Source organism: Aethalodelphis obliquidens, unplaced genomic scaffold (genome assembly GCF_003676395.1).
Source record: "Aethalodelphis obliquidens isolate GAN/ISIS:26980383/991018 unplaced genomic scaffold, ASM367639v1 scaffold43, whole genome shotgun sequence".
NCBI classification, from domain to species: Eukaryota; Metazoa; Chordata; class Mammalia; order Artiodactyla; family Delphinidae; genus Aethalodelphis; species Aethalodelphis obliquidens.
The window spans coordinates 15729623-15801711 of record NW_020837987.1 but is presented as its reverse complement, the minus strand read 5'-3'; the positions used below and the strand labels follow the sequence as shown (position 1 = coordinate 15801711).

At 42.2% G+C, this 72089-nt stretch overlaps 2 protein-coding genes and 2 pseudogenes across 6 annotated transcripts; 1 reads left to right on the top strand and 3 right to left on the bottom strand.

Annotated features, from left to right (window-relative positions):
• Positions 1 to 16487: 16487 nt before the first annotated feature.
• LOC113606269 (ferritin heavy chain pseudogene) lies at positions 16488 to 18708 on the bottom strand (annotated as a pseudogene).
• Positions 18508 to 42506, bottom strand: LOC113605697 (zinc finger protein 350-like). Of its 5 annotated transcripts, XM_027079233.1 has the most exons (7): positions 39281 to 42506; positions 37366 to 37431; positions 33964 to 34150; positions 33495 to 33560; positions 25711 to 25837; positions 24868 to 24963; positions 18508 to 20921 (listed from the first exon to the last, which is right to left on the bottom strand). In XM_027079233.1, exons 3-7 carry the CDS (start codon positions 33976 to 33978, stop codon positions 19579 to 19581), a joined length of 1647 nt encoding a protein of 548 aa, XP_026935034.1. In that variant the 5' UTR covers positions 33979 to 34150; positions 37366 to 37431; positions 39281 to 42506; the 3' UTR covers positions 18508 to 19578. The 5 variants fall into 5 exon arrangements, with proteins under 5 accessions (XP_026935034.1, XP_026935033.1, XP_026935032.1 ...); XM_027079232.1 differs by lacking the exon at positions 37366 to 37431; XM_027079231.1 differs by lacking the exon at positions 37366 to 37431 and having other exon boundaries at positions 33964 to 34143.
• Positions 26654 to 28177, top strand: LOC113605716 (translation machinery-associated protein 16-like; annotated as a pseudogene).
• Positions 42507 to 44892: 2386 nt separating the features above from the next.
• On the bottom strand, positions 44893 to 70208 carry LOC113606267 (zinc finger protein 236-like). The gene is made up of 8 exons (XM_027080388.1): positions 69965 to 70208; positions 68422 to 68548; positions 66505 to 66597; positions 59950 to 61306; positions 50249 to 50276; positions 49563 to 49689; positions 49194 to 49286; positions 44893 to 46987 (listed from the first exon to the last, which is right to left on the bottom strand). Exons 1-8 carry the CDS (start codon positions 69977 to 69979, stop codon positions 45651 to 45653), a joined length of 3177 nt encoding a protein of 1058 aa, XP_026936189.1. The 5' UTR covers positions 69980 to 70208; the 3' UTR covers positions 44893 to 45650.
• Positions 70209 to 72089: the final 1881 nt, after the last annotated feature.

Here is a 72089-nt window from a genome sequence, read left to right as displayed (position 1 = left end):
CATTAAGACTTATCCTATTGCCAAATACAAACTTTGAATAAAGCTGTAGAAATCTTACTTAAAGGTAAATGCGCTGGGGGCTTCCCTGGTGGAGCAGTGGTTAAGAATCCACCTGCCAATGCAGGCGACACGGGTTCAAGCCCTGGTCCGGGAAGATCCCACACGCCACAGTGCAACTAAGCCCACGTGCCACAACTACTGAGCCTGTACTCTAGAGCCTGCAAGCCACAACTACTGAGCCCGTGTGCCACAACTACTGAAGCCCACACGCCTAGAGCCCGTGCTCCGCAACGAAGAGTAGCCCCCGCTCACCACAACTAGAGAAGGCCCGCGCATAGCAACATAGACCCAACGCAGCCAAAAAATAAAGAAAATAAAAATCTTAAAAAAAATGTAAATGCACCGACTGCAGTATAAAACTGCAGGTACCCACCCATGACAATTTGGATTTAATAAATGCAAGAATGGCTCAATATTAGGATGGAAACAAAAAGGTTCATTTACGTCCATTCCAGGACAAAAGTACAATGTCATAAGTCACTGGAACTGTGGGACAGGAAACACTGATGCCTGATTAATAGTGCACAGTAGAAACAAATTATTACTGATTTCAGGTCACATGCATAACTATTTATTACTACCCAAGTCAAATAAAAGTATTAGCAGTAAGGCAAGATTTGTGAAAGATATGAAAATACAAGACACATGCAAAATCGAAAGTTAAGGCGAGTAACTTGTGTACTGTATAAATGCCATACGTTTTTTGGATCAGTATCATAATATTTAAAAGCAGCAGAAGTATCATAGGATACATTTGAGCCTAAAAATGGTATCTGAAACTTACAAAGTTCTATTTTTCTTAAATGCTACTTCCCTAACTTTTAGTGAGAAGACTCTCTCCATAATCAATAAAGACACAATTATTAAATCCTCTGGGAGGGAGGCTCAAGAGGGAGGGGATATGGGGACATATGCATGCATATGGCTGATTCACTGTGTTAGTACAACAGACACTAACAGTATTGTGAAGCAATTATACTCCAATAAAGATTTTAAAATAAATAAATAAATAAATCTGCTAAGCAATTCATACAGCCAGAGTTAGAGAACGCATTCACATTCCAACAATGGCTGCTAGACACACTGTTTCTGCACAGCATCAGCTGAGTCCTGTAGATTCATCCCAGTGTTTGTTACAAGTATGGAGGTATTACGGGCTCACCTCTGAAACCTGAAATTTACGTCTGCAATTTTTGTAAAGTAGACTGAACAGCAGACTGAATTGGGAAATACAGTCCTTAAGCACATGAAAAATCAGATTTCATCATCACTTGCATTAAACCACAACAATCACTGTCAGCGAGAAACACATACATTACGTTAGGAGCCATCGGGGATTGGTGAAAGGTCTAGGACCCCATCTCTCTTGACTATCTCAGTTCATGCCTTAGGATTTATCCCACCGTCCTGTATGGTTTTGGTGCTGGACCAGGTTCATACACAGGAGATTCCCTTTATCCAATATGCTCACTTCCCAGTTTCCTGCACAAATCCTTCCTTTATAGATTCCACCTCCCTAATGAATATAGAGAAAACCCACCGCCTTTTTCCTGCTGCCTGGATGGTGGGCTCAACGCGAAGGTCAAAGCAATCAGTGCAAGAGGGGTAGCTCCACCCTGAGATATGAGTTTGTGATCCTGTGACCTCCCCTCCCCTCAGAACTGCAATTATCACTTCACCTGGAGCAGTACTGGCAGGAACAGGCTCGGGAGCTGCGATTATTTTTTAAAACATTTTCCTAGTTGCTAATTACCAAGACCAATTATCACTTTCTAGCTAATATGTCTTAAGAGACTATTGGTGCGTTTGTGACAGATGCTTACTTTTCCATGATCCCTGGAGGCAGACAGGGCTCATATGTAGGGAGCAGGAAGTACTTAGGTTTGACACGTAAGGGACTGGCTGCAAGTACATGTCTCAATGTAGGTTCTGCTTCACTGAGAAATTCTACCCAGGACAGTTCTTTCCTAATTTCATACACTGAGCTGGACCATCAATTAAGGTATGAGCAATGAAATGGAATTTGTCCAAGTATATGAGAAGGATCTAAAAAGAGATACAAATAACAAGAACGCGATGCCAATGTCTATATTAGATATCATTGCACTCATTTGTACAACTCAATATCAATGAATCTGTAAATTGTTAGGAAAATAAATTTTACTGACATTGACCCTCACTAACGATAGGAAGCAGAAGCAGACTAATATCCATAGAAGAAAGAGAGAAGGTTCTAGAAGAGACCCTTGGGGGTGGGGTGGGTTGGGGAAAAAAAATAATAAAAGAGACCCTTGCAAATAACAGCACCAGGATCAGATGGTTTAAGAGGGAGATTTTACTATTCCTGTTACTGCCAGATAAGTCAATGCTACTCACTTAATTCAAGACCATCAAATGGTCAACAAAGTCCTCCACACTTGCTTTTGTGCAAAACTTTGAGTAAGGAATTATGGTTACCCCTTAAATTAAGTAATATATATCTGATGAGTCAAGAAGGGAAAAAAATATATATATATTATGGTTGAAATTAATTCTTCAGGTTTTCCTACACACAAATCAACTCTTTGATCAAGGTTCACTATGCGGTGATTCCCCAATGTCAAGTCAGTTGCTAGAGCCAAAACAGTGGACAACCCATCCCCCTCAACTCATTTACACAGATGCAAACACACATGCACGCATACTCACACACTCTAACATACAGTCACACACATTCGCACACATATGCACACACACAATACACAATCACCCACGTGCTCACGAAATTTCAGCTGCACACTCACAGGCATTAATGCACACACTGAACACATAAAAATTCCCACTCACATATAAAACACCCTCCCAGAACCATAATAAGGAAGATCAAACCTGACTCCATATTAGATCTGTTCTTTTTTCACTTTAACCTTTGTGCTCTGTTGCCTGTCCTTAGTCATGCTGGCTCTGCACTTTTTATAAAAGAATGTTACATATAGCCTGAAATATACAAGATAGCCTATTCTCAAGACTCTGACCTTCAAGAGTCCATTCATATAGAGATAAAAACTGTCTTGTTGGAGGTTTCAAAAACATCTTGACCTGACCTACGTGGACAGTGGACAGCTACAGAACCTACGTGGATTCTGACACCACGAAGTTTGCAACAACTAACCATGCCCCTACCTCACCTTGCCTTTAAAAGGGCTTTGCTGAAACTTTGAGGAATTGGGGGTTTTGGGGGCATGAGCCACATGTCTCCTTGCATGGCCCTGCAATAAACCTTTCTCTGCTCTGAACTCCGACGTTTCAGTTTGTTTGGCCTCACTGTGTGTTGGGCACATGAACTTGTGTTCAATAAGAGAACCAGACCTTGCTATGGGCCCTGATGGAACTCCCATGAACCATGGTGTTGAGCCCATGCATGAAGAAGGATGGGCAAGTAAAGAGTTATCAAATGCCCCAAAGGGGAGAAACAGGGTCTTGGACATTATTACCTAGACACAATTGCTGGCCCTGCCTGTTTCAACCCCCAGAAAGGGACATTTAAATAATTCAGAGTTGGTGTTTCCAATGACCAAGACCTAGGCAGAACCTGGTCTGCATTCAGAGCAGCCTCTCCCCACAGCATTGCTGATTTCAGGAAGCTTCTCCAAGATATAGGAGAGGGTAGCAGGAGTGAAAAGTCTGAGGTCCAGGGAAAGTCAGCTTGCTGAAGCGTAAGGCTGGTACTGTACATACACAAAACATACAACGCACAACATAAAAGAACAAATTTCTGTCATGGAAGCTGTGATACATTTGGTCTTTGTCCCTGAGTTTCTGACACAGAGCTGCTAAAACCATTGTTATGTTTTGAGTGATAGAGGTGAAAGGAGCCTCTTTTGTTATTTCTAACAAACCCCTTTCAACCACGTCTGAGGTTCTGTTAATGAGGTGACTCTTGGTGGCCCCCTAGAGAGCTTCAGGGTGGGAGCTGGTTGCCAGAGGAACCGACCAGGAGACTAGAGGGTTGCAACTTTCAGGCTTAGCCCTGTGGCCCAGAAAGGGAAGAGGGGCTGGGGATTGAGCTTATTCACCAACTGCCAAAGATTTCATCAATGATGCCCACAGGATGAAGCCTCCATAAAAACCTCTGAACACTGGGGCACAGAGAGCTTCAGGCAACACGTCCACCTGCAGGGAGGGTGGTGTTACCCAACTCCATGGACACAGAAGCTCCTGTACTTGGGCTCCTTCCAGAACGCACCCAATGTACTCCTTCATCTGGCCATTCCTTTGTATCCTTTATAATAAACTGGTGGTTTAAGGAAAATGTTTTCGGGCATTTGTGAGCATTCTAGCAAATTATTGAACTTCAGGTGTGTGGGGGGAGGAGTGAGTGGAGGAATCCCTGATGTAACAGCAAAGTCAGACAGAAGAGTTGTTAGCCCGGGCACCCAATGCTTGAGACTCACATTTGAACTGAGGGCAGTCTTGTGGAGTCTGAACTTGACAAAACGAAAGACAACCTACAGAATGGGAGAAAATATTTGCTAATGATATCACTGACAAGGGGTTAATATCCAAAATATATAAACAGCTCATATAAATCAATATCAAAAAACAAACAATCTAATCAAAACGTGGGCAGAGGACCTGAAGAGACATTTTTCCAAAGAAGACATACAAGTGGTTAACCGGCACATGAAAAGATGCTCAACATCGCTAATTATTAAAGAAATGCAAATCAAAACAACAATGAGATATCACCTCACACCTGTTAGAATGGCCACCATCAAAAAACCTACAAACAACAAATGTTGGAGAGGGTGTAGAAAAAAGTGAACACTTGTACACTGTTGGTGGGAATGTAAATTGGTGCAGCCACTATGGAAAACAGTATAAAGTTTCTCAAAAAACTAAAAATAGAACTACCATATGATCCAGCAATTCCACTCCTGGGCATATATCCAGAAAAAAATGAAAACACTAATTCAGAAAGACACGTGGACCCCAATGTTCATAGCAGCACTATTTATAATAGCCAAGATATGGAAGCAACCCAAGTGTCTGTCAACAGACATATTACATATATATATTATGTACATAATGGAATATTAGTCAGCCATAAAATAAGAATGAAATTCTGCCATTTGCAGCAACGTGGATGGACCTAGAGAATATTATGCTTAGTGAAATAAGTCAGAGAAAGACAAATACTGTATGATGTCACTTATATGTAAATCTAAAAAATATAAACAAACGAATGTATAATAACAAAACAGAAACAGACTCACAGATATAGAAAACAAACTAGTGGTTACCAGTGAGGAGGGGCACATTAGGGATATGGGATTAAGAGATACAAACTGTTATGTATAAAATAAATAAGCAACAAGAATATATTGTAGAGCATAGGGAATTATAGCCATTATCTTATAATAACTTTTAATGGAGTATAACCTGTAAAAATACTGAATCACAATGTTGTACCCCTGAAACAAAAATAATATTGTTAATCAACTATACTTCAATTTTTTAAATAAATTGTCCAGAAAGTTTAAAATATTTTTAAAAATATTTTTTAAATAAATTGTCCAGAAAAAGAAAACCACCAAGGTGATGATGAATGCCATGGAAGAAACAAGGAGATGGAATTGAGAGAAGCTGAGGGAAGTCAACTTTAGATAAACTGATCACCTCTGAAAGTGAAACATTTGAGCTAAGACCCATAAAAAGGTAGAGGGTGGGGCAGCAGTGTAAAAACTGGGGGGAAGGAAACTCCAGGCACAGGGAACAGCAAATGCAAAGGCCCTGAGTCAGGAATGGATTTGGCATATGGAGAAATGGAAAAAATACTTGTAAGAATGGAGGGGAAGACAAGTGATTGGGGTTTGGCTTAAGCACCCAGGCAGACTGCAGCACTGTTTCAAACCTGGGGGATACTCAGAGAGGAACAGGTCTAGGGGAAGACGAGTGGAATCCAGAGCTTAACTTTGTAACTATCAAGATTGAGATGTCTATAGACATTCAAGTGAAGATGTAAAGAGACCAGTCTTTCAAATAAGACTAGAGATGAGCACAAAGTTCTGGGTTGGAAATGAACATTTGGGAGTCATTAGCCTACAATATTACTTCAAGCCTAGAACAGAAAAAGGACGTTAGGTAAGAACTACAGTATGGCCTTTAGTTAAAGATAATGTATCAGGGCTACCCCTGGTGGCGCAGTGGTTGAGAGTCCACCTGCCGATGCAGGGGACACGGGTTTGTGCCCCGGTCCGGGAAGATCCCACATGCCGCAGAGAAGCTGGGCCCGTGAGCCATGGCCGCTGAGCCTGCGCGTCCGGAGCATGTGCTCCGCAACGGGAGAGGCCACAACGGTGAGAGGCCCAAGTACTGCCAAAAAAAAAAAGAGGAAGAAAAAAATGAGCTATTTGGGAGAAAAGATAATTTCTATTTCTGACATTTATACTGAAAGCAGAACATCACAGAGGAGGTATTCTGGAGGGAAGCAAATGCAGGGCTAGAGGTCAAATGTGAGAATATTTGCCAATCTGAGAAACACCAGCATAGAACCAATAGCTTAAGCTTTCAAATTACTGAAGGAGTTACAATAAAAGTCAAGAACAGAAAGTGGAGAACAGAAACGTTGGAAGATTCTTGGAGCATGAAGATCCAGAAACCGGGCAGGTAAAAAGTGAATCAGCGCAGAAGGATGTAGGTTAGTTAGGGTGGTGTTACCTGGACCCAGACAGGATTGGCTGTCAGGAAAGAAAAGGGACACTGTTAACAGGCAGGAAGGTGCTCTAGTCCACACAGAGAATGAAGTTATCCGCCTGGGCAGAGGCATGGAAGGAATGGAATTTTATACCAAGCAGGCCCTCAGCTGTGGAGAGGAAAAGGAGTAGGAGGTAGGCCTGCTGCCTGTTTTTGTAAATAAAGCTTTATTGGAACACACACACACACACACACACACACACACACACACACACACACACACGAAATAATTTCTAGTAATAGGCTAATGATGTGTAAGTTAATAAGCTAAACAAACACTATACATTATTTCATCCTCCCCAATTATTCCTATTTTAAAACTGAGGTAGCTAGAATATAAAGTAGAAAGATCACATATAAAACAATAAACCAAAAAATATAAATATAAAATAAAATAAAACAATAGACCTATTATCTTTGTTAGCCAATTTGCTAATTAGGATAACATAAATTCAGCAATATTTCTGGAAAACTTAAAGGGCACTTCCAGTAGATAAATATAAACAAGATGTGCCTTCTAAACCACGGCATAAAAGCTAAAAAATACATCATCTTTGTAAGAGGAACTAGAAAGCAAATTAAACTACAGGGAAACAAAGAGAATTAAAAAAGAGTAAAACAGGAGTGAGAGACACACGGGGCAGGGTTGAGGCAGCAAAGGCAAAAGTAAAACTCTCCAAGACAAGACAAAGCTGACTGGAATGAATAAAACGAAAACAAAATCCAGCGATTGGCTGGTTCTCAGAGACACCCACATCCTCAAACACCAGCCAGGGAAGACAAAATGTCAGAAACAAAGTATATCAGGACCCCGCAAATGTAGATAAGGGAACCAGGAAGAGCAATAGTAACAGTAGCAGGTAAAAGAATTTAAGATGAGAGCCATTAAATGGGGTAAAGTAGAAATGTATAGAGTAACATGAGTTAGAAGTTATAATGTGGTTGCTTTACAAATAGGGAACTAAATCACATAAAACAAACGCTGTTTAAAAAAAAAGACAAAAACAAGGATGTGTGACAGAAACGCCACTGAGAAGATATTAAAATACCACTAATTTTGTGACAAATAATATAGGAAAATATTATATATATGGCCTAAATATTAAAACTAATATTGACATCAGCAATATATCAAAGTAGATAAAAGATGTACATATTGAAAATATACATGGTTTTCAATTATTCATATTTGCCTTAAAAGAAAAGACCACATATGGTACCACAATGAAAAGCAGGATAAATTCCTCAAAATACAATTAGGAATAACAAGATAGATAGCAACCAAAAAATTCCAAACAAATCATAAAATTAAAAATTATCCTAAATGTCTCTTACGTGAAGTAAGAATAGAATTGGCAATCACTGCATATTTGTAAAATGACAGTAAATATTTAAATGTGAAAAATTATGGTGAAGAAGCATGAATATAATCAGAATAATTGTGATTATTTCTATGATGACCAGGTGGAAACGAGAAGGATCATACCAAAGATATCACTTGCCTACATGAAAACTAAAAACATGTTCTGAGAAAGGATAATTGAATGTTTGATATATGTCTTATCTTCAGCAAGTAACATACAGTTTTAATGTAACATCAGACAAACTCTCTAGGCATACCAGTTAAAAGTATTTTGTAAAACAATAGTTTGCATGATTCAACATTCACAAGGTACAGCTGAGGTCCTTCCACCACCCAGTTCCTCTGTTCCTAATTTTGTGAATCCTCACAGTGATATTCTACGAATATACAAGCAAATATCAGTTTAGATTTCCTTAGGCTCTGATCATTTACAAACACTTTAAATTTTTGTAGGGATGAGGTCAAAGCAAAGGAGGACATGAGGGACTTCCCTGGTGGTGCAGTGGTTAAGAATCCACCTGCCAATGCAGGGGACATGGGTTCGAGCCCTGGTCCAGGAAGATCCCACATGCTGTGCAGCAACTAAGCCCGTGCGCCACAACTACTGAGCCTGCGCTCTAGAGCTCGCAAGCCACGATTACTGAAGCCCACGCGCCACAACTACTGAAGCCTGTGTGCCTAGAGCCCGTGCTCTGCAACAAGAGAAGCTACTGCAGTGAGAAGGCCACGCACTGAAACGAAGAGTAGCCTCCACTCGCTGCAACTAGAGAAAGCCCGCATGCAGCAACGAAGACCCAAAGCAGCCAAAACTAAATAAATTTATTTTTTAAAAAAGGGATGTGAAGAGAAGAATGGGTTTGAGCAGTGGGTTGATGGGAACAGCTGGTAAGCTGTTGAGGAACTGGGAGGAATGTCACAATATGAAGCTCCATCTGGTTATAAAGGTTGGAAATAAAGGTTGGAAACTCAAATCAGGGATCTCCAGGGAGTCCCTCCCCAATTACTAACTCCACAGGTTTCCCAAATCAACAACTTCCATGAGCTCACCAGTCACAGACACCAACTCCATTCCATGACCTGCCCCAATAATAGTCATAAACATTGACTCCTGTACCCATCAGTGACCCCTCCAAGCTCCTAATGTCCCCCAACGACTCCATCACTGCCCCCAATACCTCATCCTTGATTCCCCAAACCTCCACATTATTAATGCCCACAGACTCTCCCATAATTGACCTCAAGACGCTCCATTACTAACCCTACAGTCCTATCAATGACCACACAGGCTCCGCCAATTACCAGTTCTCACAGGCTTCCCAATCAGCGACCTCACAAACCTTCATCCCTTATTCTCCAGGCCATGAATTCTGAACCCACAGATTCATCATGCCATAGCGGACCCCCCATTCCCTCCGTCACTGAACCATAGATTCGCCCAATTAAAAACTGCCCAGATCACCGATTTCAACAGACTCTCCGATTATGGACTAAACAAACGGCCTATCAACCCAATACACCTGCTTCCTTGACCCTCACAGACTCCTGCCACTGACCCCACCGACCCTAATCACTGATCCAACACTGCACCCCACAGAAGTCTCTCCTCTTACCAGGTCTTCTCACGACGTGGCTGGAACAACCACAGGTTTCCAAAGGCTACCTTCCAATGCAGGTCGCCTGGCAACGCCACAGCGCCTCTGCTGCGCATACTCAGTACTACCTGTGAGCCGACAATGGCCACCGGTCACGTGAAGCACCTCCAGGGACCTGGATTCTGCACGTGGGGTGGGCGGGAGTGGAATGGCTCTGAGGGGCAATATGGCGGCAGCTGTGGAGCAGCCGTTTTCCAAGTTGTGCTCTACAGAGAAGTAGCCTCTTCCACCGGACATCTCAGCTCTGGAGGGTCCGTCTCCCCAAATGCCATCAAAAGTGTGGCACACGTGCCGACTCTTGACAATGCAGCTTGGTCTTCTTCCCCGTCAGTTATGTGGGCCCAAGACTTCAAACGGCCGTGGCCACTGAGTCTCTCGTCACAGGAGGTGGTGGCCGTCTTGAAGGAGGTGTACGTGTCCAACAGACTTTTATCCTTAGCAGAGAGAAGCCTGGTCGAGGGGCAGACCGTGGGAATATTTTTGGCTGGAGAAAGCTCTAGAGAAAAGTACAGGGTTATGGAGGAGCTAAGGTGGTGCAACTGGGTCCCCCTAAAACTGAGGTCCTCTACTGAAGCCGAATCCAGCCTCTGTACCCAGACACCGAATTAATCTCGGAGACAGAGTTCTTGGTGAAGTAGAAGATAGCTCTACTGCTTTGCCAGGCAAAGGGCGCTAGAACAAGCTAACACCCTCAAAACTCTGAGTCCCTACGTGGAAGGGGTAGTGAGGACTTTTATAGGAACGGTTCTGAGAGGGCGTGGACCTTCTTCTGATTGGTCGGTGGTGAGGTAAGTGGGAGTCAATTTCCGCAACCTGAATTCAACAGGTGGGGGGCCTCCGTGCCTGTGAGCAGCTTGCCTTAACTTCTCCCACCTGGAGGGGGTTTCAGTCTCTGCAAAACAGCTCAAAGACACTGCTAGGTGTAGCCCTTGAAGGGGAACGGGACTCCGCCCCAAGGCAGCACTATTGTTTCTAGACTATTCCTCCCTTGTCTCTGCATCCCCTCCCTTCCCTAATTAGCATCTGTTTAAACCTGGCCCTTGGAACTAAGGGAAGGTCCTGAAGTCTAAATGAAGCCTATTTTCTGTAAGCGAGAAGTGGGGGACACGGTTGGTTGTGCAGTGGTTAAGAATCCACCTGCCAGTGCAGGGAACACGGGTTCGAGCCCTGGTCCGGGAAGATCCCACGTGCCGCGGAGCAACTAAGCCCATGCCCCATAACTACTGAGCCTGTGCTCCAGAGCCCACAAGCCAGAACTACTGAAGCCCCCAAGCCCGTGCTCCACAACAAGAGAAGCCACCGCAACGAGAAGCTTGTGCGCAGCAACGAAGACCCAACACGGCCAGAAATAAATATTTTTTAATTAAAAAAAAAGTGGGGGACACGGAAAGGCTTTTGTGCCCAGGAGCCCCACTCCTGCTTGGTATCACTACTGAGTTTATGATTAAGCTCTCTGTCCAGAACTTTATTCCCTTTCTTATACCCTCTGACCTCAGTCCTGAGCTACGTGAACACTAATCCACCAGAGTCAAATGACTGAGATTGCTGTTGTCAATAACATCCTTAATGTAATAAAATTGCTGTTGTAGATATCATAATTAACATTAACGGAGGTTGTTGCTTCAGGGCAAAATGAGCTCAAAGACCCTCGGGCCATGGACCACCTGGCCGGAGAATCATAAACACATTCTGACTCCCAAAACCATGATTAAGAAATGTCACAGATACGTTACAAAACGGTGATTAATCCTCGTTTCTTTGTTCTTCACCTTTACAACATCCCTAACACAAAGACCACGATAGAGTGGATCTGAGACTCCTCTCGCCTCCCTTGCTTGGCGCCCTGCAAATAAACCATTACTTTGCTACAAACACCTGCTGTCCGAGTTTGGCTTTCAGCACCTCAGGCACACAAGCCCTTGCTCAATTACAATGTGGCAACCCAAAGGTTCCTCTGAGGCTAGTGCCTGTGGTCGGCTGACCCTCTGCCAGCGCAGGACTTTCCTTTTGAGGATCCAGCAGCGGCCCAGCGACTTTGGCCCAGGGATCTGGCTGGGCAATTCCCTTCTCGACCGCGCATCAGCAACCCTAGGCAATATTTCAGGCTTGCAATAAAGGAATGGTTTCTCGATTGGAAGACGTAAGCAACCACACGATAGTGCCAGCCTAAAACTTTTATCCTTGTATACTGGTGCTCTCCTAGGCCCATTGCCCATATTGCAGGGATTGGGTTTAATAAAAGAGCCTAAGGTTGCTTTTGGAATTGGTTTGGCTTTAAACCTTTTGAAACTGGTTTGACTTAAAATCTTTTGGAATTGATTTGGCTTCTGTCTTGTGTGTGCATGTGAGTGTATATTTGTGTTAAACAAGGTGCACTGTTTTAATTGGTGGATATGGGGGGTTCAGTTTCTAAAAATAGCCCTTTAGGATGCATCCTACAAAATTGGACCACCTTTAATTCTGGTTCCATGACTAAAGCCAAAGTTTTGTTTGTTGTTTTGGTAACACTGGTAGCCACATTCTTTAGACTCTGAAGAAAAATGCCCATGACAAGCCTCATTTGACAATCCAAAACTGGTTTTGCCCGTCTAAAACATTTTTTTTTGGAATTCTGACCCTAAGGGAACAAGTCCTTCTAGAACTTGCTTTTCTTTCCCTGTGAGATGTAAATGTCTTCCCAGGGCTCTCAGGAGGTCATATCTTATCTAGACCATCTCCAGTTCTTGAGATTGAGGGGAAAAAAGGGAAAAGAGGCCTTTTAAATTTAAATTATTCCAACTGTTAGTTATAAAGTAGTGAATTTTATATTATAATGCCTGATTCATTACTAAGTTTTAAAATGAAGCTATGAGATCTCTGTCTGGATGTATGTATGTATGTAACGTGCATTATAAATATATGTCTTTACCCTTACCAAAATTAATTTATAAATGAGCTCTATTTAATTGGCTTAAAGGAGGTTAAGTTCTTATATAAATTCTCAGAAATGTAAAAGAAACTCACCCAAATGAATTTCAGGTTCGTGTGATCTGGGAAATAGTCAATATTAAATTAACATCTGGTATTAAAGTTAGCTTAAGCTTGTTGGGTTAATATAGACATGTCTTTATTTTTATTTTTTAATTAAAAAATATTGCTTAAAAATGTAACCATGAAAAAAAAAATGTAACCATGATCGGAGCTTTCAGTAAGTTGTACTCTTTCTGCTGATGGAGGGTTTGAAATATTGTGAGAATTACTAAAGTGCGATAGCCACAAAAGGAGCAAATGCTGTTGAAAAAATGGTGCCAACAGACTTGCTCAACAGTGTTGCCACAAACCTTCAATGCGTAAAAACCGCAATTTCTGCCAAGTGCAATACAGTGCACAATGATATGAGGTATGCCTGTATTTGATTTCACAGCAATAGTGTGCTGTATATATTATCTGCACTTTGCAGATGGAGAAACTGATTCTCAGTGCAGTTAGGCAACTCAATCGAAGATAATTTTTTTAAACAGAAAGCAGTAAGTTGAAACAAATATATAGAAAAACATTTAAACTTGTCCTGATAATTAAAGAAATGTAAGCTAAAACCTCAAACTACCATTTTTCACTTAAAATTTTTTTAAATTGAATTATAGTTGATTTACAATATTGTATTAGTTTCAGGTGTACGGCATCGTGATTCAGTATTTTTAGATTATACTCCACTTACAGTTATTACAAAATCATGGCTATAATTCCCTGTGTTATACAATATATCCTTTGAGCTTATCTATTTTATACATAGTAGTTTGTATCTATTAATACCCCTAATTTGCCCCTCCCCTCTTCCCTCTCCCCTTTGGTAACCACTAGTTTGTTTTCTATATCTGTGAGTCTGTTTCTGTTTTGCATGTACATTCATTTGTATTATTTTTTAGATTCCACATATAAGTGATATCATATTGTCTTTCTCTGACTTAATTCACTAAGAATAAATATTCTCTAGCTCCATCCACATTGCTGCAAATGGCAGAATTTCATTCTTTTTATGGCTGAGTAATATTCCATTATATACACGCACCACACCTCCTTCATCCATTTGTCTGTGGATGGCACTTGGGTTGCATCCATGTCTTAGCTATTGTAAATAGTGTTGCTATGAACATTGGGGTGCATGTATCATTTCAAATTAGTGTTTTCGTTTTTTTCTGGATATATACCCAGGATCATATGGTAGTTCTGTTTTCAGATTTTGAGGAACCTCCATACTATTTCCCATAATGGCTACACCAATTTACATTCCCACCAACAGTGTACAAGGGTTCCCATTTCTCCACATCCTCTCCGACATTTGTTATTTGTAGACTTTTTCATAATAACCATTCTGACAGGTGTGAAGCACTAGATTCTTTAGCTAGAATCGTACGAGACAATACAGTTGCTTTAGATCATATTGTATATGTAGTGGCCAATAGCTCCTATTATATGTTAATACCACATCAGAAGTTAAAACCTGCTTCGATAAAATTAAGCAACTGGCTACCTGGCTACGCATCTCCCCAGAAATGCCAGGTCCAGACTGGTTTTCAGGCTTAGTCTCCTGAATTCCTCAGGGAATAAGATATATTTTCCAAGGTTTATTAAAGTTTGGGTTTCACTCCATCTCCTACATCTAATTGGGTCTGCTGCACCAGAACGATGGACCAAGGGACTAAGCTTTTAGTCATGCAAGATTCGGGTCCAAGACCTGGAACTTGGGAATGTTCCCAGCTCAGTATGCAACATTTCCACTCCCCAAATTGAGGTGGGAAATAGCCAGAGCAGTCACTGCCCTGTTCCCTCAGAGATTTGGGGAAAGTTAAAACAGGAGTGAGGATTGAAACCAAGTCCCCCTAAAACTGAGTTCCCTTAGTGAGTTTATGATTCATCTCTCTGTCCAAAACTTTATTCCCTTTCTTGCCCACTCTGACCTCAATCCTGAGCCAGCTGAACACTCATCAGCCAGAGTCAGATTGTTGTCAGTAACATCCTTAATGTAATAAAATTGCTGTTGTAGACATCATCATTAACGGACAAACTCAGGTTGTTTCTCCAGGACAAGACGAACTTCAAGACCCCGAGCCATGGACCACCTGGCCAGAAAAATCATAAACCAGAGATATTCTGACTCCTGAAACCATGCTTAAGAAATGTCAGAAGACGAAGATTAATCCCAGCCTCTTTTTTATTCCCCTTTAAAACTTGTCTCCCACTCCCCCGCGTGGCACCCTGCAAATAAACCATTACTTTGCTGCCAACACCCGCTTTCTGTGCCGTGAGCACAGAAGACCCTGCTCGGTTACAGTGGTACAGAGGATGGGGAACAGGGGAAAAGAGGTGGCATGGAGGTAGGAGTGTCAAAGGGAGCTGGGCCAAGAAACATGAGGTAGGAGGAACGCCCCGTGGGAGGGTCCGTGTTGAGAGCAGGCCTTCTCATCTATATGGGCGGGGCCTCTGGCGGAGGCAGGGCTTTTCTGCCTCCAAGACTGGGAAATACCAGCAGCATCAGAAGCCAAAAGGTGGAGTGGAAGTAGGGGGATAAACTTTTTTCTACGTTCCATCCTGTAACTCTCTTGTATTATGACAAGCCTGCTCCCTTTGTTTACACGGCTTATGAAGCAAAGCTTCAGAGGGGTAAGGGACCCATGTAAGTCACACAATGAGTCAAAAAAAGAAAAATGACTCATCAGCTGGGAGCCTCCTGCCCAGTGAGCAGTTGCCCATGAAGCAGCTGATTTAATTTCCTCAGCCAATGACAGAGGGGAGCCCTAGGCGAGGAAGCACTTTCACCAACGGCTCCCACCCTTTCTTCAACATCCGGCCAGATGCTCTCTAGTGCTGACCCCTCCCCTCCACACCTTCACATGACTACTACTCGGCCTCAGTCCCACCTGCTGAAATTAGTGTGTCCTTTATCCACACTCACCTCCAGCTCTCCAATGAAGACTGTGGAACCAAGAGGAAACCAGCTGCCGACCTGAAGACTGAAATTCCTTTCGTTCACCACCTGGTGGAGCTGGCTGTCAGTCAGTGGATGGGAAGGTTTGAGGAATCAATGAAATGAAGGTCAGTACACGAAGGTCCCCGGGTAGCCTAGGATTGGTAGGCCTTTGTGTGTGTGTGTGTGGGGGGGGGTCAGTCAAGAATAGTCTGTAGAGGCCAGTGATGGGAAGGTCCTCGTGGACCACGACGGGTGCAATTCCAAGAGTCAATTATTGGGAGTATGAGGATGTCATGGTTGAAAGCCAGTGGAAAGAGGGCTTTTGAAATGATCAGAATCCAACTATCTCCCCCAGATTATGTTCTTTAAATATTACCCTTCGAATTTAGGTCTTTAACCTATTGAGAATGGATATTGATAAATAATGTGAGGCAGGGATCTAATTTCATCTTTTTCCATATCAATAATCAGTAATTCCAGCACCTTAAAGGGTCTTCCCTCTCCCCTCTTTACATGATTTCAGACCGTGTATTTGTACCTAAAATAAGAATATAAAAAAACCGTACAAAACATACAAAACAGGTTATAGATTCTAGGGGCATAAACCATACTGGTGTTTTGGGTCATAAATCCCACCAAAGTTACTAACGAACCCCCCCCCCACACACACACACACATAATGACTAGTAACTTTACTAACAGGTTGTCTTATACAGAGCAAATATTCAAGGACTGTTTAAATAAGTATCATTTTATTCAAAAATATATTTTCAATCCGCACTTGTCTATAAGTGGACTGTAAGATTTGTAAATTGCAGGGGCCAGGGGCACGCACCACAGCTAATCTCAATTGAAGTAGGTTGCTCACCTGATTATTTAGTCTCTCACCTCTCAACCTACTCTTCCACTGTCTGCTTTGTGATAGTGCAAACCAGATTCTCTTTTGCCAGCTTCACGTTAAGTTCTGCCAACATGGGCCACTAGAGAGAACGGGTAGGCAGAAGGAAAATGGAGATGGGACTTGCCTTTGCCTGTTTGCTTTCTCTTCTTGCTGCAGAGGAAACAGTTGGTTGCTGTTTTAAGTTTTAGTCCACAGTCTTAGAATCATCTTCATTCCACGCCCTCAGGCATTCTAGCATCAGCCAGCCATGTTCTCTCCTCAGAGACTGGAGGAAGAGTTCCATGGCGGGGGAGCAGGGGACCGGGGGTGGGGGGGGTCCATCCTCCAGGCTCCTAATTCCTTGCACCAGTCAGTCATTTGTCCTGTTCAAGCCAGCACAAAGCTTCAAGTGAATGACTGAGGAGCAGTGACTTCTAGCTAAATCACTTCTACATAAAAAACAGGGTGACATTTGTGAGATTTTCTTATCAACCAAGGGCCCTCTTACCATGAGACTGGGTATTCTCAATGGCACTGGAATGCTAGTATAACCTGGGGTCTTTACGAGTCTGTCATTTTTTTTTTAATCTGGGTACAAATTGGAAGGAATAGTACAAATAAAAAAAACTTAAGTGGATGCTTCAGTACAACTTACAGAAAAGGTAAAGGAAAACCCAAAATGGATGCATTGTCATGGTAACCAGGGAAGTCACCCCCAGGGCCGCTGGGAAGCCAGCCTGACGCTTAGCTCTCATCATCAGGGTGAGCCTGTCAGAGACACTCTGCCGTGCCAGATTCGGGGGCCCTCATCACGCACAAGTGGGTTATGTGGTCACCCAATTCTCTGATGTATTTCACCTGCTCATTCAGGTTGTCACACGAGCAGGGGTCATTTTTCACAGTAGGAAATTTGTGCAGTTCCAGTAGTGACTGATTCGTGCCCTTTTCTGAGTGGAACACACATGCCTTGCCTTGAGCCCACTCTCCGAGTCACCCTGTTCTGGCTTCAGGATACACCAAAGATTCGGCCACCTAGCAGGTTCTGCATCTTCATCAGCTTCTCAGCATGTCCCCTCCCCTCACGAGACTGGGGAAGAGAACAACTGGCAAAGTTCTCCAAAGCCACATCATGGCCATCAAAGTAGTGAGACACGGGCAGGTAAATGTCAGAGGCTCCCGGTGGATCTGGAAGTTATTTGTGGCCTCCAAGTCCTGGTGGTAGTGCTGGGGCACCTGTGAGGGGGACGTGGTAGTCACAGCAGTCACACTACTCCCACTCGCCTTGGGAGTGGTCCAAGGGTGCTGTGAGGAGGAGGCAGAAGGCTGGCTCTGCACGGCCAGGTTGAGGGGGTGGGGTGGCGAGCGCCAGCTTCTGTTCAAGCGCTGTTTAAGCAGGAAACCATGGCAACTCTCGGCAAAGAATGTCTTTTTCCCTGAAAATCATTATTCTGGTAGGCTGGCTCTAAGAAGGCCCTCAAAGATTCTCAACTCTCCCCTTGAGTGTGGGCTGGCCTAGGAACTTGCTTCTAAGAGAATACGGCAAAGATGATAGAAGATTTAGATATAATAGGTACAATGTGACATGGACTATAAACCATCTTCAAATGAGTTATGGCGTCATTCCCGAGCAATGAGAAAGAGTTCAAGACATTCTCTATCAAAATACACATTAAGGGGGCTTCCCTGGTGGCACAGTGGTTGAGAGTCCGCCTGCCGATGCAGGGGACGCGGGTTTGTGCCCCGGTCCGGGAAGATCCCACATGCCGCGGAGCGGCTAGGCCCGTGAGTCATGGCCGCTGAGCCTGCGCGTCTGGAGCCTGTGCTCCACAATGGGAGAGGCCACAACAGTGAGAGGCCCGCGTACAGCCAAAAAAAAAAAAAAAAAAAAAATACACATTAAGGGTGTTAATCTGATGCAAAACGACGGTAGACTTACGTCAACAAGTTTCCAAATTTCCATTGCAATCACCAGCTTATCTCCTTTGTGAGATCTCTGCCATTCTGCTAAAGGTTCAACACATTTGGTGTATCCATAGCCGTTCCTTATTTCCGACACATGATGAGGAACCATGTTACTGAAAACCTTGTCCTATTCACTGCTGTGCAAATTAGGGGCTGACTCGGCAAGTTTGGGGTGTTCAGACCCTGCACGTTCCAATGGAAGGAATGACCCTTGACTGGCACCTGAGAAGGAACCTCTAAGCCCTTGGAATATCCTGCCTGCCAGGAGCATCTTTGTACACCTGGGGTTTCGGCCATGCCATATAGTTTACATTAGCAATATGATTTTTGGTGAACGCCTGCTTTTGTTTGCCTGGGGCTCTGGGCCATTGTGTATCAGTTTGATCCTTAGGAGGCTGGAGTTTGAGAAGTTAAGGTCAGTCATGTGGTTTCTCCATGCCTCCATAACTAACCCCTTTACTGCCCCTCCCACCCCCTGGCACTAAGGCTCAGGTGAGTTTCTCTGGTTGGCACTATGCCATATGTGTTGTCAGGTCATTGCTGGAAGAATTAAACACTGTCCATACAACTCCACTGCGAGTACAAGTGGATGCACCTGGTTTCTCCTAAAGTCTGCCTCATGCACCTTTTACATTTGTTAATTTTAATTTGTAACTCTTCACTGTCATAAACTGTAACAGTAAGTACAGCAGCTTTTATGAGTTTAGTGACTGCTTTTAGAGAATAATCAAATGTGAGGGTGGTCTTAGGGACTTGATACAACTGCCTTCCTAAAATTTTTTTCTGATGTGAATTTATTGATGATTTTGAAGTCAAGCTCGTTACAATTCAACCTACTTAGAGCCATTGATACTTAATGAGGTGTATCTTCCCATTATCACTACATTCATTAGCATTCTCTCAGTGAAAGTTTTCAACTATATAAAAAGCTAAAACTTTGATCTACAAGCTTTTCCACACTGAACGTACCAAATCTTCCCTACACATTTCCTGTGACATAAAATAAGACATAATTGGTAACTGAAGGCACTACCACATTTACTGCATTCATGAGGTTTCTCTCCTGTACAAATTCTCTGTTATTACCTGAGGGTACACATCTGGCAACAGGCTGTCCCACAAGGACTACATTCCCTTGGGCTAGGAACCCACTGATATTTAATGATGTCTGCATGGCCACAGAAGGCCCTTGCACTGTCATTGTTTCAACAGAGTTTTTTTCCTGTACGGGTTCTGTGGTGCATAATGAGCTGTGGTTCCCAAGAAAATCATTCTCCATCTTGACTGAATCCACATATTTCTCTTTCATATGAGTTTTCTTATGTTTAGTGAGGGAGGACTTGTGGCAGAAGGCTTTCCCACAATTGCTGCATCCATGGGGTTTCTCTCCTGTATGAACTCTCTGATGTCTACTGAGTATTGACTTAGTGGAGTAGCCTTTCCCACATACGTTGCATTTATAGCGTTTCTCTTCTGTATGACCTCTTTGATGTCTAATGAGACTCGACTTTTGAAAGTAAGCTCTTCCACATTCACTGCATACATAGGGAGGATTTCCAGTGTGAAATACCTGATGTGCAACGAGACATGGCTTATGACTGAAGGCTTTACCACATTCCTTGCATCCATAGGGCTTCTCTCCAGTATGAATTCGCTGATGTATAAGAAAATTACCCTTCTGGATGAAGCCTCTTCCACATTCACTGCATGTATAGGGTTTCTCTCCCGTATGAGTTTTCTGATGTACAAGGAGCTGAGATTTCCTGGAGAAGGTTTTCCCACACTCACTACATGCATGGGGTTTTATTCCTCTTTCCACTTGCATATGTATATTGAGCTCTGCTTTCCTACAGAAGGCTTTACCACATTTAAGGCATTTATATGGTTTCTCTCCTGTATGAGTTCTCTGATGTACAGTGAGTTGAGACTTTTTGATGAAGGTTTTACCACATTCAATACACTCATGTTTCTTTCGTTTTTCAGTTTGATGTATACTGAGTTTCGAATTGGTGCAGATGGTGTTTCCATATTTATTGCATTTAACTCCAGTGTAACGTTTTTCATGCTTAGTACGAAGAAACGATTTCTCATATTTATTAAACTTGTCAGGATTCTTCGCTACACAGCTTTTATTCTGGTTAACTAAATCTAAATTAGAGTTCAGTACATCAAACTTATCATGGCTTTGCCTTAAAGTAACAAGATTTCTGCGCAGATGAAACACATTTCCCGATGAACTGTGTTCACGGCCTCTTTCCATATTTTTACGCTTGTTTTGGATTTCCAAAGACCACTGCATATGATCACCAATTTCTCCAACTTCTAGAAAGAAAATTAATTCTTTCATAATTAGGTTATGGTAGTAAAACTGCTTCTAAATCAGGTAATAAAACTGCTTCTAAAATGCCACGGTTTGGGCTGGCTTTTTGTGACAATTCTGTCATATGAAGGAAACCATCAAGTGTAAATTTACTTCTTGAATATGAGAGGAAACACAATGAAATAAAGCCATAACATCTTAAAAAAAAAACCCAGCTGATTCAGAATCAATGGTAGACAATTCTCAATTAGTAAAGTTTTTGCTGCTCTCCAAATAGATCCTCACAAAATGGGCAAAGAGGATGAAGTAGAAATGTGTCTCATTAACATAAGATAAAGTATGCTGGAGAGACATCTGATCTAGCATGATGGAGGACATAGCCATTCATTCCCCCAATGCTTATCGAATGTCTCCTATGTATCATTCACTGTCCTAGCACTTGAATACAAATGCATCCCACTAGGCAAAAGAGAACAAAATGGAAGCAAAGAAATAAGACAACTTCAGACTGAAAACTGGTTCCTGGCATATGAAAAAGAACAGTGGGAGTTGGTCAACTTTAAATAGGTAAACACCTGTGAGAAAATAAAAGTTGAGCCAAGAAACCAGGAATAAAGAATAAGCAACCTCATGTAAAGAACTGCAAGTTTTCATTCAAGTACAATAGCAATGCAAAAGCCCTGAGACAGGAAAGGTTTTGGCCAAGTCAAGAAATAGAAAGGTAGCCAGTAGGCCCTGAGTGGAATAGCTATATAGGGAGAAGGAAGTGTTGAAGTTCAAAAGGTAGACAGAAGGCATATCACGTAGATCTGGTAGGAAGAAGCTGAATTTGACGCTAAGACTAGTGGCAAGCCACTGGAAGTTTTGAGAAGGTGGGGGGTTCTGATTTATATTTCCAAGAGGTTGCCAACTGCTACATGGATAGTGATGGGAGAGGAAGGAGTGTAGGAGAGAGGAAGTTAATGAAGTAATCCAGGGAAGAGATAATGGTGGCTTGGTGTGGAGCAACAATAGTGTATATGTGGAGAAGCGGATGAACTCAAGGTACATCTAGGAGAAGGAAAAAACAACATTCAGTGTTGAATTCAATGTAAGTAAAAGGGAGGAATCAAGGGTTTTCCCTAGGTGTTTGGCTTAAATGACTAGACGTACCAGCTAAGTTGTTGAGGAACATCAGGGAGACAGGTTTTGAATGTGGGAAAATCAGGTGTGTATTTTGACATAAACATTTTGAGATGGATATCTTGGTGCAGACATGAAGAACTCAACTGGAGAGAGGAATTTGGAGAAGACTTAGGCTAGAGGACAAATTTGGGATTATCTGTACAGGCATACCTTGGAGATATTCCAGGTTCAGTTCCAGACCACCACGATAAAGCAAATAGTGCAATAAAGCTAGTTACGTGAATTTTTTTGTTTCCCAGTGCATATAAAAGTTATATTTAGGGCTTCCCTGGTGGCGCAGTGGTTGAGAGTCCGCCTACCAATGCAGGGGACATGGGTTCGTGTCCCGGTCTGGGAAGATCCCACATGCTGCGGAGCGGCTGGGCCCGTGAGCCATGGCCGCTGAGCCTGCGCGTCCGGAGCCTGTGCTCCGCAACGGGAGAGGCCACAACAGTGAGGGGCCCGCGTACCGCAAAAAAAAAAAAAAAAAAAGTTATGTTTACACAATACTGTAGTCTATTAAGTGTGCAATAGCACTGTGTCTAAAACACTGTACATAGTGTACACAGTGTACACTTAATTTAAAAATACTTTCTCACTAAAAAATGCTAACCATCATCTGAGCCTTCAGCAAGTCATAAAAGTAACATCCAAGATCACTGATTACAAATCACCATAACAAATATAATAAAAGTTTGAAATATAGAGAGAATTACGAAAATGTGATGCAGACACAAAGTGAGCAAACGCTGTTGGGAAAAATGGTGCTGATAGACTTGCTTGACACGGGGCTGCCAAAAACCTTCAATTTGTTTGGTTTGGTTTGGTTTGGTTTGGTTTCACCATGAGGCTTGCGGGACCTTACTTCCCCGACCAGGGATCGAACCCGTGCCCCCTGTGGTGGAAGTGCAAAGTCCTAACCTCTGGACCACCAAGGAATTCCCCACAAACCTTCAGTTGCAAAAAGCACGCTATCTGCGAAGTACGATAAAGCAAAGCGCAATAAAATGAGCTGTGCCTGTACAGACATTCCCAGACGGGGAACTACCAGGCCGTCCAGCGGTTAGGACTCGGCACTTCCACTGCCAGGGCTGGGTTCAGTCCCTGGTCGGGGGACTGAACCTGCAAGCTGTGCGGCGTGGCCAAAACAAACAAACAAACACAAACATAAGCCAGATCCTGTCACTCTTCTGTCCCAAACCATTCAATAACTGTCATTCTGAAAAAAAATCCTAAGTCCTTAAAATGGCCTGCAGTGCCCTGCATCGTGTGGGCCCCTTTCTCACCTCATGAGTATCACTTCCACTCTTGATCGCTCTGCTCTCCCCACACAGGCTTCCTGGACAGTCCTCAAACACGCCAGGTACACCTCTGCCTCAGGACCACCACTGCTGGTACACTTTTCCCAGGCCTACCCATGGATCATCCCTCACTCCACTCAGCCACCCTAGCAGAGCAGAGAGGCATTCCCTGTCCCTTGTGTATAAAACATCATGCCCTCCTATTGCTTGACATTCACTACCCCTTACATTGTTCTCCATGGTTCTAATTACCACCAGAAAAATCTGTATATTTCTTGTGTACCTCCCCCACTTAGAATGCAAGTTCTGTGAGAGTAATAACTTAGTCCCTTTTATTCTCTGCTGTAGCCACATAATATAAAGCACACTACATAGCCGCATGTATTAGGCATTAAAAATACTTGTTGAGGGAATGAATCAATGAAACAATCATACGTGTAGCGGGCATTGTAGAGACTGGTTTAAATGAAGCTGACTTTGAATTTAGGGAATGGAAAGAAAATTCTATGTAAGCATCACATTGTATCTTGCAGTCCCTTGATCACAGAGGGATTTAAATATCCCATAGTTGGTAGTAGGGTTATAACTAGAATTGTTTAGACTCGGGAAATTAAACTGAGAGTAACTAAGATGAATCAAGATAAATACGTCATCCAGCAAATATACAGAGAAATCAGCAAAGTATGCATGAGGTTTATGGCTTGATTTCAGGTGGGGTCTAAGGTTGTGAATTTTCTGTTTTTGTTTTTTTATTTGAGTGAATTCCTTTATTTCAGTGTATGTGGGAGGCATAATTCACTTTGAAAATCACAATACTTATAGCTCTTCCCTTACCATTTTACTATAAAAATTTTCAAACAGACAAACAAATTGAAAGAATTACACAGTGAACAGCCATATATCCACCTCTTTTGATTCTATAGTTAATGTTTTGCTACATTTGCTTTAGCTCATATTTGCCCAGTCAGAATAAGGAAACAGACAGATGCACATTAAAAGACCGGGTTACCATGGGAACACAGCACCCTGGGTGGGGCTGAATATTAGGAAGGAAATCAATATTACCCAAGGTTCAGTAGTCAGAAGACGATGGTGAATTTGAAGTTCTCTCTTTGCACAGAGGCGTGGAAGACTGAATTTTCAAAGCAAGGGAAGAGGAAGGAACAAGCAGTGATACTATGGCAGTCAATGAAGAAGGGAAAAATTTGAGAATCCTAAGAAAAATATCTAAGCAAAACAAATCAAGATCCTAGATGAATAAATCAGTATCAAATCCAGGGGTGAGAACACAGGAGTATTTTCCTCTAAATGCTTAAGCAATGAATATTAACATAGGAGAGTAATACTCAGAGGCTCTGTTTAGATACTGTCAAAAGGTTAGAAACCAGAAGATGAGTCACCTCAACACTATTTCAAAGGTGTGAGGCCTCCACAAATCTAGGAATTTACTTCTTTTCTACCTGGATGTTTCTCATTCACTTACCTGGAAAGTTCTGACCGTGGATATTTTCCTTTTCTAACCATGGTTTGTCTCTTTGCTTCAACCTGAAGATTTGAATTGGTTTGGGACTTTGATACCCTATTCACGAAAAATAACAGAATATTTAGGAAAATATCTTTGGGCGTGAGATCTAAACATTGTTAAATGATACCTTTTATAGATTGTGTGACTATACCTTGGAAAAGAGTTTTCCCCTTGGAGTAGGGAAAACATACTCCTCCCTCTATCTGAGGCCTGAGAGGAGACTGAGAATCTGTCACTTATAAAATTCAAGTCTTATGTAGGGGCCAGCAAACTATGGTCCGTGGCTGTAACTAAGGCATTTTTTTTACACTTTAAAAGCATTATTAATTCAGAATAAGGTGCTCTTACAAAACAGAGTATTCGAAAAGTGAGGGCAAACTTCTAACACATGATAGCAAAAGTGTTTTGTACCATTAAATTTGAAAAATTAAAACCATTTAAAAATATTTATCTCACTGATGTTTCATCCTTTTGATGTTTCTATTTTTAAGTATATTTTATAGTGCATATAATAAATTTAGTAGAATACTTATATAATTGATAAATAAAAATATGTGTGTGCTGAAAAAACAAATAAAATAAAATAAAAGTGTTATTTAAGAAAAACCAGAATATAATTACAGAGACAGTAAGTAGCCCGAACAGCCTGCAGTGTTTACTATCTGGCCCTTTGCAGAAAAAGTTTGACAATCTCTCTTACATTATTCACACTTCAGATACCTGCCCCCAAATCACTGCACAACTGAGAAAGGAAAGACTGCTGATTGGGCACCCTGAGTGGCACAGGGAAGCAGTTCTTACCCACGGACAGCAGGTTGCTATAGTTTTCTAGCATCACATTCTGGTACAGGTCCTTCTGAGCAGGGTCTAGTAGCCTCCACTCCTCCCGGGTGAACTCCACAGCTACATCTTCAAATAATAATGATTCCTGTAGTAATGAATTCTTCTTTAATCTGGGGTGATCATTTGATGGTTTGGAAGAGAAGTATAGAAGTCTACTCTAATCATTTCTACTGCGTAGGTTGTATCTATATAGGTGATTTACATTATATAGTGTGGAAGAATGGAAAGTCTTATACAGATATCCTGCTGCTGTGATTCAGCCACCCACCCCCTCAATAATTCAGAAGGTTTTCTGAAACGCGGTCATTAAAACCTCTTGTTAACCTTGATAGATTTGCTACCTGTGGGCATATGTGCATGCACTGAACTACATGCAGGTGATATCAAAACAAACACATGTATTCTTGCTCTCAAGAAGCCTTCACTGTGCACAAGTTAAACAGAAACAATAAGCACTAGAATTAAACATGAAAAACCTGATGATGCTATTGTAAGACACAGAATATAAACAAAGTTTAATATATGCAAAGGCATAACACAGTCTCAAAGATGAGTGAGCTAACTTGAAGAAACAAAGATGAATTCTCAAAACAAGAAATACAGTAATTGAAATTAGGAATTTCAATTTATAGATTGACTACCAATTTGATACGACATAGAGAGAATGGTGAACTAGACAACAGATCTGAAGTGCAAAAGACAATGATGGAAAATACAAAAGCGAGGTTGAGAGATATGAAGGGTAGCGTGAGAATGTTGAATTTACACCTATTCTGAGTCTGAGGGAAGAATAGAAAATATGAGGGAAGGTAATAACCAAAGATGTAAGGGCAGAGACTATTTTAGAGCTGGTAAAAGACACACAACCTCAGGATGAGAGAACCCCACAATTTCAAGCAGGATCAGGAAAAAGAGATCCACTCCTAGACACATGGAAGTAAAACTGCAGAACACCAAAACTCAAAGGGAAAATTCAAAAATATCCAAAGGGAAATGACATATACCTAACAAAAGAACAAATATGATTTATAGCCTCTAAGTTCTCAACAGTAGTGATGGAAGCCTGAAAAGGAATGAAATAGTATTTTCAAAGTGCCAAGTGAAATAACTTTCAATCAAGAATGTTATACTGGGAGTTGCCTTGTGAGCTGCTGCTGCCGCAGACCCTGAGGTCCCACAGCGTGGAGTTGGAGGTCTGGAGGTCCCAGGTCGCAAGGACGTCGCCATGCCTAAAGCACCAAAGGGAAAAAGTGTAGGACAAGAAAAAAAAAGTCATCCATCCATATAGTAGAAAATCAGCTCAAATTACGAGAGAGGCCCACAAACTAGAAAAAAAGGAAAAACTGAAGAATGAAAAGGCATTGCATCTCAGCCTTATTTGTGAAAAACTGCAGCGGTTTCAAAATTATCTTGATCCCCAAAACATAGAATATTCAAAGAGAGACGCTTGTGAATTAACTGAAAGGTATTTAAATCAGTTCAGCAGTGAGCTGGAGCAGATTGAGTTACACAGCAGCATCAAGGCCAGGCAGGGCAGGCAGCACTGCTCCCGAGGGGGTCATCAAGCAGACCATGGAGCGAAAGCGGCAGCAGTACGGGGGCTGCAGCCTTGAGATTCCAGACATCTTATTTTATTAGTTATTTATTTATTTGCGGTACGCGGGCCTCTCACTATTGTGGCCTCTCCCATTGCGGAGCACAGGCTCCGGACGCGCAGGCTCAGCGGCCATGGCTCACGGGCCCAGACGCTCCGTGGCATGTGGGATCTTCCTGGACTGGGGCAGGAACCCGCGTCCCCTGCATCGGCAGGCGGACTCTCAACCACTGTGCCACCAGGGAAGCCCGAGATTCCAGACATTTTAAATGCAGGGAATGGGATTTTGATCTGAAGAAACTGCCAAACATTAAAATGAGAAAAATCTGTGCTAATGATGCGGCGCCTAAGAAGTGTAAGAAGAAAACTGTGACAGCTGTAGACAGAGATTTAGGAGAATTGGACCTGAAAGTTGAATCAACGGACACATACGAGGAACTGACTGCAGTGGCCTAATTGTCTTTACCTGAGTTGAAAATAAATAATTTGAGAACTTCAAGTTACACTTGAATTGATTATGGTAAATAACTGTCTCTACACAAGAATTTGCTGTTTAGCTTATTCTCTTATATGATGAGAATCCCATTTTCAGTTTCAAAAACAGTGTTATGATTTTTACTTAAAAATGAATGTTGCTTTTTGTTTACATTAAGTTGTTAGACTAGGTAGAAATGCTCTGCAAAATCCATTTAATCTGAATTTCTGGGGCTGGGAGAGCAGTATGAATGGGGACAAAAAATGTTGTAATTTTTTTCCTCATGCTTACTTAGAATCACCTAATCTCACGTTTTGGGGAATGGGCAGCAGCTGTTTGCTAGAAGGTTACTGTGGTACTTCTTGAGCAGTGACAATGGCAAAATTGCCTTTTAGTAATATGTTTTACTATTCTTACACATTAAAACTATTTTCTTTCCTTACAAAATAGGGAAAATATGATATGGAATTTATATACATTTATGGGTTGTACATTGCTGTTATTTATTAACTTTGAGCCAGAGTTAGTTAAATGGTTAAAAAAAACAGTAACTATTCTTGTTTTGTTGATCTCCTACACTTAACCTATTATCTTGATAAAGGGGATAAATGATTTCAGGTTAGCTCTTTTGGTTTGTATATTATTTTTTGCTTTCTCATTGTGAAAAGTGATAGGTTTTATTTGTGGAAACAGAACTAAAGATTAGAAAACTAGTTACTTCAATTGTCTTAGTTTTTCTTCTAAGAGATAGGTTAAATTGACATATCATATAACAGTATTTCCAGTATCATGAAAAACATGGATGTGGTTGAATGTTCTTCACAGAACTTGTTAAATGCAAGTATCTTCTGGTCTGTTTTCTAAAGAATGCAATGCAAGAGCATTTGAGTATTTTAAAGGAAAAAAAAAAAGCTGTATGAGGTAACTAGGTTATCAACTAAATCTTGTTAACAGTTTTTTTACTTCAGAAAATTAAAAGTAAAACTTATTTCTATGAAAAAAAAGAATGTTATACTTATTAGTATATCTTAATATTATATATGGATTTCTCCTATTGTTTCTAATAAGCTTGTAGTGATTCTCAGATTTTTCCAAGTATGCAGCCAAATTATCTGTATGGAAAATTTTAAATCCGCTTCTCCAAATTTATATCTCTTTTATCTCTTTCCTTGACTAATATTTCCAAAGAGTGTGGTGTCACTGGACATCCTTGTCTTGTTCCAACTTTAGATATCATATCAAAGACAGATACGGGACTTCCCTGGTTAAGAATCTGCCTGCCAATGCAGGGGACACAGGTATGAGCCCTGGTTGGGGAAGGTCTCACATGCTGCAGAGCAACTAAGCCCACAAGCCACAACTACTGAACCCCGCACACCTAGAGCCCATGCTCCACAACAAGAGAAGCCACCACAATGAGAAGCCCGTGCACCACAACAAAGAGTAGTTCCCGCTTGCCGCAACTAGAGAAAGCCCTCACGCAGCAACATAGACCCAATGCAGCCAAAATTAATTAATTAATTAATTTTTTAAAAACCAAAGAGGCATATGAAAATTTGTGAGAATATTTCAGATTGTCACACTGACCAGATGCCTACTGTATTTAATGGTCAGGGACCAAGGGTGCTATATATCCTGTAAAGCATATGACAGTCCTACACAGGAAGAACTGTCAAGCTCAAAATGTTAATAGTACCCAAAGCCTCCCTCTCATTGAAAAACATAGGTATAGTAAATTATACTGTATCCCAGAATAAAACTGAAAAATATTTAAAGGAATAAAAGTCTATCACTCAACAATGAAAAATTTATAATGCCTGGTACTCAATCAAAATTACCAGATATGCAAAGACAGAAAATATGACTCATACAAAGAGAAAAGATCATCAACAGAAACAAAACCAGAAATGACATACATAATAAAATTAGTAGATAAGAATAGTAAAATACATATTATACATACATATGTTTAAAAAGGTAGAGGAAAGCATGAACGTGATATGGAGTAATATGGAAGATATCAAATAGACCCAATTCCAACTCTAGAAATGTCTGAGATGAACAATATACTCGTTGGATGTGATCAATAGCAGACTAGACACTGCAGAAGAAAAAGATTAGTGAACTTGAAGACACAGGAATAGAAACTATTCATCATGAAACAGAAAAAAGACCTAAAGAGAAACATTTTAAAACAGCCAGAGAGGGGCTCCCGTCGTGGCACAGTGGTTGAGAGTCTGCCTGCCGATGCAGGGGACGTGGGTTCGTGCCCTGGTCTGGGAGGATCCCACATGCCGCGGAGCGGCTGGGCCCGTGAGCCATGGCCGCTGGGCCTGCGCGTCCGGAGCCTGTGCTCCGCAACGGGAGAGGCCACAGCAGTGAGAGGCCCGCGTACCGCAAAAAAAAAAAAAAAAGAAGAAGGCAAAATGAAACCTTCTTCAGGTATGCAAAAGCTAAAGCAAGTCAGCAGCGGCACACATGTACTAGCAAAAATGTTAAAGGATGTCCTTCAGATAGAAATCTAGATCTACCCAAATGAATGAAGGGCTGCAGAAATGAAAAACCTATGAGTAATATAAAATCTTATATTTTTATATACTTTTAGAAGATAACTGATGGTTTAAAGCAATGATAATAATGTATTGTGGGATTTCTAAAATACAAAGTAAAATATAGGACAACAATAGCACAAAGGCTGGTAGAGAAGAAATGGAAGCACACTCTTTTAAGGTTCTTATACCATGAATGAAGTGGTATAATATTACTTGAAGATAGACTGTGATAGATCAATATGTAGAAAGGAGTAGCTTACTACTCACACGAACTAGCACACTAACAATACCAACTAGAAAATGTCTTGCAAAAAACAGATAAAGATTAATATCCCTGAAACCTATTTTTTTTTTAGAGATCAGAAAAAACAAAATCAGCACAAAGGATTTGATTAGGCAATTCACAGAATACAAACAGTTAATAAATACATTAAAATATGTTCAAAGTCACTGATAATAATGCAAGTAAAAATAATAGTAAAACTAGTTCTGATAGCACCTTTTTTTTTTTTTTGCGGTCCGCGGGCCTCTCACTGTTGTGGCCTCTCCCGTTGAGGAGCACAGGCTCCGGACGCGCAGGCTCAGCGGCCATGGCTCACGGGCCCAGCCGCTCTGTGGCATGTGGGATCTTCCCGGACCGGGGCACGAACCCGTGTCCCCTGTATGGGCAGGCGGACTCTCAACCACTGCGCCACCAGGGAAGCCCTGATAGCACTTATTAAATAACAGGCAATGTTCTAAGATATGTCCTACATATCTATATACATATATACATAGATTAGTGGTTCTCAACTGGCCAACAATTATTTTACAACAGCAGACATATGACATTTTAGGTTATCACAACTTGGGGGTGGGAGGGTGCTACTGACACCCAATGGGTACTGACCAGGGAAACTGCTAAATATTCTATCATCTTTGGTTTCCCCTCAACAAAGAATTTGTTGTTCCACCAAAAAAGTCAATAGTGCTGAGGCTGAAACACTCTGATATATATTAACCTATTTAACCTTCAGAATAATCCTTTTATGTAAATTCTATTACAATTCCCATTTTTCAGATGAAGAAAGGACTGCAGATAGGTTAAATAAACAGAATAAGATCGAGCAGGTAATTATAGACCAAGGCAAGATATGAATGAGTGAATCTGACCACAGAATTTGTGCTCTTAAACTAAACACTAGGGGCTTCACGTGGTGGCGCAGTCATTAAGAATCTGCCCGCCAGTGCAGGGGACACGGGTTCAAGCCCTGGTCCGGGAAGATCCCACATTGCCATGAAGCAGTTAAGCCCATGCACCACAACTACTGAGCCTGTGCTCTAGAGCCCACAAGTCACAACTACTGAGCCCACGTGCCACAACTAGTGAAGCCCACGCGCCTAGAGCCCGTACTCCACAATGAGAAGCCACCGCAATGAGAAGCACACGAACCACAACGAAGAGTAGCCCCCGCTCGCCGCAACCAGAGAAAAGCCCACGTGCAGCAATGAAGACCCAACACAGCCAGAAACAATAAATAAATAAAATAAAATAACAAAATAAAATTAATTAATTAAAAAAAACTAAACACTAGGCTCTACAACCTTCAAAAAATGATATAGCTTTTATATTTCAGATTTGTAAGATTTAAAAACGGATACAATATTAAATAATAGCAAGAATGTGGGAAAAATAGAGACTTTCATAAACTCTGAGAGGAAGTGCTGAAGACTTTAAAAAAGGGCAATTTTGTAGCAACCATGAAAAATTTAAGTCCAGGTACCATTTGACTCATAGATTTCCCTTTTAGGAATCTAACCTAAAAAAAATTTCACACATATTCAGAGTGTGTATTGTGAAGAAATTTTATGGCTAAAATGTACTTTTAGGGACTTCCCTGGCAATCCAGTGGTTAAGACTCCATGCTTCCACTGCAGGGAATGAAGATCCCACATGCTGCACGGCGGGCCAAAAAAAAAAAAAGTACCTTTATATAAACAGAGTACATAAATTAAGGCATATACATGCTAGGAAATATCATGCAAACCTAAATGCAATGAAATAGATACATAAATACTTGAATGGAACGTTCTCCAGGACAGGTTGCTATAGGAATAAAGCAAGTAATGTGTTTATTATGATCTCAGTAATGCAAAAATATTTTCACAAAAAATATGTGTATATGCACCTAAGTGTACATAATGTATGTATATCTACGTGCATATAAGTGTTAATAAAAACAGAATTATTTCTCTCCTAAGTGATGAGTAGAGAAGGGTTTGACAGGGCCACTTTCTTCTTTTGCTCTATTTATTTCCATATTGTTTCTGTATATTTCACAAACAAATGATTTGTATATGACTCATTTGATAACAACAAAAGATGATAAAAGTGGAAGGTAGCAGGTTGGATGGTGGCCTCCTAAAAGATATGTCCACTTCCTAATCCCCAACCTGTAAATTTAACCTTGTCTGGATAAAGGGTCTTTGCAGATATAGTAATTAAGGATCTTAAAATGAGAAGATAGTCCCAGAAGAGGGGGAGGTAACGTGAAGACAGAGACAGAGATTGGAACGATAAGGCCACAAGCCACAGAATGCAGACAGCCACCAAAAGCTGGACGAGGCAAGGGACAGGAGCTCTGGAGGGAGCACAGCCTCACTGACAACCTGATTTCAGACTTCTGGGCTCCAGAACTGTGAGGACATACACTTCTGTCGTTCTAGCCTCCTACTTTGTGGTAATGTATTATGGCACCCACAGGAAACTAATACAAGGAGGTAGATTAAAAACTGACAACGAATAATTCGGGAAGAATACTACATTTCTAAGGCTGGGATGCAGTGACAAAGACAACATCATGGATCCCTACATCCCAAGTCTTTAGCAGAGAATGTGATTTTAAACTCTGCTGGTAGGTCTGTACCCGGAATCCAATTCAGCAAAAATGGCTTGAGAGGCCATTTAAACCATGCATTTGTCTAGATAAATCTAGGTTTTTATAGCTGAAGAAAGCCAGAATACCAGAAGGGTATTGAAGGAACCCTATAAGAAACAACCACAGGTATACAACTGTGTAAAAATTCACTTTACTATATGTATGTTATGCCCCCATAACAAAGTGTAAAAACACACACACACGTGAAACAGAGAAATGGGAACCTCTTCTTGCATATACCAGAAGGCTGCCGTTGAGGCCACTGCACCCTGCAGGAAAAGTCATCAAGAAATTTATTAAAACTTCAGTACCAGGAAATACTTACTTTTCTGAGGAAATGATCTACTTTCTCTGTACAAAAGCACGAATTGTGTAATGTTTTGTGTTTCTCTTGCTGGCACTGGCTACCAAAATTATTGGAGATAATCTGGTAGCTCAACATAAATAACCCCTCAGGTCTTACAGTTTTTCATTAATATTCTGAGCAGAATCTCTGACCTGCATCCCCACCATTCCTAGTTTACCGTGACATCAACATTATGGTTGATATTTATTTGTCTTCAGATTCAGGCTCTTATCAATGTGTCGCTTCTCCAATTAATCAAGTCAATTTTTATAAGCCTCTACAAATACAACAGAAAAGGAGGGAATAAATAAAGATGTAAAACTCACCTGGGCCTTGGGCATTTTCTTCTGTTCTTAGAAAATGACTGGAACTGGGATTCTTCTTTTTTTACTTTTCTAGATTGTCACGCAAATTCTGGTCACAGCTCTCACATCTCAAATTAATGGCATCCCCAGAAGTGACGCTTTCCTGGTTCTGGAACTTCCTTCTCCTTACTTCACTTGATTCTAAGGACTCAAAAGCAAATTCACTTTAATTTGTGCATTCCCCTCAGCCATACACCTTGTTGGTTGGGATTTGATGTTAGAGGATGCCTATATTAGTTTTTTTTTATATAAATTTATTTATTTATTGCGGTGGTGTCCTGCAGTAAAGGTGCTGCAGTAGGCGGAATCATGGCCCTCACAAAGATATCCACGTTCTAATCCCTGGAAGCTGTGAATATGTTACATCACAAGGCAAAGGGGAATTAAGGCTGCTAATGAAATTACAGTTGCTAATCAGATGACCTAAAAATAGATTTCCTGGATTATTCAGGTAGGCCCAACATAATCACAAGGATCCTTATACATGGAAGAAAGCAGAAGAGACCAGAGAGAGATGTGATGTGACAAGAACTCTACACACCATTGTTGGCTTTGGAGATCGGGGGACAGGGAAACAGGAGCCAAGGAGTGTGGGCAGCCTCTAGAAGCTGGAAAAGACGAATAGATTCTCCCCCTAGAGCCTCTAGAAAATAACACACTCCTGCTGAGAGCTTGATTTTAGCCCTGTAAGATCCATGTTGAACTTCTAACCTATAGAACTGTAAGATAATAGACTTGTGTTGTTTAAGCCACTAATTTATGTTACTTTATCACAGAACTAACAGAAAAGTAATATGGGGGCTTCCCTGGTGGCGCAGTGGTTAAGAATCCGCCTGCCAACACAGGGGACATGGGTTCAAGCCCTGGTCTGGAAAGATCCCACATGCCATGGAGCAACTAAGCCCATGCGCCACAACTACTGAGCCTGTGCTCTACAGCCCATGAGCTACAACTATTGAGCCCACATGACTAGAGCCCGTGCTCCACAACAAGAAGAGCCAATGCAATGAGAAGCTCGCGCACCGCAACAAAGAGTAGCCCTCACTCACCGCAACTAGAGAAAGCCCTCACGCAGCAACAAAGACCCATCGCAGCCAAAAATAAATAAATAAATTTATATATATTAAAAAAAAAACTAATATAGGCGTCCTCTAACATCAAATCCCAATACTTAAGAGTTTTCTTTTGTTTAAAAAACCACAACATAGAGCTTCCCTGGTGGCGCAGTGATTGAGAGTCCGCCTGCCGATGCAGGGGACACGGGTTCGTGCCCCGGTCTGGGAAGATCCCACATGCCGCGGAGTGGCTAGGCCCGTAAGCCATGGCCGCTGAGCCTGTGTGTCCGGAGCCTGTGCTCCGCAACGGGAGATGCCACAACAGTGAGAGGCCCGCGTACCACAAAAAAATAAATAAATAAAATAAAATAAAATAAATAAAAATAAAAAATAAAAAACCACAACATCTAGACCTCAAGGCAGAGCAAACATTATAAAGAGTAATGTGTTAAGCAAATCCTAAGCACTTTCTTATTTAATCCTCACCACCAATCTAGAAGTATCAAATCACTAGAACGAAGGACGTCAAGGCTTAAAACCTAGAGATAAAGTATCTTGTCCAGAGTCACATACTTTCTAAGAGGCAGGGCTAGAATTCAAGCCCAGGCCTTTTCTCTCCAAAGCTCATCACCTTAACCATTGTACCTTCTTAACCAGACAACCTCCAAAAGTTTAGTTCTCTGTAGAACTGCCTGCAAAGTTTACTACTTTTCAGACAGTTTCATATCACACCAGAAGGTAGCACATAAGCACAATGCATAAACTGGACTTCTGAAACAGCTCTTAGAACACTCAATGCATACACACAGACAGCAACCTTCTTCCACAAACAGAGAAATGGAAAAGGAGCAAGTTCCAATACTCACTCCAAAGCAGCAAATCAGAGACAAGGAGTCAGAAAGACTCACATTATAAGGTCATTGATTCAGTGGGATTACTGTGAGTTTTTGTTGTCACTCCTTCTGGCCACAAATTTTTCTAAGATAATTTCCCGGTAGCTTTTCTAAACCCCCAAACCCACCGACACCGCCCTGCCCCTACTGCAACTGTTCTTTGACCCCTGAGTACATGCAGTCCCCATCGGTCTCCAGCCTAGAATCACTTTAGGCACCAGGACTAGAGATCTGCACAAGAAAAACGGTATAAAACTATTTATAGGACTATCTAGGACTATAAAACTATAGCTATAAAACTTCATGGGGGAGGAGAACATGAATGCAACATCTTGGCCACATCCCAATTTCATGACTCCTTGTCCATGAGCCCTCATGTCCCTGCTGATGATTTCTTGGCATTGCACCCATTCACTTTATGGAATCACTCGTGTTGCCCTAGAAGGGCCACCTGCCTTTCCAGAAATACACCTATGTGTAAATATAAAAAAAATAAAGCTTTACAGAGCAAAGTAGGCCATAGAAAGAAATTTTCATAAGTTTCACAAGTCAATATCAAAGAGGCTTATTCCTTGACCACAATGCAACACAACTAGAAATCAACAGTAACTAGAAATTCAACACATTAATCAAAATAGAAACAAAATGTAAGGCCAACTGGCCCGAGGCAGGGGAACACAATCAGATTCACAGGTTGCATCAGACCGAAATTCTCCGGACCACCCAGTTCCAGAAAGTGCCCTGGAGACATTCCGGACCACCTAGTTCCAGGAACTGACCTGGGGACTTTGAACCCAGCCCAGCCTTCTCACTTTCGTGGGGCGGGACTAACCGTCCCCCAGGATACCCGAAAAGACCACCAAATAAGGAATACCCTGCACCCTCCCAGATTCACCACACCCCTTTCCCTTCTTCCCCTATAAAATCTTGCCCAACCCTCGCTCGGGAGCGCTCCCTAATAAAGCTCACTTGAAGCTTTCCTCTGTTTCGCGGTGCCGTTTGTTAAGATCCGACCTTACACAAAACCCTGCACATCCAGGAAAAAAACCCAAGAAAAACCTTCAAACTAAAAAGGCAATATAAATGAACACCCTGAATTATTCAGTAGTAAATGGCAACAAATCCTGTGGGTGGGTGAGAGAACCTGGATAAGCATAGAATCATAACATGTTGCAGAAAAGTATAGATATATGTCAAGCCTATCCAAATTAATGTATACGTACATTTAATGGGACTCTAGTAACCTCGTCACTGGTTCACCCACCTGATGTGACACTACTGCAGCCATTAAGAAAATCTGTAATCCTTTTATACTATGGAAGTGTTTATAATTAGAAATGAAGTGATAAAACCAAATTATATCTGTTATACAGGTCATTCCAAATGCAAAGGTAACAAAAAAATATTAAACATACACAATGGTTTGCACTGGAGATCAGCGTTTCGGGTAACAGAGATGTTTTCACTTGTGTAGCATGAACCTGAAAGGAAATATCCAAGAAAACTGTGGAGTAAAGTTGGAGGCAAGAATAATAAAACGTATCTTTTATAACACATCACTAGATCATATCTAACTACATTTTTGTTTGGGAAGACAATGACAAGAGTGTTTATGTGGCAAGACAAAAGAGTTTTTTTTTTTTTTTTGCGGTACGCAGGCCTCTCACTGTTGTGGCCTCTCCCGTTGCGGAGCACAGGCTCCGGACGCGCAGGTTCAGCGGCCATGGCTCACGGGCCCAGCCGCTCCGCGGCATGTGGGATCTTCCCGGACCAGGGCACAAACCTGCGTCCCCTGCATCGGCAGGCGGACTCTCAACCACCGCGCCACCAGGGAAGCCCGACAAGAGAGTTTTTAATTAGCGTCTTGATGAAGGTATGGACTTGAAGGAGCGAACTGGATTTGGATCAGCTGAATGAATCTATCATCAAGTCTGTGCCCCGGAATCGCCATCTGAACCTCAACCTACCTACTCTCCAGGGACCCTGGGTCTCCAAAGCGCCAGCCTCATGCCCCTCCACATACACTAGCCTCCCCCACAAAACAACAACAAAAAAAATGACTCCAAGTTAAACCCGAAATCTGAACCAGAAATCCCCATTCATTAGCACCCGTCCCCCATCCCAGGCTTCTCCACGTATGAGCCCCACAATGAATCACAGACCTGCATGAGACATCGAATTCACTGATCTACACCTACCACTCCAGGTCTTAATCACTGAGCTTCACGAGCAGAAGTTGCTACCAAACCAAACTTGGGTCGGCAAAGCCAATTTACTGGCACCGCATTGGTGTGAAGGAAAGTCCAGCGTTTACTACAGGGCCCAGCAAGGAGACTCAACTCCCTGATAGCTTTCAGGGAAGGGTTTTTTTTTTTTGCGGTACGCGGGCCTCTCACTGTTGCGGCCTCTCCCGCTGCGGAGCGCAGGCTCAGCAGCCATGGCTCACGGGCCCAACCACACCGCGGCATGTGGGATCTTCCCAGACCGGGGCATGAACTCGTGTCCCCTCCGTCGGCAGGCGGACTCTCAACCACTGTGCCACCAGGGAAGCCCTCAGGGGAGGGTTTTTAAAGGCAACATCTGTGGTGAAGGATGCAGGTGAGGGATGACTTTCTTCCGATTGGTTGTTGGTGAGGTAACAGAGTGTTTCAGGAACCTTAATCAACTTTCTGGTTCCAACCAGTCTGAGGTCTACATGCTTATGCTCAGCAAGTAGTCACCATCCTCCACCCTGGAAGGTGTCTTAGTTTCTGCAGAACAACTTAAAGGTATGCATCAGATCGTTATGCACATCCTTTGAGGAGGAACTAGGACTCTGTGAACTATTGTTTCTTGTCTGCTTTTTCCTGTTTCTATATTCCCTCACTTCCCTAATTAGTCTGATCTTTGGAACTCAGGGATACCCCAAGAGACCAAAGCCTTTTTCTACAAACTAGAAATGGGGTGACACAGAAGGGCTTTTGTACCCAAGAGGTACTTCAGGGTCCTGCTCAGTTGCAATCTCCCCCTTTCTTTGATACTCCTCAATCCTGAGGGGAACAAGGGTGAGACAAGAAAAAGAATAAAGTTTGGGATAGAGAGGTTAAATATAAAGTCTGCGGGGGAACTCAAATTTTAGGAGGGCTGGGTTTCAAAATACCCACATCGACAAAAATTCTCAGTCAGAGCCTCGGTCGTTTCTCTCTTCATACATTTAATAACACTGACCGCCAAAAGGCCTATTACTGAAGCGAAGCCTCCCCAGTGACTGAACCTAAAGACACCCCCAGAAGGCCTTTCACTGGCCTCACAGGCCCCTCACTCCGGACCCACGTGCAGACCCCGACCCACCTGCTGCTGAGATTCTCAAGGTTCCCGCCAGCTGCTGAAGACTGAATTCACTTCCAAAATGATTCCCACTCCTCCGCTGTGGCGCCCAAATCCCCTCGCTGGCTGTCGCTAGGGACGCCTCCGGCCCTGCCCGACCTCAGAGCCTTTCGGCGTGTTGGATGGAGTTCGGGCCCCACGACCAGCTCTATGACGTAACGTGGCCACGCCCATCTCAGCGATCGGGGAGGAAACTGTCATGATGGAGGCTACGGCTCAGAGAGGGAAGAATTGAAATCACTTTTGGACACCTCCTTCCCTTTCCCTCCTCGTTGTCGGTCAGAAGCACTAGGCTGAATAATTTTTGAGAGGCTGGGCCCTATCCAAGGCCGTGGCGGCGCGAGCTGGATTCTATTTTGTCTTTTGGGCAAAACGAGAGAGATGGCGGCGCCCGTGAGCCACGACGGAGGAGCACCAAGGGGGCGGCCATCTTACAGGAAGTGCAGTTCCGTTCGGCAGAGACCCGAGGAGCTAGTGTTAGGAGGAAACTTGGGACTGTCAACGAAGTTTGTAGGAGTTGAGACACGTTGTAAAGGCGGCGGTCAGGTCATGGACAAAACACGGAAACTTCGAGTGCTGGTGAAAGTTGGGAAACAGTTAAAGCGGGGATGGGAATGAGTACGGCTGGTCTGAGACCTGTTGAAGGGGCGGGGCCGATGCTGAGAGCGGGGCTCTGTGAACACCGATGCCCATAGGGGCCTGGGAATGTGGCTGCCTCTGGTAGGGAAGGGTGAGGGATGAGGCTTCAAATGTATGCAAATGTTTCCTTAAAAAACGAAGGGCATTTCAGAGTAATTAAATGGTGAGCTGTGCTGTTATATTGTTTGGCATCATTCCCAAATAAAATAAACACACTTAAGAAATATTAGCCACTATTTTATGCAGGCAAAGGAGTAGTAGAGGATATTATCTATATATTCTTTCTAGAGAGCAATTTATTAGAATTATCTATATAATTTAAATTTTTCATTCTCGATGTAGAAATTCCAATGCTAAGAATCTTTGTTAAAAACTTTATATTAACCACGGAAATTTTGGTAAATTTTTTAAAAACTAGGAATAACTTGAATGTACAATCAGCAGGTGAATAGTTTGGTAAATTAAACACATTCCTTCAACAGAACGGTTTATAGCCATTAAAAAGCCAATTATAGAATTACCAGTATTTTTTAAGTGACTTCAAAAGGATGAACAGTATTTATAATATGATCCTCACATGGCAAACATTAATAAATATATGCATTTCAAATTTTTGAATGGATTAAGTAAAACTTACAATTTCGATTATATTTGGGGTTTGGGCTTGGAGATGGACTCTTCACTAAGTACCCACTAAACTCAAAAGATTTTATTAACACAGCATCAAAACATACTGCCTGCTCCAGTCTCACAGCTCCTCAAACTACACAACTCTAAAATGGAAGTCCTTCTCCCTTCCAGACTGAATTTTCCCTTATTCTGTTTCTCATCTAGCAGTCACTATTACACAATAAATTAAGAATAGAGATGTTACCTGGATTGTAGGTTACTGGAGGTTGCTGTGAAAAGGTCAGAGGACGAAGCCAAAACAAAACTTATATGTCGTTGTCACACTGGCCACCAATTCCTGTTATGCTGTCTCAGAAATAACTTCTGAATCACTCCCTGTACTTGCCCTCATTGCTTTAGTCCATTTATCTGAATTACTACTGAATTTGCCACCGCACTGGTCCCTTCTAAGAAGGTGTCTCTCCAGCCACCTCCTTTTTTTCCGTACCACACCATGTTTATTACCATACCCTCCATGAAGCTCTGAATTAGTATACTGATTACAGACTAAAGCAAGATCTCAAGAGAATTCTTTTAAGACTCTATACAAGCAAACATCAAACGGATTCTCCATTATCATCTTCCATTACACCCTGCCTTCCACTTCCCAATGCCCTGTGGTCTCATATGCTACCAGGAATTTGCAAATACTTTCCCTCCATTGAAGTCTTTGGCACACAAGAAACAATGAGAGAATATTAGTTACTATGGCTGTTCTTTCATGAGTCATCTTAGATGTCACTTCTTCGGATAGCATTCTTGGACACCTTCCAGGTCAGTCTCAAAAACAATAATACAGTTATTATTAAATATAAAATTGCAGCTGTATCGTGGTGCTAACGATAGGAAGTATAAAAAGGTATCCAATAGAGAAAACATGTCTATACAAGGGATGACTGAGGATCATTTATCTTTCTAGACCATCATAATATGCTAATTTGACTGCCCTCCAAAATGTACTATGAGTTCCTCAGACAGAAACTCTGTAATATTTTTGTATCCACTGTGCTCAGAACAAAAAGTTGAACAGAAGTTTTCAATAACGGACTATTAAATGAATAACTGAATTTGGCTTGCAAGATACAGTATTCTCTTCGTCAAGGTTCTATGCTGCTCAGTGAAAATTAAATACAGCAAAGGTGCAAGAGAATGTATATATGTGCTGCTTTTTGAAAAAAGGGACAAAAAGTAGTATCTACTTGCTTGTACTGCCAAAAACACACACACACACACTGGAGGGAGACACAATAAAACTTACCTGTGGGAGCCAGAAGGTCAAGGGAAAACAAACTGAGAACAGGGGAAAAGTGAGACTCATCAATGCACCTTTTTATATAGTTTTAAGTTTTGAACCACATGACTCTGTGACCTATTCAAACAATTTCAATCCAATCTTGATGGGGAATACACATCTAAATCCAGGAAAAGTAAAACTACAAGTCTATAAAGGGCTTATAAGGAGAGGAACATAGTTCTATGGAGGGCCAGAAATTGGGGAACCTGGCCAAGTGAGGGAAAGCTTCACTGAAGAAGTGATTGTTGAAGATGATGAAGAATGAAGGAGGGACCCAGAAGATAAGAGGAAAGAAAGGAAAGTCCTCCCTCACTAGGACTAATGATAATACTGTTATTCATTGCATTTGGCAGGCACTATTTTAACTACATCTACTTCTCACAACAAACCTACACAGGCAGATATTAAAGATAAACTGAGGTGAGTTGAGTAACTTGCTCAGAGGCACACAGCTCACAGCTGGCACGGCAGGATTCAAATCAGGCAGTATGCGACTTCCCTGGTGGTGCAGTGGTTAAGAATCCGCCTGCCAATGCAGGAAACACAGGTTCAAGTCCTGGGCCGGGAAGATCCCACATGCCACGGAGCAATGAAGCCCGTGCACCACAACTACTGAGCCTGTGCTCTAGAGCCTGGAGCCACAACTACTGAGCCCGCATGCCTGGAGCCTGTGCCCGCAACAAGAGAAGCCACCGCAATGAGAAGCTTGCATACCGCAACAAAGAGTAGCCCCCGATCGCCACAACTAGAGAAAGCCCGGGCACAGCAACAAAGACCAAATGCAGTCAAAAATAAATAAATAAATTTCTTTTTAAAAAATCAGGCAGTATGACTTCATTGCCCACTCCTAACCACTGTTTGAGGTGAAGGATGATCTGGGTGTGGAAGCAGGCTTAGGCATGCACTGGGCCTCCTTTACCTGGGGATGCCAAGTTCTGAAAGGTAAGCTCAGCACGTGGCCCTCAAAGCTCAGGGCAGCCCAGCCAGCCCATCCCAGGCCCCAACTGATCAGTTCCAGGAGTGAGCCCGCCTGACCATGCCTTGGCTGGAAGTGGAGAGTCACAGGAGAGGAAGTGGAGGGGAGCTGAGGGTCAGGTTGCTGGAACACTCGTGACTGATTCTTTGCTGGAGACTCTCTGTCCTGAATCCATCCCATTATAATGTGAGGGTGGTGATGGGGACCGTAGCCCAGGATTTAGGACAAATATGTTCAAAATTAGGTGTGCATCAGGCCCTTGTTAAAAATGCAGAGTCCGGGACTCCAGCCCCAGAGGTTCTGGTTTAGGAGGTGTGGGGTGTGACTCAGGAATTGCATTAAGTTTCTCAGAGAATCTGAGGCAGGAAGTTTGTCATAGACAATTATTACAAACAGTCCTGGAATGTTCTCTGGTTACAAATATTCTGAAGGGTGAGTCCCCTCAGTACTTCGATTTTGGCTCAAATTATATCCAGAAAAGCCTTTCATTGGGGAGGGGGAAATCTCCCTCATTACTACCTACAGATTACTATAAATTACTATCTATTATTAGACTTCATTTCTCCTCATAGGATTTATCACTTCCTGACATTTTGTAATCTCACCATCTCTCTCCTTTACTAGATTATATGGTCCATCATAAAGGCTGTTCCTTTGCCTGTTCTGCTCACTGATGTTTTCTCACTGTGTAAAACAGTGATTTGCACAGTGATGGTGCTTTAAAACGTTTCTGGAGGAGTAAATTACCCAGACCCAGGATTTTGGTTGAATTCTGAGTGGGCCACAGCACGGCAAATTTCCATGTCTTTTATGCGTAGGACTGTTTGTAATTGGGATCTTATATCCTCATGGGATCATGGGAAAGAACTCTGGATAAAGGAGAAAGCAAAGACCCCACTTTGAGGACAGCCGGAAGGAATGAGGGAGATAGAAGACACCTGTCTCAATTCAGCAGGTCACAGAGGAGCCAGGATCTTTAAATGGCAACTCTTCACAGGTGTTAGGCCTGTGGACAAATCTCAGGATTCATTTCCAAGACATTCCAAGATCTCACCTCCTCCCACTCCCTATACACTCCACCATTCTTAAAGACTAAGGCTCTCATTTTGCATTTGTTCTATTTATTCTAGGAATCATTTTCCTTTTCTGCTTTGTCCCTTTATAATCAGTTAAGTCTCTCTAACCTCAAACAGTTTGGGGTGTCAATTTTGGTCTTTAGAACTGTCCCTTGAGTGACAGAATACATTTTGATTAGCCCATTAGTTTATTCATTCACTTTCCAAATCTGGAGCTGATAAGAATTATTTTTCCCCCCTCTGTGCTGGGAAACCGAAAATCATGGAAACCAGCACTCTCCAATATAACTTTCTGGTACAATGGAAATGACGGTAGAGCACCTTCCCATTGTCTCACCACTTTGCTGTCTGTGCTGTCCAATTCTATTGCCACGAGTCACATGACTGTCGAGCACTTGAAATGTGACTAGTGTAACTGAAGAACTGATATTTCATCTTATTGGTTTTCAATTTTTTTAAACATTAAAATTTAAAGAAAGCCACTAAAATTAAGGAATTTGTAATTTCCTCGTGGAGATAACAAATAGGCATTAAAAAAAAACAAACTTATTTGGGGAATTCCCTGGTGATCCAGTGGTTAGGACTCCGCACTTTCACTGCTGAGGGCCCTGGTTCAATCCCTGTTTAGGGAACTAAGATCCCACAAGCCGTGTGATGTGGCCAAATAAATACATAAACAAAAATAAAAAATAACTTACTTGAAACAACGAGATCCTACTGTATAGCACAGGGGACTATACTCATTATTCTGCGATAAACCATAATGAAAAAAATATGAAAAAGAATATATATACATACATATAACTGAGTCACTTTGCTGTACAGCAGAAATTAACATTGTACATCAACTATACTTCAATAAAATAAATTAAAGAAAAAACTTATTTGTGTTCTATGGTGCTTAAATACCATTATTAACTCCTTCCCCAACTCCCAAATGATATGCTCCTTCAACAACAAATTGTCATATTCCCTTGAGCCAGTTACTCCAGGTCCATTTCACTTACTATGGATACTTACATCCTCTCACTAAATTAGCTTGAGTGTAGAGATGCCACTTAAAGATAATCCGACTACCTCAATGGTCTCTCTAGGGAACCATGAGCTTTCTCTATTCTGATCACCACAATATCCTCAGCTTTTGGAACAGAACCATATACCAAGGATGTATTTGACAAATACTCTGTGAAAGACCAAACTGACTCAGTCTAAGGCCGTTGTTTCATTAGTCCATCTGCATAATATAAACTTCTGAAAGTTTAAGGAAGACATCCCAGTTTCAGATTCATTGTTCACCTTGGCCTGGGGAAACTGAATTGATATATATACGCCCCATATCCCACCAATCCAATATTAGCCCTCTGGTGATTTTTCCTCCATAGCAACCTTCCAGAAACAAATTATATGTTTTAAAAATTCACCTCCTTATTTCCTCCACTTAGTTGAACACAGGCTTCCTTCATTTATTTAACTGACACAACAGAGCAACTGACGTTTGTGTGTTTGGGTTAACATCAGATTATGCCTCTGTATCAAGGCATATATGTAATTGGATGAGTAGGTCACGTGCTCCCAGTCTCAGCATTTATACAGTTTCTCTCAGTGTATACTTTTCAGCCACCATATGAACTAGAAATTTTCACTCAACCCTTTTCCTCAGAGAATGTCTTAATTTTTTTCCTACTGGTTTTCTGTGACATAAAATAAAATATAATTGACCACTGAAGGCACAACCACATTCACTGCATTCATAAGGGTTCTCTCCTGTGCCAACCCTCTGCTTTCTCCTGCGGGTGCACATCTGGCCACAGGCTGTCCCACTATGACTACATTCCTGTTTGCTAGGAGCCCACTGATGTTGACTGATGTCTGAGGGACCACAGAAGGTACTTGCATTGTCACTGTATTCAGGTTTTTCTCTTGGAGGACAACACTACTCTGTGAGGACCTGTGACCCTCTGAGGGAGGATTTTCCACCTTGACTGAGTGAGTTTTCTGATGTTTATTGAGGACTGACTTCCCTCTGAATGATTTCCCACATTCACTACATCTATAGGGTTTCTCCCCTGTATGGATTCTCTGATGGATAACGAGCTGCGGCTTCTCGATAAAGCCTTTCCCACAATCGCTGCATTCAAAGGGTTTCTCTCCTGTGTGAGTCCTTTGGTGTTTAATGAGACCTGTCTTCTGGGAAAGGGTTTTTCCACATTCCCCGCACACAAAGGGAGTCGTTCCTGTGTGAAATCTCTGGTGTGCTGTGAGGCACGTCTTTTGGCTGAAGCCTTTTCCACATTCATTGCATATATAAGGTTTCTCGCCTGTGTGAATCCGTTGATGCACCATAAGATTTCCCTTCTGGATGAAGCCCTTTCCGCATTCACTGCATATAAATGGTTTCTCCCCAGTATGGGTTTTCTGATGGACACTGAGCCCTGATTTCTTGAGGAAGGCTTTGCCACATTCATTGCATTCATAAGGTTTCTCTCCTGTATGCGTTCTCTGATGTTCAGTGAGCTTGAACTTTCTGAAGAAGGCTTTCCCACATAGATTACATCGATGGGGCTTCTCTCCTGTATGAAGATTCTGGTGATCAGTGAGCCAAGACTTTTTGATGAAAGCTTTCCCACATTCACCACATACATGAGATTTCTTTATTTTTTGAGTCTTCTGATGCTTGATGAATTGGGAATTAGTACTGATGAGTTTTTGGCTTTTGGGGAATTTAATTTCAGTATGAAACCGTTCATTGTCAGCATGGAGACAGGATCTGACTTCTCCAGTAAACTCAGCAGGGCTCTTTATTTCATAGCTCCTGCTCTCGGAAAGTAAAGTTAAATTTGATTTCATACTTTTTCCATGTAAGTCAAACATACCATGATTTTGCCTGAACAGAAAATGAGTTCTGCTCCGATGAACAGAATATTCCAGTGGGTTCTGTTCATGCCATTGTTCTAGTCTCTTCTCCATGCTCTCATTTTGTAAGTGCTCCAGCAGGTGATTATCAACTTTCCAGACTTCTAGGAAAGAGAAGAAGAATGAATTCCTCCATCTTTCAGATTTGGAATAAAGGTATTTTTAAAAATACTTTGATGTGAGGTGTCTTTTTAGTGATGACCCTATGGTATGAATGTTAATAAAACTCCATGTTTAATGATCTTTATACATTGGAAAAAAACAGTCATAATGAATAAATACAGATTTGGTTACTTTCTAAATACCGTAAAATACGAGCAATTTCCTGTGAGCAGGAGACCACAGGTTGCAGGGCCACCTCATCCAAACTGGGGAGGGATGGACTCATTCATTCCACAGATCCTTACTGATCACCTCTGTGTACCAGGAATGGTGCTAGTGTTGGGGATTTGCAAACATACTCCTCGTGTTCAAGGAGCGTATACTGTAGGTGGGTAAAACCACTTTACAGGGCAGAGATAGACACAAGGAAAACAGCTGCAGGTTGGAAAACCTGGCGGGAAGGAACGATGGAGAGGAAGAGAGGTGGAGGAAACCAGGGCTCATTCTGGAGGAAGACAGGCCTCCCCAAGGATCCATTGTGCTGGTCTGCATGAGGGGAATGAAGAATATGACACAGCAGAAAAAGAAAGAAAGAAAAAACTAGAAGACAAAAAAAAAAAAAAAAAGAAAAAAAAAAAAAAGAAAAGAAAATGACGCAGTAGAGAACTCCAAGCACATTTAACTTACAATGCGCACCTCAGAGAGATCCATTATGCAACTTAATTCCATCACGGCACGTTTCACCCCCTAGACATATTATTTATTTTAAATTTTGATTAAATTGATGTCTCGTCCTCTTAGAATGAAAGCTCTTGGTCTATTTGTTTTTTCAACTACTGTTACCTTCCAGCTTACACTAGACTATCAAAAAAAATAATTCATAGAGGAATGAATCAAGGAAGCAATCACACGTATGGAACAGATTGGGAGGTTTAGGAAAGAAGATGGAAATCTCTGTGTGAACAAGATGATATGTCATGGTGATCACTAAAAGAAGAATTTTTGTGTCATGTGACAGGTAACATGGTTACCTAGGACTTTTTTTTTTGGCTGTGCCACATGGCACATGGGATCTTAGCTCCCCGAACAGGGATTGAACCCACGCGCCCTGCAGTGGAAGCGTGGAGTCTTAACCATTGGGCTGCCAGGGAAGTCCCTACCTGGGACTTAATGTTATCAGAAGATGAGGGGAAAGAAATGAAAGCTTTCAGGAAGTGAATACAATGGTAAGGTCTACAGTGAACAAGAAGAAAGTTCAAAATCAGTAAATACACAAAGGAATTAATTCAAAGTAGCCAAGAGTTACGGTCTGGTTGAGGCTGGAACTGAGAATGTAGGATGTTAAAATAACTTTCCTGGTTAAAAATTCATCATGAACAGCAGACCCCTTAACAGAAAAGAGCTCTGCAGGTGGGGGACATTTGAGGTAATGCCTGAATGGCCAGGATGGAGGATGCACAGGAGTAAGGCAAAACCTAAACTTCTAGGGTTTCCTGGGAGGGAAGATGATCTTAGGTCCTTGCAGTTACTGGGAACTCAGGAGAGCTGCCATCAAGATAAGTTATATAGAAGCCAAGTCTGTGGTGGAGCACACTGGGGAGAGATGAATTTGGGAGTCTTCTCCAGTGACCCTAAGGAGCTTAGCTTATTACGATGAAGAAAACTTTGAAGGTTAAAAGGTCATTGGAGAAAATGGAAAACAAAATCTTTGGAGAACCTCAGAGCGGGAATAAGGCACAGTGAAGACCAGTCTACTTTGGGGCCCGGCATCCAAGATGGGGTGGATGTGACAAAGGAAATCACCATTACTCGTGGAGCAGAAAGGCGCAGTAGTCAGAAGGCAGTGAGGAATTCAAAGTTTTCTCTTTGGAGAGAGGCCTTGGAAGGTGGAATTTCATAGAAAACGAGGTAGAAGTGTACGAAGAAGAAGGAAAAGATATGAGAATCCAGGGAAAAGAAAACTATGTAAACAAAAATCAAGATGGGGGTAAAATAAAGAAGAAACAGATCCCGGAAAAGACAAGAGTCTTCCCTAAGAAGGGATATATTTTTCTCTAAACTCCTACAAAGAAAAAGAGGTCTGACATCGGGAGAGAGATACACGGAGGCACTGCTCACCCAGCGTCCAACCCCCTCACAGCTGTGACTCTTCTCTGACCAACTACAGTGTGATTTCCACGCCTGTCACCTTGCTGGTCTCTCACTCACCTGAATGGGTTCGACAGTGGATTTCATCTTCCATCGTCCATGGTTCTCCTTGATCCAACTTGGAGAGTATGTCTGGTTTGCTGGCTTGAAAACCTATTCGTGGGAAATGACAGCAGATTTAGACCCACTGAATTGGGCTTGGGATCTGTGAAGACAGCAGAGTGTTACATTTGAGGACAAAACAATGTTACAACCTACAAGGTAAAGGCTTTTCTCTCAGGAGAAGGGAGAATATACCCACGTATCTGGGTAAGGGGCTAAGAATCTATTGCTTCAGAGCATCACAGACACTCCAGAGCTTTCAGAAGCTGAGAAAGGAAAGGCCACTGATTGGGGACCCTCTAAGGGACTCAGGGGAGCCGTCCTCACCCACGGACAGCAGGTTGCTATAGTTCTCCAGCATCACGTCCCGGTACAGGTCCTTCTGAGGAGGGGCCAGGAACTGCCACTCCTCCCACGTGAAGTCCACGGCCACATCGTCAAATGTCAGGGTCTCCTGGAATAACAGTGGTGTTTAATGAAGTGATGTCCTTTTGATGATATGGAAGAAATGTTAAAGTTTTTCTGCTCATTTCCACTTTATAGGCTGCATCGAGATATCTAGCAGGGTTTTTATTTCAATAAACCACTGAAGAAGCAAATGTCTAATAAAATATTCTCTAATTGTGTAGTCAGCCACCCATCCATTTATCCAATTAGAAGTTTCTATAACGTGTAGAAGTTAAATCTTCTTGTTAAGCTAGAAACACCACATTCTCATATATATATATATATATGTGAAAAGAAAGGGAAAAGAAAACTCTGCAAACAAAAATCAAGATGGGGGTAAAATAAAGAAGAAACAGATCCCAGAAAAGAAAAGAGTCTTCCCTAAGAAGGGATATATTTTTCTCTAAACTCCTACAAAGAAAAAGAGGTCTGACATATATATATATATGAATGACAGACAAAAGATACACATATTTATACTTTACAGAATAATGGAAGTGATTTTTTACAGGCCTCTACAAATCCATCAGGGAACAAAGGAAAGAATAAAACAGAACAAGAGTCACCTGGGCCTTGATCATTTTCTTCGGTTTTCTGAAAACAGCTGGCAACAGGGAGGTTCTGTCGCTGTGTCTTCTGGATCTGCTCTAAATTCTGTTCTGTCTTCAATCAAGTGTGTCCCAAGAAATGCTGATACCAAATCCTGTAACTTCTTCCTCCTTCTACTGATTCTTTTGCTCCTAGAGAGTCAGGACCTGTGGGTTGAGGAGAAAATTCAAACTGAGGGTACATTTCTTCTGGGCTCAGATGCTAACGCTGCTTCTGGGCGCTCACCTTAGCCCAATGTCCACAGCATTGCTGAGTGTCCCCAGAAGACTGTTGCCCCAGACGACTTTATTCCTCTGCCCAAAAAGCCTAAGATTCTGACTGTGGTGGGGGTATTCCTTTATTTCGTGAAGTTGAAGTGCGGTGACTGTCAGAGGGAATGAGGGAAAAGAGAATCATCCCAGCAGCAGGCCTCAGGAGCAGGAGACTCTCAGGCAGCTCAATTATACAAAAGGGACCGTATGGGAGGAGAGGCGCTGGGCACTGCTTTCCTTTAAACCGTGTGTGCTCAGGAACCTCCTCAAGCGTTTTTATACACCCTGTGAGTACACACACTTCAGTTTAAAAACCAATGTACTGGGCAAACCAGAAGCAATGTCTTGTAAGCAATAATGGTAATATCTTAGGAGGTTTTAAATACATAAAAAACTAAAATACAAAATAACAGTGCATAAATTAGAAGGTGGTAAATGAAGTTGAGGTGCTCTAAGACTACTGTATTGTCAGAGGAAAGTGCAGAAGTACTAATTAACGTAAGAATTTGACAAAGAATAATTACATGTGATGTGTAATCTCTAGTGTCATAATGAACACTAATAATTTTCTTAAAGTACATAATTTGCAGTGCTACCAGAAGAGGGAAATGTAATAACAAGAAACTCATCCAGAAGAAGGTACGATTCTGACACCAATTTGAATATGTGTGTTTTTTGAACACACCACCAAGCAATGCTACAACACTGGCTGGGTGTCCTACAGTTTATCTCAATTCGGTCGCTATGTACCTGGAGATAATATCATATCCCACCGGTTGAAGGCTCAGTCCTATGAGACTGGCTTTTACCTCCTACTTCATGTGCAAACACAAGTCCAGATTGTCACGTGTACTTCTAAGCAACCAGCCACAGATGGCAGGTTCCAATGACCCCCCTCCTTGGGTTGATTAATTTGCTAGAGCAGGGAATTCCCTGGTGGTCCAGTGGTTAGGACTCCGTGCTTCCACTGCAGGGGGCATGGATTTGATCCCTGGTCAGGGAACTAAGATCCCACATGCCGCGCAGCATGACCTAAAAAACAAACAAAAAAACGAAACACAAAACAAAAACCAAAAATTTTCCAGAACGGTTCACAGAACTCAGAGAAACATTTTAGTTATTATATTTACTTATTATAAAAGGATGTAACTCAGGAACAGCCAGATGGAAGAGATGCCTAGGGCAGGGTATGTGTGTAAGGGCAAGGAGTGACCCCTATAGGAGCGTCACTCTCCCTGCATCTCCACATGTTCACCAAGCCAGAAGCAATTTCACTCTGAGAATACATCTAAGAAATACATCCCTCCAAAAATATGGGCATATTTGAACCAGCAGACACGCTCAATAATTTCCATAGCACCATTACTCATAATAAACCAAAATGCAAACAACACAAGTTTAATAAATACTAGGAAAACCCAAATATTCAAACAATGGAATGCTGTGGAAAAACTACAGTCTTTGCACAGCTTTCAAGCTAAGAATGACTTTTTTGTTTTTAAAGGACTGTAAAACAAAAATAAAGAAGTATATGTGAGAGAACTGCAGCTTACAAATCCTAAAATGTTTACTGTGTGGATATTTATATATTTGTCTGACCCTTGTTACAGAGGGGAAGAAAAAGTACACCTACGTGCAAAAACGTGAATGATTCTCAGAAATACTGAGCCTGACATAAAAAATGCATGATGTGGAGAAAACTCTAATTTGAAAAGATACATGCACCCCAATGTTCATAGCAGCACTATTTACAATAGCCAAGACGTGGATGCAACCCAAGTGTCCATCAATAGATGAATGGAGGGCTTCCCTGGTGGCGCAGTGGTTGAGAGTCCGCCTGCCGATGCAGGGGACACGGGTTTGTGCCCCAGTCCGGGAAGATCCCACATGCCGTGGAGCGGCTAGGCCCGTGAGCCATGGCCGCTGAGCCTGCGCGTCCAGAGCCTGTGCTCTGCAACGGGAGAGGCCACAACAGTGAGAGGCCCACGTACCGCAAAAAAAAAAAAAAGATGAATGGATAAAGAAGATGTGGTATGTATACATACAATGGAATATTACTCAGCCATAAAAAGAAGGAAATAACGCCATCTGCAGCAACATGGATGGACTTAGAGATTATCATATTAAGTGAAGTAAGTCAGAAAAAGACAACTATCATATGATATCACTTATATGTGCAATCTAAAAAACTGATATAAATGAACTTATTTACAAACAGAAATACACTCACAGACATAGAGAACAAACTTATGGTTACCAGAGGGGATGGGGGGTGGGTAGATAAATTAACAGTTTGGGATGAACATGTACACACTACTGTGTATAAAAGAGACAAACAATAAGGACCTACTGCATAGCACAGGGAATTATACTCAATGTCTTATAACCTATAATGGAAAAGAATCTGAAAAAGATTCTGTATAACTGAATCACTTTGCTGTACACCTGAAGCTAACACACACTGTAAATCAACTACACTTCAGTTTTGGGGTTTTTTTCCTCTTTTTTTTTTTTTTTTTTTTTTTTTGCGGTACGCGGGCCTCTCACTGTTGTGGCCTCTCCCATTGCGGAGCACAAGCTCCGGACACGCAGGCTCAGCGGCCATGGCTCACGGGCCCAGCCGCTCCGCGGCATGTGGGTTCTTCCCGGACCGGGGCACGAACCCGTGTCCCCTGCATCGGTAGGCGGACTCTCAACCACTGTGCCACCAGGGAAGCCCTACACTCAGTTTTTAAAAATGCATGATGTATAATTACATTGAAACACAGTTGAAAATACGCAAAACTAAATAAACCATAATGATGAGGAATGAATGATTATGTTATAACACCATAAAGAAAAGTCTGAAAGTGCTTGCTAATAGAGAAGATGGTATTCACCTTCGGGTGTGAGGATGTAATATAATTGGGAAGAGGTTCACAGAACACCACTGGGGTGCTGGCAATGCTCTGTTTTCGATGTAGGTTATGTCTGTATATATGTATATATTCCTCTTTTTTTTTTTTTTGGCCATGCTGTGTGGCATGTGAGATCTTAGTTCCATAACCAGGGATTGAACCTTCGCCCCCTGCAGTAGAAGCACAGAGTCTTAACCACTGGACCGCCAGGAAAGTCCCTATATTTATATATTCCTTTTATACTGACTCATTTGTAGAGCTTTTAATTTAACAAAGAAATGGAAGAGCTCAAAAATACTAAAAGCCTGTTGTTTGAAAAGACCAATAATATATAAATATTTAGAGTCAAAACAGAAAGTGCAAATAAAGGACAGAAGGAATTAATGGGAGGGACTTCCATGGTGGTCCAGTGGTTAAGACTCTGCACTTCCACTGCAGGGGGCACAGGTTTGATCCCTGGTCGGGGAACTAAGATCCCACATGCTACACGTGGGCAAAAAAAAAAAAAAAAAAAAAAAAAAAAAGAAAAGAAAAAGAAAAAGGAATTAATGGGAGTTATGACTCAGATAAAATACAGATTTTTTTTTTTTGCCTGAAAGAATACTATGAATACCTTCCTGTCATTAAATTTGAAATACTAGATTTACCCTCTTGAAAACATGTTGACTTCAGAAAATATAGCAAGTGAATTTATAAGTAAGCAACAAGACAAAAATGTCCATTACCACCCCACTTTTCAATTTTGTATTGCAGAGTTGAGCCAATGCATTGAAATAAGAATAAGGTAACATTAGAAAATAGGGCAGAAAATTTTCATCAGTATCGTTATCAACACGAAAAAAGAGATTCAAGGCATTACTTATTTAAAAGAGAAAATGCTCCCCCAGAAACCCCAAAGCAGATTTTTACATACACAGTTGGCTAGAAATGCCCCATATACATAAGCTCATTTCTTAGTACTAATTCAATCACTAGCAATGGGAACTCGAACCACATGACTGACTAAGACCAACCGGGACTTACTAATAAACTGGGATATAGGTCACCATGCCATAGGGATATATAATTAAACAAAATGGAGATTCTGTTAGCAAAGAACAAAGTGTTCATGTATGTCAGGGAAGCAAGTAACGGTGCTGTTACAATATATCAATATTAGAAGGTGAGTGCAGGTGTTGGCAAACATTTTCTGCAAAGAGAACAGACACAGATTTTCAAATTTGCAGGCCAAAATGTCTCTGTCACGACTATGTTCTGCCTTTGCTGTGTGAAAGCATCAGAGACGATACAAAACAGATTGAAATTGCTGGTTTAGTCTCTCAGTCTGTAATCAACTCCTTGATTAAAAGCTAAAAGCCCAGGATAAACAACAAGGCCCTACTGTATAGCACAGGGATGTTCAATATCCTGTGATAAATCATAATGGAAAAGAATACGAAAAGGAATGTACATATATGTATAACTGAATCACTTTGCTGTACAGTAGAAATTAACACAACATTGTAAATCAACTATACTTCAATAAAATGTATTAAAAAAGAAAAAAACCCCACACAAAAAAGCTGAAAACCAGATGGTCTCGAAATACTGCCCTGGGCTGTACCATCTTCCCTCCCAGCAGCCGAAGTTGGAACCTCAACCCAAAAACTACTGCCAGGGGTCCTCGGCGTCCAAAGCCTCAACCCTCACAGCCTCTCTGTACCACAGACACTGACTACACACTTCCTTATTAATCTGAAATCTGGGCCAGACACCCTCATATGATGACCATCCAGCCAGGCCCCAACACCACTGAGCCCCAAATTAAATCGCCAGCCTGAACCCGACACTGCGATCATCGTCAATGCCACACGTAAGCCCTGCAAGCGGAGTGATCTGCAGAACCGCAAGCCCTGACAGCTGGAAGAGCAATGATCTCTACAGAAGCTAATCGTACTGACTCCCAGGACACTCCCCAACATAAACCATAGACAAAACCCGCGTCCGGTTCCCTTCAAGTACCTCAAAGCAGGTACTCTCCTGGTTCGCGTTAAATACATCCACCTCCGCACTTCTACCCTCCCCCTCTGCCATCCGGCAAAAATCTCATGGGTCCAGATTGCACCAAGTCCACGCGTCACCCTTGGGCGAAACAAAAGCACCACTGTGACACACACACACACACAAATCCAGGGACAAAACCACACACTAACCTGATTTCCCCAACCTACAAGGAGCCTAAACGTCGTACTTCTGTGAACTGCTTTGACGTCTAGACCTGTCCGGCTCCGTCTACGGCAGCCGAAGTGGATATGCGGTGTTTGAGGAAACGACACGACCGGATTTCCGGGATTGCCTAGAGAGGCAATATGTCCGCGCCCAGCTCTCCGCGGCCCCAGGGGGAGGCCATGTTGGGACACCTGACGTACAGAAAGCCAAGGGGCGGGTTTGGGTACCAGGAGCCAGGGATGGCCGGGAAGGTGAGAAGCCAGTGAAATTATCTAATTTCCTGGTACTTCGACTCTTGCAGAAAATAGGTAAATTTTCAGTCTCAATCTTCGCGAGGCAAAGATGCAAGGCTAAGTTGCTTTCAGCAGGCTAGGCAGACAAGTAATACGGCCGCGGCGTGTATTATCTACTTTGTATTAAAAAAAAAAAAGTTTCCAAACGGACAAGTATGAGTTGTTGGCATGGCAGCGGAGAACGCACTCCTAGAAAGGGAAAAGATAATAACCTCCGGTAAACGGACGCCACGGAAAGCTTCTGACCGGAAAATAGTTTGTAGAAAGCTGTTTTTAATAACAGAAAAAGGGATTCCCTGGTGACGCAGTGGTTGAGAGTCCGCCTGCCGATGCAGGGGACACGGGTTCGTGCCCCGGTCCGGGAAGATCCCACATGCCGCCGAGCGGCTGGGCCCGTGAGCCATGGCCGCTGAGCCTGCGCGTCCAGAGCCTGTGCTCCGCAACAGGAGAGGCCACAACAGTGAGAGGCCCACGTACCGCAAAAAAGGAAAAAAAAAACAAAACAGAAAAAGATTGCCAGAAGCTGGTACAGTACGGGGCTGGCTAGTAACGAGAGAAAAGAGCGGCTGGGGCTAATCTAAGTTGTGATGGGGGGCGGCGGGGGCGGGGGGCACTTAGGAAAAGGCCACTAGCAGTGAGGCCATTCAAGGTCTCGAGTCGCTGGGAAAAGCACAACCTGCGGGTGGTGATGAGGACAGTAATCCAAGATTTAGGGCAAAGAACGTCAAAATTAGGTGTGCATAAGGCCATAGTTAAAAATACAGTCCTGGATTCCAGCCTTATTAGGAGGTCGGGGACTTGGCTGGGAAATTTGCAATAAGTTTCTCAGAGAATCTGAGGCAGAAAGCCTGTCATATACAATCATTAGAAACAGTCCTGGAATGTTCTCTGGTTACCAATATTATGATGGGTGACTCCCCTCAGTACTTCAGTCTTGGCTCAAATTATATAGAGAAAAGCTTGGGGGGAGGGCCTCCCCCATTATTACCAATACTTTACTATAAATTACCATTACTAGGCTCTATTTTTCTTCATAGGACTTATCACTTGCTGACATATAATCCATTGACTCTCTCCCTCATATTATAAGGTCCTTAAAGGCTGTTCCCTTGCCTCTGTTGTTCATTGATGTATCTTCAGTGTGGAATACAGCATCTCACACAGTGTTGGTGCTTTAAAATACATCTGAAGGAGGGAATTACCCAATAATCCAGCGTTTCAGATTGAATTCTGAGCCGGCCACAACATGGCAAATTTCCATTTCCTTTCCTATTAACAAGACCCAACTATTTATAACTAGAATAGTTAGGATAACTACAGGATAGTTAGGAGATTAAGGAAAAGTACTCTGGCTAGTGAGAGGCCAACAGCCCCACTCCCAGAAGAGGGAGAAAGAATAATGAAAACACATCTCAACTCAGCAGGTAACAGTGCAGCTGGAATTTTTTTAATGGTGGCAGCTCTCAAGAGTGATAGTCCTGTGGACAAAGGTTCTTCTCCACAACATCCTTTAAGAATGTCACCTCCCGGGCTTCCCTGGTGGCGCACTGGTTGTGAGTCCGCTTGCCGATGCAGGGGACGCGGGTTCTTGCCCGGTCCGGGAAGATCCCACATGGCGCGGAGCGGCTAGGCCCGTGAGCCATGGCCGCTGAGCCTGCGCGTCCGCAGCCTGTGTTCCGCAATGGGAGAGGCCACAACAGTGAGAGGCCGGCGTACCGCAAAAAAAAAAAAAAAAAAAAAAAAAAAGAATGTCACCTCCCATCTCCTATTTTCTCCTCCATTCTTAGAGACTAAGATTCCTATCGTTTGTATTCTGAGGATCCTTTTTCCTTTTTTGCTTTGCCCAGTTTATATTGTTATTGGGTCTCTAATCACATACAATTTGGGGAAGACAGCTGTGTTCTTTAGGACTGCCTTCCAATGGCTCATTCCCTTCAATGACAGAACACTCTGATTAGTCCACTAGCTCATTCATTCACTTTCTAAATCAATAGATAATTGGTTTTTATTTTTCTGTGCTGGGAAATATAAAATCATGTAAACCAGGGCTCTCCAGTATAACTTTCTAGGATGATAGAAATGATGACAGATTTCTCAGTATATACTTTTCGGCCACATAGTCAGCTACAAAGTTTTGCTCATTGTCTGTGCTGTCCAATGTGGTACCCACTAGTCACATTGTGACCACCTGAAATGTGGTTTAGTGCAACTGAGGAACAGACTGTTGTTAAAACTTTAACATTTAAATAGCAAAATCAAGGGATTTTTAATCTACTGGGGGGATAAGACTTGGGCATTAAAAAAATAACTTGTATCCTGAAGTGCTTAAAGTCCGTTAAGAGTAGCCCTTGGGCTTCCCTGGTGGCACAGTGGTTGGGAGTCCGCCTGCCGATGCAGGGGACGTGGGTTCGTGCCCCGGTCCAGGAGGATCCCACATGCCGCGGAGCGGCTGGGCCCGTGGGCCATGGCCACTGCGCCTGCACATCCGGAGCCTGTGCTCCGCAGTGGGAGAGGCCACAACAGTGAGAGGCCCGTGTACCGCAAAAAAAAAAAAAAAAAAAAAAAAAGAGTAGCCCTTGCCCGTCCCTCAAAATAATATACAACTTAAACAAGAAATTATCATAACCCCTTGAACCAATACTCCATATCTGCTAAGGACTGAATGTTTATGCCTCCCAAAATTCATATTTGGAGGCCTAATCCAAAATATGATGGTATTCAAAGGGGAAATGTGGGGGGTGGGTGGGAGGGATAAATCAGGAGCTTGGGATGAACATACACACACTACTATAAATAAGATAGATAACCAACAAGGACCTATTGTATAGCACAGGGAACTCTACTCAATATTCTGTGACAACTTATAGAAGAAAAGAATCTAAAAAAGAATGAATATATGTATATGTATAACTGAATCACTTTGCTGTACACCTGAAACTAACACAGCATTGTAAATCAACTATACTCCAATAAAATTAAAATATTAAAAACAAAACCCAAAATATGATGGTATTAAGAAGTGGGGCCTTTGAGAGGTGACTGGTTCAAGAGGGTGGAGCCCTCATGACTGGATTAGTGCCTTTATAAAAGACATCCCAGACAGCTCCTTTGCCCTTTCCCCTATGTGAGGATACAGTGGGATGACTGTCTTCTATGAACCAGGAACCCTCATTAGATACCGAATCTGCTGGCACCTTAATCTGGGACTTTGTAGCTTCCAGAACTGTGAGAAATAAATTTCTGTTTTTATAAGCTACCCAGGCTATGGTATTCTCTTATAGTAACCAGAAGGGACTAAGAAAATGTCTATTTCACCTTGTGTACCTATTTACATCCTCTTTCTAGATTACCTGGTGTGTAAAGGTACCACTTAAAGATAATCCAGTTACCTCAAAGCTCTCTCCAGGAGACCATGGGCTTTTTCGGGTTTGGTCACCACTGTATCCTCAGCTCCTAGAACAGGACCCAGTAAAAAGGAAGTATTCAACAAATACTCAGTAAATGAACAAAATGACTCGATCTGAGACTCAATCAAACTGGCTCAATCTATTTGCACAATGTAAATTTCTCAGAGTTTAAGATAGACATCCCAGTTTTCAATTAATGCTTCACCTTGGCCTTCCAGAAACTGAATTGATATATACACGCCCAGTATCCCACCAATCCAATATTAGCCCTGTTGTGTTTTTTTTTTTCATAGCAACCTTCCACATACAAGTTATATGTTTAAAAACTTCAACTATTTTCTCCACTTAGTTGAACTCAGCCTTCTTTCATTCATTCGACTGACACAACAGAGCAAATGATGTGTATGTGTTTGGGTTAACATCAGATTATGTCTCTGTATCAATGCATGTATCTAATTGGATGAGCACATCATGCGTTCCCAGTCTCAGCATTTATACAATTTCTCTCAGTATATACTTTTTCAGCCACCATATAAGCTAAAATTTTTTGCTCAATAATTTATATCTTTTTCATATAGTATGTCTCTGAGGTTTTTTTCTACTGGTTTTCTGTGACATAAAATAAGATGTAATTGACCACTGAAGGCACAACTACATTCAATGCATTCATAAGGGTTCTCTCCTGTGCAAAACCTCTGTTATCTCCTGTGGGTGCACATCTGGCCACAGGTTGTCCCACTATGACTACATTCCTATTTGCTAGGAGTTCACTTATGTTTACTGATGTCTGAGGGGCCACTGAAGGCACCTGCATAGTCACTGAATTTACAGGGGTTTTCTCCTGCATAACATCACTAGTCTGTGAGGAGCTGTGACTCTCTGAGGGATGATTTTCCACCTTGGCTGAATCTCCACGTTTCTCTCTTGTGTGTATTATCTTATGTTTAACAAGGCAAGACATGTAGGCAAAAGCTTTCCCACACTCATTGCAGATATAGGGTCTCTCTCCTGTATGAGTTCTTTGATGAACAATGAGCTTTTGCTTTGTAGTGAAGGCTTTCCCACATTCACTGCATTCAAAGGGTTTCTCTCCTGTGTGAATTCTTTGATGTTTAATGAGACCCGACTTCTGGGAACAGGATTTTCCACATTCATTGCACACAAAAGGAGTCTTTCCTGTGTGAAATCTCTGATGTGCAATGAGGCAAGTCTTCTGGATGAAGCCTTTTCCACATTCATTGCATATGTAAGGTTTCTCGCCTGTGTGAATTCGCTGATGTACAATGAGATTTCCCTTCTGGATGAAGCCTTTCCCACAGTCACTGCATATATATGGTTTCTCTCCGGTATGGGTTTTCTGATGTATGTTGAGCCGTGATTTCTTGAGGAAGGCTTTGCCACATTCAGTGCATTCATAAGGTTTCTCTCCTGTATGTGTTCTCTGATGTTCAGTGAGCATGAACTTTCTAGAGAATGCTTTCCCACACATGTTACATCGATGGGGTTTCTCTCCTGTATGAATTATCTGGTGATCAGTGAGCCAAGACTTTTTGATGAAAGCTTTCCCACATTCACCACATACATGAGGCTTCTCTATTTTTGGGGTTTTCTGATGCTTGCTGAATTGGGTCTTAGAGCTGATGGGTTTTTGGCTTTCGGGAGATTTAATTTCAGTATGAAATTGTTCATTGTCAGCATGGAGATAGGATTTCCCATCGCCAGTAAACTCAGCAGGGATCTTTATTTCATAGCTCCTGCTCTGGTGAAGTAAAGTTAAATCTGATTTCATACTTTTTCCATGTAAGTCAAACACATCATGATTTTGCCTGAACAGAAAATGAGTTCTGCTCTGATGAACAAAATATTCCAGTGGGTTCTGTTCATGCCATTGTTCTAGTCTCTTCTCCATGCTCTCATTTTGTAAGTGCTCCAGCAGGTGATTATCAACTTTCCAGATTTCTAGGAAAGAGAAGAACAATGAATTTCTTAAAAATACCTTGATGCAGGGCTTCCCTGGTGGTGCAGTGGTTAAGAATCCTCCTGCCAACGCAGGGGACACAGGTTCAATTCCTGGTCCAGGAAGATCCCATATGCCGCGGAGCAGCTAAGCCCATGCGCCACAACTACCAAGCCTGCACTCTGGAACCTGCGAGCCACAACTACTGAGCCCACGGGCCACAACTGCTGAAGGCTGTGCACCTATAGCCCATGCTCCGCAGCAAGAGAAGACACTGTAAATGAACAAAAAACAAATATAAGAAGCCCTCACACTGCAATGAAGAGTAGCCCCCGCTAGCCGCAACTAGAGAAAGCCCACACACAGCAACGAAGACCCAACACAGCCAAAAATTAATTAATTAATTAAAAAAAAAAAAAAAAAACCTTGATGCAAGGAGTCGTTTTAGTGATGTTCCTATTATATAAGTGTAAATAAAATTCCATGTTTAATGTTCCCTGCACATTGGAACAAACAATACAAACCAACCAAAAGGTAAACGTAGTTTGTGTAAAACACAGGGTTGGACAATTCAAAATGAATAAATATAGATTTGAATACTTTCTAAATACTAGCCTTGCAAAACATGGAGAGACTGTAAAATACAAGCAATTTCCTGTGAGCAGGAGACCACAGGTTGCAGGGCCACCTCATCCAAACTGGGGAGGGATGGACTCATTCATTCCACAGATCCTTACTGATCACCTCTGTGTACCAGGAATGGTGCTAGTGTTGGGGATTCGCAAACGTACTCCTCGTGTTCACGGAGCCCATACTATAGGTGGGTAAAACCACTTTACAGGGCAGAGATAGACACAAGGAAAACAGCTGCAGGTTGGAAAACCTGGTGGGAAGGAACAATGGAGAGGGAGAGAGGTGGAGGAAACCAGGGCTCATTTTGGAGGGAGACAGGCCTCCCCATGGATCCATTGTTGTGGTCTCCATGAGGGGAATGAAGAAAATGACATAGCACAGAACTCCAAGCACATCTAACTTACAATCTCCAAAACAGAACTGGTTTCCCAGGCTAGGTCTCCTCCACCTCCGGCACAGTCACTGCCAACTCCACTCTTCTCCTTCACCACGACAAAACTCCTCAGCATTTGTTTCTCCCGCTCACACACAATATCCAGCACAATGATCAATCCTGCCTGACCTCCTTTAAGATACACCCAGAATGGGACAGGCACCCACTCCTTCCACCCTCACGAAGCCAATCACTCTCTCTCACACCACAGCTGTAGCCTCCTCCCTGGCTTTCTTGTCCCTCCCCTGCCAGTGCCTATTTTCTACACATTAGCCAAACGGAACCTTTTAGCACCAATTATATCACATCAAGCCTCCTCTACTCAAAACTCCCTAATCTTTTCTCATCTCATTATGAATAAAATCAAGGTCTTGACATAGACAACAAACTATGGTTACCAAAGGGGAAAGGTGGGGGGAAGGGATAAATTAGGAATTTGGGAGTAACATATACACACTATGACATATAAAATAGATAAACAACAAGGACCTACTGTACAGCACAGGGAACGACAGTCAATATTTTGTAATAACCTATAAAGGAAAAGAATCTGAAAAAGAATACAGATAGATCGACAGATAGCTGAATTTCTTTGCTGTACACCTGAAACTAACACAACATTGTAAATCAACTATACTCCAATAAAAAATAAATTAATTTGTTAAAAAATCAAGGTCTTGATGTATCCTTGAAAGGCCCTTACGTGACCTGCTCCCCAGCCCCCAGCCTCTACCCCACTGACCCTATGTCTCCAGTCATGCTCTCTATGTTCCATCCAAACAGGCTTCCGAAAGTCCTTCAGACATGCTCTTGCTTCAAGCCTTTGAACTTTCCAGGTTTATTTTGGAACACTCCTCACCCAGGGAGACTACTGCTTGCATCCTTCATCGACCTGCTCAACTCACCTTAACAAACAAGATTTTAGGGAGGGATGGATTGGGAGTCTGGGATTAGCAGATGCAAACTATTACATATAGAATGGATAAACCACAAGGTCCTACCGTACAGCACAGGGAACTATATTCAATATCCTGTGATAGGGACTTCCCTGATGGCGTAGTGGTTAAGAATCCACCTGCCAATGCAGGGGACACGGGTTCGAGCCCTGGTCCGGGAAGACCCCCACATGCCGCGGAGCAACTAAGCCTGTAAGCCACAACTACTGAGCCTGCGCTCTAGAGCCCACGAGGCACAACTACTGAAGCCTGCGCGCCTAGAGCCCGAGCTCCTCAACAAGAGAAGCCACTGCAATGAGAAGCCTGTGCACTGCAATGAAGAGTAGCCCCTGCTCGCTGCAATAGAGAAAGCCCACGTACAGCAACCAAAACCCAACACAGCCAAAAATAAAAATTAAAATTAAAAAATTAAATAAATTAATAAAAAAAGAAATTAATACAAATCAACCATAGTTCAATTAAAAAAAAAATCAAGACTTCTTATTCCTAAAGCACAGGGCCAAGTCCAAGCACTCATGATGTAGTCATGCTGCTTTACATTCCTGAAAGTAATTTTGACCCCAAAACTTTAACATCAACCTTCATCCGTTTTTTCTGCTCAGCCCATATTTATTTAAATGTCAACTCTCATTTGCCCTCTATAAGCAGCATATCCAGAATCCAACCAACACTCACCCCTCCACCCATGCTGCAGTCAACCATTCTCCCTGTCACCATGTTTTTTGCAATAGCCTCCTACAAGGCTTTCCTGTTTGCCCCCTGCCCGCTATGGTCTGCTTTCTACACAGAAGCCAAAGGGATTCCTTGAAAAATGTAAATTATTTCATGTCATTCCAGTACTCAAGAACTCCTTGTGTTTTCTCATCTTATTAGGAATAAAATCTCGATTCCTTGAAATTGAGTACATCACCAACCTTATCCACCACCCCCCGCCCCTGCCCGTCCCCACTGCTACTGCCTCTTCGGCTTATTCCCATCACGTTCCTGAAAGCACACTCTGCTCTGTCCACATGGGCTCCTTAATGTCTCTTAAACTCATTCGTGGCATGGTCTTTTAAGTTTGCTAGCCGCTCTACTTGGAAAACTCCTAACCCGGCAGCCTACTAACTTCCCGCATTTCTTGGCTCAGAGGCACCTTACCTGAGAGGTGTTCCCTGCCTAAAAGAGGAGCCCCAGCATCTACTCTTCCATAATGCTGACTAAAGTTTTATCACAGCACTTTTCACCCCCTAGGTATATTATTTGTTTATTGTTATCAATTCCTTAACTCCTTTTTCATAGACTAAAAACTTGTGATCATTTGTATACTTTTTTCCACTGTTCTTACCTTCCAGCATGCACTAGGCTATCAGAAAATACAGAGGAATGAAAAAAAGAAAAGAAAAAAGATTTTGAAAAATAGAGGAATGAATCAAAGAAGCAATTACATGTATGGAACACATTGGGGAGAGTTTAGGAAAGAAGATGGAAATCTATCTCTTTCTGAGCAAGATGATATCATATCATGGAGATCATGGAAAGAAGAATTTTAACTGCCAGAAAATGTGGTTAGTGGAGACTAAATGTCATCAGGATCCAGTGGGAAGAAAAATGAAAATTTTAGGGAAATGAAGACAATAGTAATGTCAACAATCAACGAGAAGAAAGTTCAAAATCAGTAAATACACAAAGGAATTAATAATTCAAAGTAGGCAAGAGTTATGATTGTGTTGAGGTTGGAACTGAGAACACAGGATGTTAAAATAACATTTCTAGTTAAAAATTCATCATGGGGCTTCCCTGGTGGCGCAGTGGTTGAGAGTCCGCCTGCCGATGCAGGGGACGCAGGTTCGTGCCCCGGTCCAGGAGGATCCCACATGCCGCGGAGCGGCTGGGCCCGTGAGCCATGGCCGCTGAGCCTGCGCGTCCGGAGCCTGTGCTCCACAATGGGAGAGGCCACAACAGTGACAGGTCCGCGTACCGCAAAAAAAAAAAAAAAAAAAAAAAAAAATTCATCATGAACAGCAGACCCCTTAACGGAAGAGAGCTCTGCTGGTGGGGAACATGTGAGGTAATGCCTGAATGGCCAGGATGGAGGATGCAGAGGAATAAGGGAGAACCTAAACCTCTAGGGTTTCCTGGGAGGAAAGATTATCTTAGGTCCTTGCAGCTACTGGAAACTCAGGAGAGCTGCCATTGAGATGAGTAAATTATATAGAAGCCAAGTCTGTGGTGGAGAACATGGGGGAGAGATCAATTTGGGAGTCTTCTCCAGGGAACCGAAGGAGTTTATTAGCTTGTTAGAATGAAGAAAACTTGGAAGGTTAGGAGATCATTGAGTAAAATGGAAAACAAAACCTTTGGAAAACCTCAGAGCGGGGACAAGGCACAGTGAAGACCAGTTTACTTTGGGGCTCGGCATCCAAGATGGGGTGGATGTGAGGAAGGAAATCAACATTACCAGTGGGGCAGAAAGGTGCAGTAACCAGAAGACATTGAGGAATTCAAAAATTTTCTCTTTGGAGAGAGGCCTTGGAAGGTGGAATTTCATAGAAAAGGAGGTGGAAGTGTATGAAGAAGAAGGAAAAGATATGAGAATCCGGGGACTTCCCTGGTGGTGCACTGGTTAAGGATCTGCCTGCCAATGCAGGGAACATGGGTTCGAGCCCCAGTCCGAGAAGATCCCACATGCCACAGAGCAACTAAGACCGTGTGCCACAACTACTGAGTCTGTGCTCTAGAGCCCGTGAACCACAACTACTGAGTCTGTGTACCACAACTACTGAAGCCCACGTGCCTAGAGCCCGTGCTCCGCAACAACAGAAGCCACTGAAATGAGAAGCACATGCACTGCAACGAAGAGTAACCCCCACTCGCTGCAACTAGAGAAACCCTGCATGAAGCAACGAAGCGTAGCTCCCACTTGCCGCAACTAGAGAAACCCTGCATGCAGCAACGAAGATCCAGTGCAGCCAAAAAATAAATAAGTTTATTTTTTAAAAAAAGATATGAGAACCCTAGGAAAAAGAAAACTATGCAAACAAAAAACAAGATGGGGGTAAAATAAAGAAGAAACAAATCCCAGAAAAGATAGAATCTTCCCTAAGATGGGATACATTTTTCTCTAAACTCCTACAAAGAAAAAGAGGTCTGGCACCGGGATTTCCACGGCCTGTCACCTTGCTGGTCTCTCACTCACCTGAACGGGTTTGACAGTGGATTTCATCTTCCATCGTCCATGGTTCTCCTTGACCCAAGTTGGACAGTACATTTGGTTTGCTGGCTTGAAAACCTATTCATGGAAAATGATACAAGATTTAGACGCAGTGAATGGCGCATGGGGTCCATGAAAACCACAGAATCCTACCTCTGAGGACAATACGGTTTTCACATTTTGAAGGAAAAACACACCCCTCTGTGAGTCTCCTCTCCTGTCAATCCTTCTACTTCACTTCTGACACCAGATATGTGGGTTTTCCACACATCAAGGAATTCTGCAACACCAACTGACACTGATGGGGTGTCCTCCGATTTAATTCAATTCTGACACGATCTACCTAGTGATAGGGTCAGATAATACAGGTTAGGGGTACACTCCCATAAGACTTCAGCTCCACTCCTGCATTTCTGGCACCAACTGTAAATTCAGGCTGTTTCCTGGGCTTCTGATCAACCATGAATAGATCAGAAGTTCCCATGACTCCCTTTCTCAGGTTCGATTAATTCACTAGAGCAGCAGACAGAAATCAAGAAGACAGTTTACTTACTAGGTCACCAGTTTATTATAAAAGGATACACAGGGAGCTCAGCTCGGTGCTCTGTGATGACCTATATGTGGTGGGGGAGGGGGGGAGGTCCAAGAGGGAGGGGATATAGGTATACACAGTGCTGATTCACTTCATTGTACAGCAGAAACTAACACAACATTGTAAAGCAATTCTACTACAATAAAAAAATAAATAAAAATTAAAAACTTAAAAATAAATCAATAAAAAAATAAAAGGATACAACTCAGGAACAGCCAGATGGAAGAGAATACAGTACAAGGCATGTGGGAAAGGCCACAGAGCTTCCATGCTCTCTCTGGGGGCACCCCTCCCCTGGCACCACCAAGTGGCCACCAATCTGAAAGCTCTCCGAGCCTGTCCCTGTGGGGTTTCATGGAGGCTTCACTATATAGCCATGACGGATTAAATCACGAGGCTTTGAAATATTTCCAGACATTGTCAAATGTCCCCTGGGAACCAAATTGGCCCCAGTTGAGAACCACTGACTTAATGGGGGAGAGAGCTGGAAAATGGTAAATGCACAGAGAAGATGGGTGTGACAAGAGACCCTCACAGCTGCTGTTGATTTTTAAATTATAAATGACCAATTGTTTAGTAGAAACTCTTTATATGTTATAGCAGATATGGAAATTATTCATTATTGTAGTTAAAATGGTACAAGCTGTGGTCATTGTGTTAATCATTTTTAAAGCATTGTCGTTTGCAGTATGCATATACAGGTATGCAGAGAAGAATCAAACTCCTCTGACCAAGGACTTATTAAACTATGTTCTAATTGTCAAAAAAACAAAAAAACATCGGGCTTTGGTGATGATGATTTAATCTCCAGCCACTTTGTTCTCTCCAGAGGTGGGGTGGAGGCGGGACTGAAAGTTGCAACCCTCTAAATCATGGGTGGTGAGCTCAGCGACCAGCCCGCAATCTTAGGTTATCGAGTGGCTTTCCCAAAATCACCTCATTAACATAAATTCACATGCCCTGGTAAGGGTTCCGTATATTAATAACAAAAGACACCCATTTCTCCTTTACCCTCTTATAACTTAGGAAATTCCATGGATTTTAGGAGCTCTGTGCCAGAATTTGGGATGAAGACCAAATATATATATATATATATATTTCTTAATATAAATCACAGTATTATACACAGCTACAAAATAAAGGCGTTTCTCTCAAGAGAAAGGAGAATATACCCACTTCTCTTGGGCCAGAGACAGGACCGAGAATCTACTGCTTCAGAGAATCACAGACAATCCAAAGCTTTCAGAAGCTGAGAAAGGAAACCCCTCTGACTGGGGACCCTCTCAGGGACCCAAGGGAGCCCTCCTCACCCACGGACAGCAGGTTGCTATAGTTCTCCAGCATCACATCCCGATACAGGTCCTTCTGAGGAGGGGCCAGGAGCTGCCACTCCTCCCATGTGAAGTCCACTGCCACATCCTCAAATGTCAGGGTTTCCTGTAATAACAGTGGTGTTTAATGAACTGATCTCTTTTTGATGATATGGAAGAAATGTTAAAGTTTGTCTTCTCATTTCCACTTTATAGGCTAGATCTGTATATCTAGACACATGGAAGAAGCAAAAGCCTAATAAAATACTAGGATTCAATTAACTGTAATTGTGTAGTCAGTCATCCATCCATTTATCATTAGCCATTTCTTTTTTTTTTTTTTTTTGGCCGCGTCGCGTGGCTTGCGGGATCTTATTTCCCCAACCAGGGATCGAACCTGTGTTCCCTACAGTAGAAGCACAGAGTCTTAACCACTGGACCACCAGTGAAGTCTCTCATAGACGTTTCTATAATATGTAGAAGTTAAATCATCTTGTTAACCTAGAAAACACCACATTCATACATATATATGTATGTATATATATGTATGCGACAAACATATATGCCAGTGGAATCGGGATGAATGTGTCTTTAGAGCCAGTCAATCAGAATCTTCTGGGAAGCGACTCAAGAAGCCAGAATTATAAGAAACTAAATGTTTAATAAGCATGTTTAAAGTGTATGAAGAAGAAACTTATTTTTTGATATGTGTACTTTGTTATGATTTCAGCCTTTAAATATATTCTTAAGTCAGTTGCATAATGAACAAAAATAAATGCAATATATTGATTTTGCCAGGAAATAAACTGCCAGGAATTCCCTGGCAGTCCAGTAGTTAGGACTCCACACTTCCACTGCAGGGGGTACCAGTTCCAACCCTGGTCAGGGAACTAAGATCTGCAAGCCATGTGGTGTGGGGAAAAAAAAGAAACAAAAGAAAAGAAAACTGTAGATTAAGAATTCAGATTTGGGGACTTCCCTGGTGGCACAGTGGTTAAGAATCTGCCTGTCAATGCAGGGAACACAGGTTCGAGCCCTGGTCTGGGAAGATCCCACATGCTGCGGAGCAGCTAAGCCTGTGTGCCACAACTACTGAGCCTGCACTCTAGAGCCCGCTAGCCACAACTACTGAGCCCGCGTGCCACAACTACTGCAGCCCGTGCACCTAGAGCCCGTGCTCCGCAACAGAGAAGCCACCGCAATGAGAAGCCCCCGTGCAGCAACGAAGACCCAACGCAGCCAAAAATAAATACATAAATAAATAAATCAATTAATTAAAAAGAAAGAATTTGGATTCGAACATGGAAATCAAGAGTCAGACATACTGCAAAGCCTGAGAAAACAGTCCCCATAGAACTGCTCTCCCTTCAGACACCGGCTGCAATTTCTGGGGTCCCCTGGATCACCCTCACTTCAGAAGCAGGCTACAAAGACACCCAGGGTCCCCAAGACACCCTTACATGCAATAATTACCTACAATGACTCAGACAACTAACAAGCACATTTGGGAACAAAGGAAAGAATAAAACAAACCAAAAGTCACCTGGCCCTGGATCATTTTCTTCTGTTTTCTGAAAACAGCAGGCAACAAGGAGGCTCTGTCGCTGTGTCTTCTGGATCTGCTCTAAATTCTGTTCTGTCTTCAATCAAGCATGTCCCCAGTAATGCTGATACCAAATCCTGTAACTTCTTCCTCCTTCTACTGATTCTTTTGCTCCTGGGGAGTCAGGACCTGTGGGTTGAGGAGAAAATTCAAGCTGAGGGTACACTTCCTCTGGGCTCAGATGCTAACGCTGCTCCTGGGCGCTCACCTTAGCCCAATGCCCACAGCACGGCCGAGTGTCCCATTTTTACCCCAGACGACTTTATTCCTCTGCCCAAAAAGGCTAAGATTCTGACTGTGGTGGGGGTATTCCTTTATTCCGTGAAGTTGAAGTGGGGTGACTGTCAGAGGGAATGAGGGAAACGAGATTCATCCCCGCAGTAGCCCTCAGGAGCAGGAGACTCTCAGGCAGCTCAGTTATACAAAAGGGACCGTATGGGAGGAGAGGCGCTGGGCACTGCTTTCCTTTAAACCGTGTGCGCTCAGGAACCTCCTCAAGCGTTTTTATACACCCTGTGAGTACACACACTTCAGTCTGAAAACCAATGTACTGGGCAAACCAGAAGCATTCTCTTATTAAGCAATGATGATAATACCTTAGGCGGTTTAAGATACATTTTTTAAAAGTACACAATATTGTAAATAAATTGGAAACTGGTAAATAAAGTTGAGATGCTTAAGACCCCTGTCAGACAAGAGTGTAAAAGTGCTAATCAACGTAAACATTTGACAAAGAAAGCTTCCATGCTGTATGTAATTTCTAGTGTCATGGTGAAAACTGACAATTGTCTCAAAGTACATAATTTCCAACCTAATGGAAGGGGGAAACAGAATGAGAAGAAATTCATTCAAAACAAGGCAAAAAAAGAGAAGAAGGAATAGAGAACTAGTGGGGCAAATACAGTACACTTAGATGACTATATTAAAACAAAACATACTAAGAATTATATTCAGTATAAATAGAACAAGCAATTTAGTTAATTACGCAAAACCCAAAAACATGCTACTCTAGGTGACATGTATGAAACATAATGATATGGAAAGCTAGAGAATAAAAGGTTAGAAAAAGATAAACCATGGAAAGAGTAACCACAGACACTCTGGTGTATTCTCAGACAAAATGGACCAGAAAGCCCAAAAATTACTACAGAGAAAGAAAAATGCTTACTAGTAAGAGGTTCAATTCAGCACATTATAGAAATTTGCAATATCTATGCACCTAATAATATTGCTTTGAAATATATACAGCAAAAATGGACCCAAAAAACCAAGAAGAAATAAATCCAGACTGGATCCAAAAAGCCAAGAAGAAATAAATCCAGACTAACGGTTGAAGACTTAACACGCTTATCCCATTAACTGACAGAACAAATAGGTCACCAACAAACAAAATTTATAAACAAAATCATTTTGAAGAATATAAAAAATATATGATAAGTAGGAATACTGACAGAAAATTTAACAGACTTAAATAAATGGAATGATGAACTATGAATACGATTCAGAAAACCAAGCATTTTAAAGACGTCATGTCAACAACGCACGCACCTATGGTCAATTAATCTATGACAAAGGAGGCAAGAATATATAATGGAAAAAAGACAGTCTTTCAATAAGTGGTGCTGGGAAAACTAGATACTACATGTAGAAGAATGAAATTAGAACATTCTCTAACACCATACACAAAAATGAACTCAAAATGGATCAAAGACCTAAATGTAAGGCCGGACACTATAAAACTCTTAGAGGAAAATACAGGCAGCACACTCTGTCATAAATTGCAGCAATATATTTTTTGATCCACCTCCTAGAGTAATGAAAATAAAAACAAAAATAAACAAATGGGACCTAGTAAGACTTAAAAGTGTCTGCACAGCAAAGGAAGCCATAATCAAAAAGAAAAGACAATCCACAGAATGGGAGAAAATATCTGCAAACCAAGTGACCAACAACGGATTAACCTCCAAAATATACAAACAGCTCATGCAGCTCTATGTCAAAAAAAAAACCCCAAACAACATAATCAAAAAATGGGCAGGGGCTTCCCTGGTGGCACAGTGGTTGA

What these genes read in the sequence shown, in the direction of transcription:
- LOC113605697 (XM_027079233.1), bottom strand. An exon ending in TAGCAACCTGCTGTCCGTGG is followed by an intron (nt 24,964 to 25,710) that starts GTAAGAACTGCT and finishes TTTCGTGAATAG; the next exon opens with GGTATCAAAGTCCCAAACCA. An exon ending in CCACGGTCAGAACTTTCCAG is followed by an intron (nt 20,922 to 24,867) that starts GTAAGTGAATGA and finishes TTTTCTTTCTAG; the next exon opens with AAGTTGGAGAAATTGGTGAT.
- LOC113606267 (XM_027080388.1), bottom strand. An exon ending in CCACTGTCAAACCCGTTCAG is followed by an intron (nt 61,307 to 66,504) that starts GTGAGTGAGAGA and finishes TCTCTTTCCTAG; the next exon opens with AAATCTGGAAAGTTGATAAT. An exon ending in TTTTATGTCACAGAAAACCA is followed by an intron (nt 50,277 to 59,949) that starts GTAGAAAAAAAC and finishes AGCTGTTTTCAG; the next exon opens with AAAACCGAAGAAAATGATCA.